The following is a 72089-nucleotide window of genomic DNA, read 5'->3' as shown; positions in this document are numbered from 1 at the left end:
TAGAGCTGCACCTGGCTACATTTGAACACCTTTGACAAAAACCTGTTGTAAAAGCAGTAATAGAGACTTCCTATACTCAACTTCCTTTCGTTTTTTTATGACCCCTTTTGGCAACAGAAACTCATTTCAGTGTTTGTGGGAAGATAATAGCTCTGTGAAGAGAGTTTTATACACAGCTACGAACAGAATATTATTTTCCTAATTTTGTTAAGCCGTAAAAACAACAGAACCAGGGTCAGAACTGCCTAAGCTAATCACATGGAGTCCATAAACAATGGCAACTCTTTCCCTTGACTCCCTACATATGGAATTTGAGGTGGCACTATCCACAGGGCTAAACACAGCTTCGATATTAATTGCATCCTTAGTTGTAAAATCAATGTCAATTACAGCAGCCTAAGTCGTTGTGACCCGCAGTAGATATCTAACCTTGTGATCTATGTTTTAGAGACCCATTTGGCAGCAGTTGGAGAGACGGGTGGAATTAAAAGCCCCTTTCAAGTACCCAAGAATGAAAACGAAGCCACGAAGCCCCTAAGCTACCAATTGACCTGTCGTATAGAATTATGCACATACAAATATACTGCTGCACAGTTCCGTTATTGAAAGCTATTAATCTTCTCCACTCCTCCTCCTTGTCACACTCAGTCAGCTTTTAAGCTGTTATTTCCCTGACCCTGTTCGTTGAGCTACTATTCAGGCACTTTACATTAAAGAGGATACGAAGAAACAAAACGCAAAGCAATTGTTTTGTGAAAAAGGATTATAATTAGTCTGGATTTGTGATAATTGTCCATTTTCATGTAAGTGCTGACCTAGAATAGCCTATGACACTTCGTTTTATTTCATTTGACTGTTTTTACGTGTGCGTTTTTTCTAGGTTGACATTGCAGGGAGTGTTTAGGGTGTGCAGTGCCTGCTAGCAGGTGATGTGCATTTGGAAGAGAAAAAGTGATGGTTTGGCAGTGTTTCCTGTGGGGCAATATGTGGCAGCTGGGATGTTTACAGAGCTCGTTCTCCATGCTCACCTGGCTCATCTTACTCATTCAGGAACCCGCTAGGGCACAAAGATTTCAATCTTTGATGCCATCCTCCTCTCCCTGACTCTCGTCTCTATCTTTCTCTCTCACCTCTCTCTCCACATAAAAAACAATGGCATCAATACAAAGAAACCGTTTTTGTCTCTCCGCAGATGCAGAGAGAGTGGCTTTCTCCTGCTGCGAGCCACCTTTGTGTCCTGCAGTGAAAAGATGCCAAGGCTATGCTATGGGTACTGGTTCTTCTCTGCCACCGTATGTGGACAAAAGAGGGGGGTGGTGGGTATGGTGTTGGGAGTGAAGGGGGTGGCAGGTGGAACGGTGGAAAGCTGGCACTGCTCTGGGCCCCCATCCACCTGGCTTTAGTTACCATTGTCCCTTGTTCTGGCACTGTTTAATGGGGGGGGTGGGGGTGGAGTTGTTGATACAGATTTACTTCAGTGATAATAATGGAACTTAATGGAGAGGGGGAGACGAGGGGGTGTTTGTACCTGGCATGGTGGACTGTCCATTGGAGGTGTGCTTCACATTGGGCTGCTGTGCAGAGAGGGATTTATGGTCCATAAAAAAGGTAGTTGTGTTTACCCTATACACACACCATTATATTAATCAAATCTCTCACCCCCTCTGGGTTGTCCCAGAGCCCTGGTTGTAAGGGACTTCAAGCTATTTATAATGAGGGATACCTGGATAAAATCTGACCTCTCTGAAATTAAAATGTATATTTTTACCTGACCTTGACTGCATGCTCGGAAAAATCTATACCCAAAATAATAATTAAAACATAAAATGGAAAACAGAGAATATGCCTATCGTTTACACTCCCCCCTAGGACAGACCAGAGTTTTAGATATGCTGTTTTGGAAACTTCGTTTTCGTTTTGTAAGCATTAAATGGCAAATTAGCCACAAGGTTGAGAAAAGATTACAATCAAAGCACTGCGTGAATCAATCATCTTATTTGAGGCCCGAGAAAACATTTGCCATTTCATGCCATTCTACATGACTGAAAATAAGCAGAGTCTTTTTTAATACCACAATAGAGCTTGAAAATGAATGAGTGCGTGCTTAAGCACCGGAGACGTTTTGATTTGCATACAGGCTATTGTTAAAAAAGTGGATAATCTAAGTTTGGAACAGTGCTAGAGTTGTCTATCAACTGCAAAAATGTAGCGCAACAGAACCAGTTACAACTGAAGTATCTGATCATCAATGAATTCGAGAAAAATACATTTGTTGTTTAACACAGCAGCCACATATCATCAGGTAGACCTAAATACATTTTTTCATTTGGGAAACTATGATTTTCATGATTTTCATTGTGGTACAAAATAGATTTCTGTTGACTGTGATGAGGGCATGGGAATATAAGAACATCTGCTAGGCTAAATTAACAAACTAGGCATGCATAGCTCACCACACGAGCCTCAAACCGAAGACTGGCCAAACACTGTATAGCCTAATAAGGCATTTTTTCGTTTCAGTATTATTTAATTCTAAGTCATTCTTTTTTTAAATGTAATTTTATACAGCCTAAATACAAAATGTATAGGCATGTTGTTGAAATGCTAAACGCTCCTGCTAGCCTGTAGCATGTCACAAATGCTTCACAATTGATTTCTTAAAATGGCAGGCTACAGCCTTGAAATTATAATAATGTATCCCAAATAATGAATTGTCATTCATTTTTAGGCTACCTGGCTTGCTCATGACTGATTTAGAGTTAGTATGTTGTTTAACCCTCCTGTTGTTTTTGTTTTATGTTAATTAATTCTGTGTTACCGGTCCAAAATGACCGCCCCATTATAGCTGATTATAAATCCATAATAATACATATAAAACAACAACCACCCGAGCCACTGCTTGTTCACCCCGCTATCATCCAGAAGGCGAGGTCAGTACAGCTGAATCAAAGCTGGGACCGAGAGACTGAAAAACAGCTTCTATCTCAAGGCCATCAGACTGTTAAACAGCCACCACTAACATTGAGTGGCTGCTGCCAACACACTGACTCAACTCCAGCCACTTTAATAATGGGAATTGATGTAAAATATATCACTAGCCACTTTAAACAATGCTACCTAATATAATGTTTACATACCCTACATTATTAATCTCATATGTATATATATATATATATATATATATACTGTACTCTATATCATCTACTGCATCTTTATGTAATACATGTATCACTAGCCACTTTAACTATGCCACTTTGTTTACATACTCATCTCATATGTATATACTGCACTTAATACCATCTACTGTATCTTGCCTATGCCGCTCTGTACCATCACTCACTCATATATCTTTATGTACATATTCTTTATCCCCTTACACTTGTGTCTATAAGGTAGTAGTTTTGGAATTGTTAGCTAGATTACTTGTTGGTTATTACTGCATTGTCGGAACTAGAAGCACAAGCATTTCGCTACACTCGCATTAACATCTGCTAACCATGTGTATGTGACAAATAAGATTTGATTTGATTTGATATTATTACCTAATGTTGTGTTTGATCCTACGTTTTTGAAATGGTGCTGACAGAGTCGGTCGCCTCGCTTCACATTCTTAGGAAACTATGCAGTATTTCGTTTTTAATGTATTATTTATTACACTGCTACCCCAGGAAAGAAGAAAGAAGAACTATTGGATATAAAAGCAACGTCAACTTACCAACATTACGACCAGGAATACGACTTTCACGAAGCAGATCCTCTCGTTGGACCCAGGACAATGGATCTAATCCCAGCAGCTGACCGAAAACAACGGCGACGCAGAAGGGGCAGACGGAGTGGTCTTCTGGTCAAGCTTCTTAAACGGGCACATCGCTCACCGCTCCCAAGTGTACTACTCGCCAATGTCCAGTCTCTTGATAACAAGGTAGACAAAATTCGAGCAAGGGTTGCCTTCCAGAAAGACATCAGAGATTGTGACATTCTCTGTTTCACAGAAACCTGGCTCTATTTGGATATGTTGTCGGAATCGGTCCAGCCACCGGGCTTCTCCATGCATCGCGCCAACATAAATAAACACCTCTCTGGGAAGAGGAAGGAAGGGTGTGTATGCTTTATGACAACTCATGGTGTGATCATAACAACACACATGAGATCAAGTCCTAATGCTCACCCGACCAAGAATTCCTTACAATCAAATGCCGGCCATTCTACCTACCAAGAGAATTCTTGCCAGTTATAGTCAGAGCTGTGTACATCCCCCCTCATGCGAACACCAAGATGGCCCTCAAGGAACTTCACTGGACTCTATGTCAACTGGAAACTATATACCCGGAGGCTGCATTTATTGTAGCAGGGGATTTTAACAAAGCAAATTTGAGATCAATGTTACCTAAATTTTTAGCAGCATATTGATTGCACTCTCGACACTGCTACTCAAACTTCCACGATGCATACAAAGCCCTCCCCCGCCCTCCCTTCAGCAAATCCGACCACGACAACATCTTGCGCGTCCCGGCTTATAGGCAGTAACTCGAACCATTCAATGCTGGTCTGACCTATCGGAAGCCATGCTCCAAGATCATTTTGATCACGTGGACTGGAAAATGTTCCAGTCAGCCTCAGAGAACGACATTGATCTATACGCTGACTCTGTGAATGCGTTTAAAAATAAGTACATTGGCGATGTCGTACCCATTGTGACTATTAAAATCTACCCTAACCAAAAACCGTGGATGGATGGCGGCATTCGAGATAAACTGAAAGCGCGATCCACCGCATTTAACCATGGAAAGAGGTCTGGTGTTGTGAATGAATATAAACAGTGCAGTTATTCCCTCTGCAAGGAAATCAAACAAGTGAAATGCAGGTACAGGGACAAGGTGGAGTTGCAATTCAACGGCTCAGACACAAGACGTATGTTTATTTGAAAAATATATATATTTCACCTTTATTTAACCAGGTAAGCAAATATAATTTACAATTGCGACCTGGCCAAGATAAAGTAAAGCAGTTTGACACGTACAACAACACAGGGTTACACATGGAGTAAAACAAACATACAGTCAATAATACAGTAGAAAAATGTATGTGGCATGGTCTACAGAAAATCACAGACTACAAAAAAACAGCCACGTCTCGGATACCGACGTCATGCTTCCAGACAAACTAAACACCTCCTTTGCCCGCTTTGAGGATAGTACAGTGCCACCGTCGTGGCTCGCTAACAAAGACTGCGCCCTCCCCCCTCTCCTTCTCAGTGGCTGATGTGAGTAAAACATTTAAACTTGTTAACCCTAGCAAAGCTACTGGCCCAGACGGCATCCCTAGCCGCGTCATCAGAGCATGCGCAGAGTAGCAGGCCGGTGTGTTTACGGACACATTAAATAGCTCCCTGTCCCAGTTTGTTGTCCCCATATGCTTCAAGATGGCTACTATTGTTCCTGTACCCAAGAAGGCAAAGATAACTCAATGAAATGACTACCGCCCGTAGCACTCACTTCTGTCATCATGAAGTGCTTTGAGAGGCTAGTCAAGGATCATATCACCGCCACCTTACCGGCCACCCTAGACCCACTTCAGTTTGCATACCACCCCAACAGTTCCACAGATGACGCAATCGCACTGCACACTGCCCTATCCCATCTGGACAAAAAGATGACTTATGTAAGAATGCTGCTCATTGACTACAGCTCAGCATTCAACACCATAGTACCCTCCAAGCTCATCATCAAGCCTCAGGCCCTGGGTCTCAACCCCTCCCTGTGCAACTGGGTCCTGGACTTTCTGACGGGCCACCCCCAGGTGGTGAAGATAGGGAACAACATCCCCACTTCACTGACCCTCAACACAAGGGTGTGTGCTCAGCCCTCTCCTGTACTCCCTTTTCATCCACGACTGCGTGGCCATGAACGCCTCTAACTCAATCATCAAGTTTGCAGACGACACAACAGTAGTGGGCGTGATCACCAACAACGACGAGACAGCCTACATGGAGGAGGTGAGGGCACTCGGAGTGTGGTGTCAGGAAAACAACCTCTCACTCAACGTCAACAAAACAAAGGAGATGATCGTGGACTTCAGGAAACAGCAGAGGGAGCACCCCCCATCCACATCGAAGGGTCAGCAGTGGAGAAGGTGGAAAGTTTTAAGTTCCATGGTGTACACATCACAGACAAACTGAAATGGTCCACCCACACAGACAGTGTGGTGAAGAAGACGCAACAGCACCTCTTCAACCTCAGGAGGCTGAAGAAATTTTGCTTGTCACCCGAAACCCTGACAAACTTTTACAGATGCACAATCGAGAGAATCCTGTTGGGCTGTATCAAAGCCTGGTATGGCAACTGCAAGGCTCTCCAGAGGGTGGTGCGGTCTGCACAACGCATCACCGGAGGCAAACTACCTGCCCTCCATGACACCTACAGCACCCGATGTCACAGGAAGGCCAAAAAGATCATCAAGGACAACAATCACAGAGCCACTGCCTGTTCACACCGCTATCATCCAGAAGGCGAGGTCAGTACAGGTGCATCAAAGCTGGGACCGAGAGATTGAGAAACAGCTTCTATCTCAAGGCCATTAGTCTGTTAACAGCAATCACTAACTCAGAGAGGCTGCTGCCCACATTGAGACCCAATCACTGGACACTTTAATGAATGGATCACTAGTCACTTTAAACAATGCCACTCTAAGTAATGCCACTTTAATCATGTCTACATATCTTACATTACTCATATCACATGTATTTACTGTATTGAGAACCAATCACTGGACACATTGATAAATGGATCCCTAGTCACTTTAAACAATGCCACTTTAATAATGTTTGCATATCTTACATTAGTCATATCACATGTATATACTGCATTTTATACCATCTACTGGACCTTGCCTATGCCGCTCGGCCATCGCTCATACATATATTTATATGTACATTTTCTCATTCACCCCTTCAGATTTGTGTGTATTAGGTAGTTGTTGTGAATTGTTATATTATTTGTTAGATTTTACTGCACTGTTGGAACTAGAAGCACAAGCATTTCACTACGCTCGCATTAACATCTGCTAACCATGTGTATATGACCAATAACATTTTATTTGAAGTTCTTGTGTACATTACCTGAGCTCATACAACTCGTTTTTGAGTTAAAAAAGCATAATGTATGGATTATTTTGACTGCAACAAATACTCAGATGAAACATATTGTACTATATATCATAGACTACTTTGTGTCAAAGTTTAACAAGGACATTTGTTTTGAAACCATTTCAAAATTTTAAATAGTGGCAGGATTTTATGTGATCAACCCGGGATATGGCGTATCTCGTCGGCCCTGGGGTCATCCTGATAACATTTTCAGCCGACAACTCTCCTCTCAGGTGGGGATGAAGACCAGGACAAAATCCCATTCTTTGGCTGGAATGTAACAACAACAACCTCATTTAGGGCCCTCTTCCTCATCACTGGATTGTTCCACATCAGTTGTCTCTTGGTCTGGATCATATTCTGTGTTGTCTTCAACTTCTGACACTTCCTCCGCTTATGCAGCTTCACTGTCATTGTGCTGGCCTCTTTCTTCCTCACCAGTGTCATGATCAAAGATATGATCAAGAGCCTCACATACAGGATATTGTTTGGTCATTGTGCTGCCACAGAATGAATTGTGAGCAAGGCCTCAAAAAAGCTTTATATACCAGAGCTGTGAGAAAAGTTCTATATATTATTGAAAAATGTTGCGATTGTTTGTGAGAATGCAAACAGGTATAGTTCCCATGGGGGAAAGATTCTATTGGGGGTTGCCATGGAAGCCAATAAGGGGAGTGAGGTGTGTGTGTGTGTGTGTGTGTGTGTGTGTGTGTGTGTGTGTGTGTGTGTGTGTGTGTGTGTGTGTGTGTGTGTGTGTGTGTGTGTGTGTGTGTGTGTGTTCAAACACACATGCATGTGGGGTCTGGGGGAGGAAATGTGTCCATCTGATGAATGGGAATGTGCCTGAACTCAATTTTATACACAAATTGTAGTCTCACCCAAACATTTATAATGACCGGTCATTTTTGACCGGGAACACCACTGGTGTACAAAAGTTAAATAAAACACCCAAAATGTCATGAAAATCATCCAAATGTATTTTGTGTGTTCAGATGCCCTGTGTGGACAAAGTCATGGAAATGTATGACAATCAGATTAAAGTAACTACATTTTTCAGAGAACTTGTACATCGGTCCAATTTGACCAGAACACCGGTCGAAGGGTTAATAGCCTGTTTTAATGTGGAATGTTAGAATCAATTGACAGTGACAGAATCACACATTGCTTCCCAAGCAAAGTCATTTTTTAAAATCTCTTATGTCTTAAAGACAATCCAAAGATGTCCGATATTCATCAGAGTCACGTCTTTCCCCGCCATTTTAAAGCTTGATTCTTGAGGACTAAAGTGTCTAGTGGTTAGAGTGTTGGGCTAGTAACCGGAAGGTTGCAAGTTCAAATCCCCTGTTCTGCCCCTGAACAGGCAGTTAACCCACTGTTCCTAGGCCGTCATTGAAAATAAGAATTTGTTCTTAACTGACTTGCCTAGTTAAATAAAGGTAAAATAAAAATAAATAAATAGATCGATTATGTCATGGGTGGGGGCCAAAAAAAAACAGAACTCATCATGAGGGGCTGCAGTGGCTCGTGGGTCTGCGTACCCAGATCTAATGTCCTACAATTCTACACATTTTGCCATAGGGTGGAGGCAAATGTTTGCAGCTTTTTGTATGATAACTGATGATCAAAGGGCCCCACCCCGGTTGGTAATTTGACCATGCTTACTACAAGTTTAGATACCTGGCCGGGAGACTCATTTATCAATCTATCTAAAAATGCTTTGCTGACATGGGCTAATTGAGTGACTGTTGATGCACAACCACATTTCAAAATGGCACCTTTTGTATTCTATTATATATACATACACACACACTACTGTTCAAAAGTTTGGGGTCACTTAGAACTGTCCTTGTTTTTGAAAGAAAAGTACATTTTTTCTGTCCATTAAAATAACATAAAATTAATCAGAAATACAGTGTAGATATTGTTAATGTTGCAAATGTAGCTGGAAACGTCAGATTTTTTTATGGAATATCTACATAGGCATACAGAGGCCCATTATCAGAAATCATCACTCCTGTGTTCCAATGGCACGTTGTGTTAGATAATTCAAGTTTATCATTTTAAAAGGCTAATTGATTATTAGAAAACCCTTTTGCAATTATGTTAGTACAGCTGAAAAATAAGCAATAAAACTGACCTTCTTTAGACTAGTTGAGTATCTGGAGAATCAGCATTCGTGGGTTCGATTACAGGCTCAAAATGGCCTGAAACAAAGATCTTTCTTCAGTCTATTCTTGTTCTAAGAAATTAAGTCTATTCAATGCAAGAAATTGCAAAGAAACTGAAGATCTGGTACAACGCCGTGTTACTACTCCCTTCACAGAACAGCGCAGACTGGCTCTAACCAGAATAGAAAGAGGAGTGGGAGGACCCGGTGCACAACTGAGCAAGAGGACAAGTACATTAGAGTGTCTAGTTTGAGAAACAGATGCCTCACAAGTCCTCAAATGGTAGCTTTATTAAATAGTACCTGCAAAACACCAGTCTCAACGTCAACAGTGAAGAGGCAACTCCGGGATGCTGGCCTTCTAAGCAGAGTTGCAAAGAAAAAGCCATATCTCAGAATGGGCAAAAGAACACAGACACTGGACAGAAGAAGATTGGAAAAAAGTGTTATGGACAGACAAATCTAAGTTTGAGGTGTTCTGATCACGAAGAAGAACTTTCGTGAGACACAGAAAAAAAATAAAGATACTGGAGGAGTGCTTGACGCCATCTGTCAAGCATGGTGGAGGCAATGTGATGGTCTGGGGGTGCTTTGGTGGTGGTAAAGTGGGATATTTGTGCAGGGTAAAAGGGATCTTGAAGATGGTAGGCTGTGGACTGCACTTAATTGGAGCCAATTTCCTACTACAGCAGGACAAATCAAAGCACAGCTTCAAACTATGCAATAACTATTTAGGCAAGCAGTCAGCTGTTATTCTGTCTATAATGGAGTGGCCAGCACAGTCAACGGATCTCAAGCCTATTGAGCTGTTGTGGGAGCAGCTTGACCGAGAAGAAGTGCCCATCAAGCCAATCCAACTTGTGAGAGGTGCTTCAGGAGCATGGGGTGAAATCTCTTCAGATTACAAATTGACAAAAATGCCAAAGGTCTGTCTGCAAGGCTGTAATTGATGCAAATGGAGGATTCTTTGGCAAAAGCTAAAGTTTGAAGGACACTTATTATTTCAATTAAAAATCCTTATTTATAGCCTTGTCAGCGTCTTGACTATATTTCCTATTCATTTTGCAACTCATTACATGTGTTTTCATGGAACAAAGGACATTTATAAGTGACCCCAAACTTTTGAGCAGTTGTATATATATATGTATGAACTCAGTCTGGGTCTCATCTTACTGTTGAGAGTTAGAATAATATATAAATAGAGAGAGTTGAAGTCGGAAGTTTACATACAAGTTTACATACAATTAAGGTGGAGTCATTAAAACTCCACAAATTTCTTGTTAAACTATAGTTTTGACAACTTCCCACAGTAAGTTGGGTGAATATTGGCCCATTCCTCCTGACAGAGCTGGTGTAACTGAGTCAGGTTTGTAGGCCTCCTTGCTCGCACACACTTTTTCAGTTCTGCCCACACATTTCCTATGGGATTGAGGTCAGGGCTTTGTGATGGCCATTCCAATACCTTGACTTTGTTGTCCTTAAGCCATTTTGCCACAACTTTGGAAGTATGCTTGGGGTCATTGTTCATTTGGAAGACCCATTTGCTACCAAGCTTTAACTTTCTGACTGATGTCTTGAGATGTTGCTTCAATATATACACATAAATTTCCCTACCTCATGATGCCATCTGTTTTGTGAAGTGTACCAGTCCCTCCTGCAGCAAAGCACCCCCACAACATGATGCTACCACCCCCGTGCTTCACGGTTGGGATGGGGTTCTTTGGCTTGCAAGCCTCTCCATTTTTCCTCCAAACATGACCAAACAGTTATATTTCTGTTTCATCAGACCAGAGGACATTTCTCCAAAATGTACAATCTTTGTCCCCATGTGCAGTTGCAAACCGTAGACTGGCTTTTTTTATGGCTGTTTTGGAGCAGTGACTTATTCCTTGCTGAGCGGCCTTTCAGGTTATGTCGATATAGGACTCGTTTTACTGTGGATATAGAAACGTTTGTACCTGTTTCCTCCAGCATCTGCACAGGGTCCTTTGCTGTTGTTCTGGGATTGATTTGCACTTTTTGCACCAAAGTACGTTCATCTTTAGCAGCCAGAACGTGTCTCCATCCTGAGCAGTATGACAGCTGTGTTGTCCCATGATGTTTACACTTGCGTACTATTGTTTGTACATATGAACATGGTACCTTCAGGCATTTGGAAATTGCTCCCAAGGATGAACCAGACTTGTGGAGGTCTACAGTCTTTTTTAGGTCTTGGCTGATTTCTTTTGATTTTCCTTTGATGTCAAGGAAAGAGGCACTGCGTTTGAAGGTAGGCCTTGAAATACATCCACAGGTACACCACCAATTGACTCAAATGATATCAATTAGCCTATCAGAAGTTTCTAAAGCCGTGACATAATTTTCTGTAATTTCCCAAGCTGTTTAAAGGCACAGTCAACTTAGTGGATGTAAACCTCTGACCCACTGGAATTGTGAAACAGTGAATTATAAGTGAAATAATCTGTCTTCAAACAATTGTTGGAAAAATTACTTGTGTCATGCACAAAGTAGATGTCCTAACCGACTTGCCATAACTATAGTTTGTTAGCAAGAAATTTGTGGAGTGGTTGAAAAACGAATTTTAATGACTCCAACCTAAGTGTATGTAAAATTCTGATAAATATATAAATAATATATACTTTACCTGTTAAAACTTTTAGAACACCTACTCATTCATTTTTGTAGAATAATAGTGAAGACCACAAAACCATGAAATAACACAGTGGGAATCATGTAGTAACCAAAATAGTGTTAAACAAATCAACATGTATTTTATATTTTATATTCTTCAAAGTAGCCACCATTTGCCATGATGATAGATTTGGGGGTGAAATACATAAGATGGCCCTATTTGGTCTTAACACACCAGGCTCTTCACTGACACTGAGATATTTTAAGGGTGCTTGGTGACTGAAGAAACTGGCTGACAAAATGTATGGATAGTAGACTATAATTGAATCTGTTAAACAGGTAGGCCTACCATTATTTGTTTTAATTGGAAGAAATATGCTCCAACACAAAGCCCTCTTGTTGTTAGTAGCCTATAGCCAACTTAAAATGCTAACTCTTTCAATGAATTAAGCCTTCTCACATTTGCCTACTTTCAGCACCCATGCACTGTCCATCTCCACAGCTGCTGCTTCATAGTTACTTGAATATGGCTAATTGTGAGGTTTATAACTCTGATTAATAGCTTAATTTTTGACAACGAAACATATTGTTTTATTAAAATCAATTATAGCAGTAGCAAGTTTACCTCTGGTCCTCCTTCTCATCTTCACCCTCTCCCTCGCAAATTGAACAGAACATCAGTAGGTCTAGTCCGCACTCATAGATATTTAAGAAAAAAGATAAATAAAAAGTTTTTTCGGAAGAAGCCTTTGACTCGCCTCCTGAGGTGCCACCTTAGGCAGCACAAAAGGTTTACATCAGCAAGAGCAGTGCAGGCCAGGATGACTGTGTAAGGCAGTGTAGCCTAGTTTTATATACACCATCCCAGCCACGCAAAAATTCTGTAAGGAAGTACCTTTTCTTAAAATAGAACTTTGCCCTGCGCTTCTCTGAGCATGCTCTTCATAAGGCCTATAGCCTATAGTATAGGCTTTGGATCATTTTACTGAGACCACATTAGGTGCACTTGATATTGTGCGGCCAGCAGAGAATCAGGGATGAGTGGCATCATTGGGCACACATCAAGATACAGTCGTGGCCAAAAGTTTTGAGAATGACACAAATATAAATTTTCACATTCTGCTGCCTCAGTTTGTATGATGGCAATTTGCATATACGAAGACTGATCAGATTAATTGCAATTAATTGCAAAGTCCCTATTTGCCAAGCAAATGAACTGAATCCCCAAAAAACATGTCAACTGCATTTCAGCCCTGCCACAAAAGGACCAGCTGACATCATGTCAGTAATTCTCTCGTTAACACAGGTGTGAGTGTTGACGAGGACAAGGCTGGAGATCACTCTGTCATGCTGATTGAGTTCGAATAACAGACTGGAAGCTTCAAAATGAGGGTGGTGCTTGGAATCATTGTTCTTCCCCTGTCAACCATGCTTACCTGCAAGGAAACAGGTTCCGTCATCATTGCTTTGCACAAAAAGGGCTTCACAGGTAAGGATATTGCTGCCAGTAAGATTGCACCTAAATCAACCATTTATCAGATCATCAAGGAGAGCGGTTCAATTGTTGTGAAGAAGGCTTCCGGGTGTCCAAGAAAGTACAGCAAGTGCCAGGTGCCACCGTCTCCTAAAGTTGATTCAGCTGCGGGATAGGGGCACCACCAGTACAGAGCTTGCTCAGGAATGGCAGCAGGCAGGTGTGAGTGCATCTGCACGCACAGTGAGGCGAAGACTTTTGGAGGATGGCCTGGTGTCAAGAAGGGCAGCAAAGAAGCCACTTCTCTCCACGAGAAACATCAGGGACAGACTGATATTCTGCAAAAGGTACAGGGATTGGACTGCAGAGGACTGGGGTAAATGTATTTTCTCTGATGAATCCCCTTTCCGATTGTTTGGGGCATCCGGAAAAAATCTTGTCCGGAGAAGACAAGGTGAGTGCTACCATCAGTCCTGTGTCATGCCAACAGTAAAGCATCCTGAGACCATTCCTGTGTGAGGTTGCTTCTCAGCCAAGGGAGTGGGCTCACTCACAATTTTGCCTAAGAACACAGTCATGAATAAAGAATGGTACCAACACGTCCTCCGAGAGCATCTTCTCCCAACCATCCAGGAACAGTTTGGTGACGAACAATGCCTTTTCCAGCATGATGGAGCACCTTGCCATAAGGCAAAAGAGATAACTAAGTGGCTCGGGGAACAAAACATTGATATTTTGGGTCCATGGCCAGGAATCTCACCAGACTTTAATCCCATTGAGAACTTGTGGTCAACCCTCAAGAGGCGGGTGGACAAACAAAACCCCACAAATTCTGACAAACTCCAAGCATGTGGCCCAGAAGTTAATTGACAGCATGCCAAGGCGGATTGCAGAGGTTTTGAAAAAGAAGGTTCACGCTGCAAAAATGCTTGTAATTATACTTCAGTATTCCATAGTAACATCTGTCAAAAAATATCTAAAGACACTGAGGCAGCAGACTTTGTGAAAATGTATATTTGTGTCATTCTCAAAGCTTTTGGCCACGACTGTACTATAATAAGCAACTAATTCTCAAACCCTGAGCAATATGACATTTAATCAATTGCAAATTACCTCCCCTGGACTAAAGAAATAAAGAATAAAGCCTCCTTCTGACTGAAATTTAAAAAGCATGACCCTCCCCCATTTTCCCCTGGGTAACAATTATGTACATTTCTACCGTTCCCTAAGTTATGAAGCTCTGGCCTCAGACATTTGTGACCGACCGGCTCAATTCAGACATATGTAGCAAAATTTGAAATTTAGTTTTTTACATTGGATAAAAGTAGAGACTCAGAGCTAAAACATGATATATCATACACTACAGTTGAGAAACAATGGGAAATTAATACTGCTTTGTAAATGGATAAACTTGTAACCCCACTTTTGAGAAAATGGCCCTTGAATGTTTTGGTACAAATACTGGAGAGCTCTACTTTGTCTACACCCACTCAGCATCGTTCACACCCTATTAAGCCTTAGCCCTACCTATCTGAGGCCATGTGCTAAACAACCAAAGATTTCAAGACTTAAGCTGGTTTATACTACATCAATCGACATGTCTGTAGACAGTTGTCGCAGTGACATCATGAACATTGTATTGTCATCCGACATCAAACTTGTCGATGTCGTTATGAAAAAGTGTAAACACAAAAACAACAAGCTGCATGACATCAGCAGCCTGGTCGTCCAAAATAGCATAACTGGTGTATTTTAACACCAATAAACCCATCCGTTCAAACGTGAATTTAGTATATGTCAATCTAGCGAACCAGGCAACGAAAATAAACGTTCAAATAATGACCATGTCATATAGCTGACAACGTCTTAACTGTATTCATTATAGCATACTGTTTTGAATGTGACGAAATTAAAGCAGGACATTCTACCGGAGAATTTTATTGTGTGTTTTTTCTGTGTATTCCTTTTTTCGACTCCCTCTGCATATTTGTAATCAAACGCCAGAATTTATCCATCTCCTTAGCTATCATACTCTGCTTCCACCAGGCATTCCGCTGACTTCAAAACTCGGTCATCCAGAAAGTGGAGAGCATTAGAAACACGTTTGCAGTTCTTTGTGTTATCTTTCAAAAAAGCTGTGTTCTGAGTGGGGAGGGGAAAACAGAACATTTGCTGTTATTTGCAGAAAGATTTTGATCCCTCTTTCTATTGGTCTATTAACTAATTTACCACATTGTAATCTCACCAGGCAGGCCAAAACTCCATCCCACCAGGACAAGCTGAAATTTCAGGCAGTCTTTTCAAACTGCTCTTACACTAAAACAGGGTTCCCCAGGTGGCAGGTTGTTTTCTGAGCATGTTGGACATAAACGACAGTAAAAAGAAAATCAGTTCCAAGTGTATACAAATGTAAGCAAGTTTTGAAATTATTATGTTTTAGTCAAACATATCTATTTGGGCTTCTTGCGGTCAAATTGCAGCCTATTAATTATTTGTTATTATGTTCCGGCCCCCCGACCATGGCCCCCCGACCATCTGCTCCAGAAAAAGTCGGTCCCGTGGCTGAATCTAGTTGATGATCCATGCACTCATAATTTTCACAATATCACAGTGTTATTCCAACCGCATAGTGTGGAAATATATATAAAACACAGTTTTGCAGTCTATGAATTATTTGTAATTATGTTCCGGCTTCCCGACCACGGCCCCCCGACCATCCGCTCCAGAAAAAGTCGGCCCGTGGCTGAATCTAGTTGATGATCCATACACTCATAATTTTCACAATATTATTCCAACCTCAGAGTATTTGACTGCTCTGGGTTGCTCTCTTTCAAAAGGTCTTCGGTCCGGTTCCTACTGAGAGCACGCCCCTTATCCTCATCATTCGGACTGAGGTACCCTATGCGAAGCCGAGTGCAGGCTCCTGCCCTTGACAGATTATCCGGTGTGGATGTTTGAGAACGATAATGAGATCAAAACACAGCCACGCTAAGCTGGGAAATAGAGGGAGGGAGAAAGTGCGAGAGGGTGGCGGGAGAGGAGGAGAAAAGAAGGAGAAGAGGGAGAAAGCGATAGCTGCGATAAATTGCAGAAGCAGAACCACTTGAGCATAAAATTAGATTTCACAAATGTGTTGTTACCTGACAGGCCTGTGACGAAGGAGATATCACAACATTATAAGGTTGCAAGAGTATTGCTATCGGTTAGAGTGTTGGGCCAGTAACTTAAAGGTTGTTGTTTCGAATACCCGAGCCGACATTGTGAAAAATCTGTCGATGTGCCCTTGAGCGAGGCACTTAACCCTGCGCCAATATGGCTGTCTCTGTAAAGCAACACATTTCACTGCACCTATCCGGTGTATGTGACAACCTATTTTTATTTTTTTAATCAAATAAATATGGATGTCTCTCAGCTTTGATAGAGTTAGATGTATATTCAATATAGACTGTGTCAAAAAAAGGCGGTCTAACTGAATTAAAACCCCTTTTCTCATTATGGACTTAAAGATTATATGGGGCTAAATTAAATTTATACGATGATATAAGATGCTTTGTAAAACTGTCCCTCATTACAAAGCATTCATTTGAGTGCTCTTGCAGAATCAGGGTATAGTATAGACAGTGAAGACAGTGAGAAGTTAAACAAGATTTCATCTCATGAGTGAAAATCTGTCCTTTTATGGTCATTCCAATCCAAAGACTTACGCCTTTCAGTATCCATTTCATGACATATGTAATAATCAGTCTTCCACTTCAATAAGAGTAATGTAATGACCCAACCTAGCCAATCAGGACTGTGTCTGTGGCCCTCAACCATAGTCTAGTCAACTGGTATCATATGGTCAAGTAATTGTTTTAAGACTAACCAATGATATGCATTTCCACATTTTGTGGAGGTGGTTCGGGGAATTGAAGTTGTGTGCTGAGTAATCTTTTTTATTTTTTTTTGATCTGAAGTCTTGTGTTATATAGATTCCAGAGCTAATACCTAGACTTTGGCTCAGTGGGTTAACTTGGTCTTTAAATAGAAAGCAAGAGTTTGATATAAGGTCAGTTACATTGACAACTTGTGCAGATTACTATACAAATGTAGAACAATTCTAATTCCAACAGATGGATAGATGTGAGCAGGAACATTTGTTTGTTATGGTATTAGTGGTTCTGAGGGGTAGTTAATGCATCATTAAACCATTCAAACATTACTGAGTGAGATCGAGTGCTTGCATTTGGATGATGAATGGGTGCAGTTGACAAAAACAGAATAGCGACTATGCAATCAATTTAAAAATTAACTCTCATTTGGATATGAAAATCAAATGTGCAATGTGCATTTTTGGGTATGTTTATAAAATCTAAGCTTTCTGAAGTCTCAAAGTCTTTCGTCTTTCTTAATAGCACTTGAGTTGCACTTTTTTTCCCTCAGATCCCATCACTGCCACCAAATGTGGTACATGTCATTAAAGAGGAACATATTACAGCTCAAATGTGTTCTCTATTTTACAAACCTACAGTGTTTTACAGGTGCTTTGTGATGGTCATTGTTTGCTTGCATCTTTTCTCTATTGTATCGCTAAGTGCTTTCACAGATCCAGGGAGCAGGGAAGCTTTTCACAGGCAGATTGGGAATCCTACCAGAGAAGAAAAGTACAAAGGAGCTCCAGTCAGAAATTCAGTGGGCTAGCATACCTTTATCCAAGAGCAAAATGATATTGTGTCATTGTTTAGGCCTTGGCATGGTTCTGTCTGGCAGTATGGTGAATGTGAACAAGCACAATGTGTGGTAGGCTATATTGGAAGGAGGGTTTATAAAGAAACCAGTACAGTGTGGACCTGCTATTTCTTCTCCCAATTTTACTCCTAGCTGATTTTTTGCTCTAGCCAAACTACTAATTAGATCTACCGTAACAACAAACATATTTAAGACCACAGACGTGTTATTTATGTGATACACAGAGAATTCAGATGAGAATTTATCTGAATGTTCCCATCTATTATTCATTGTGATTTGGTAAAAATCAGACATACTCAAATGGAATCCTTAGGACTAGGGTCAATACATTCTGGGAAATGTCAATACATTCTGGGAAATCCTGGTTAAATGGACATAGATTCCGATGTCCATTCCTAATTCCTTCCTGATTCTGAGAGTCCCAGATCCAGCATTTTGGAAAACTAGGGAATAAATTGAACGTTCCCAGAATGACACAGATGTACAGCTGAAGTCAGATGTTTACATACACTTAGGTTGGAGTCATTAAAACTCATTTTTCCACCATTCCACACATTTCTTGTTAACAAACTATAGTGTTGGCAAGTCGGTTACTTTGTGCATGACAGAAGTAATTTTTCCAACAATTGTTTACAGACAGATTATTTCACTTATAATTCACTGTATCACAATTCCAGTGGGTCAGAGGTTTACATCCACTAAGTTGACTGTGCCTTTAAATAGCTTGGAAAATTTCAGAAAATGATGTCATGGCTTTAGAGGCTTCTGATAGGCTAATTGACTTAATTTGAGTCAATTGGTGGTGTACCTGTGGATGTATTTCAAGGCCGACCTTCAAACTCAGTGCCTCTTTGCTTGACATCATGGGAAAATCTAAATAAATCAGCCAAGACCTCAGAAAAAAAATGTTGACCTCCACAAGTCTAGTTCATCCTTGGGAGCAATTTCCAAATGCCTGAAGGTACCACGTTCATCTGTACAAACAATAGTACGCAAGTATAAACACCATGGGACCACACAGCTGTCATACCGCTCAGGAAGGAGAAGCGTTCTGTCTCCTAGAGATGAAGTACTTTGGTGCGAAAAGTGCAAATCAATCCCAGAACAACAGCAAAGGAGCTTGGGAAGATGCTGGAGGAAACGGGTACAAAAGTATCTATATCCACAGTAAAACAAGTCCTATATTGATATAACCTGAAAGGCCGCTCAGCAAGGAAGAAGCCACTGCTCCAAACCCGTCATAAAAAATCCAGACTACGGTTTGCAACTGCACATAGGGAGAAAGATCGTAGTTTTTTGGAGAAACGTCCTCTGGTCTGATGAAACAAAAATAGAACTGTTTGGCCATAATGATAACTTTTCATTTAAAAACACCAATTAGAGAATATCTCGAAACTTAAACATGAGTGTGCATGTATCAAAATAAAGCTCCAAAAACTTGGCTCCGATCGATACACCTTCCCTTCAGTGTTTTGCCTGGAGACAGAATCAGCACCTGTGGCCGACTGATACCCCCCAACAAGCCATTGCAAGTGGTCAACGGAATCACAGACCTCTGCTGCTACAGTGCCTTCAGAAAGTATTCACACCCCTTGATGTTTTCCACATGTTGTTGCGATACAAAGTGGGATAAAAAAATATATATTATTGGAAAATGAACCTCTAATATATCTTAATTAGAGAAGTATTCAACACCCTGGGTCAATTCATTTTAGAATCCCCTTTGTCAGTGATTACAGCTGTGTCTTTCTGGGTAAGTCTCTAAGACCACACCTGTATTGTACAATATTGCCCATTATTCTTAAAAAAATAATTCAAGCTCTGTCAAGTTAGTTGCTGATCATTGCTAGAAAGCCATTTTCAAGTCTTGCAATACATTTTCAGGCTGATTTAAGTTAAAACTGTAACTAGGCCACTCAGGAACATTCTTGGTAAGCAACTCCCGTGTAAATTTGGCCTTTTATGTAATTGTCCTGCTGAAAAGTATGAATTTGTCTGTTGAAAAGCAGACTGAACCAAGTTTTGTTCTAGGATTTGTCCTATGCTTAGCTCTATTCCGTTTCTTTTCATTGTAAAAAAAATCCATAGTCCTTGCCGATGACAATCATGCCCATAACATGATGCAGCCACCACCATGCTTGAAATATGGATATGCCCCAAACATGCCCCAAACATAATGCTTTGAATTCAGGACAAAGTGGATTTCTATTGCAAACAGGATGCATATTTTGGAATTAATCTGTACATGCTTCCATCTTTTCACTCTGTATTTATGTTAGTATTGTGGAGTAAATACAATGTAGTTTATCCCTCTTCAGTTACTTCCTATCACAGCCATTCAACTCTAAAACTCTATTAAAATCACCATTGGTGAAATCCCTGAGCAGTTTCCTCCCTCTCTGGCAACTGAGTTAGGACGGGCACCTGTATCTTTGTAGTGACTATGTCTATTGATACACCATCCAAAGTGTAATTAATAACTTTATCATGCTCAAAGGGATATTCAATGTATTTTTTTTACCCCGTCTACCAATAGGTGCCCTGGTCTTTGTGGTTGAATCTGTGCTTGCAATTCACTGTTCAACTGAGGGACTTGTATGTGTGTGGTACAGAGATGGGGTAGTAATTTAGGAATCATGTTAAACATCATTATTGCACACAGAGTGAGTCCATGCAACATATTGATCAGCACACTTTTACTTCTGAACTTATTTAGGCTTGCCATAACAGAAGGGTTGAATACTTATTGACTAAAGACAATTCAGCGTTGAATTTGTAATTAAGTTGTAAAATTTTTGAAAAACAATATTCCACTTGCACATAATGGGGTATTGCGTGTAAACCAGTAACGCAAAATCTTAATTTAATCCATTTTAAATTCAGGCGGTAACAAAACAAATGTGGAAAAAGTTAAGGGGTATGAATACTGTATTTGCAGTGGAAACGGAAGAAGCAAAGCCCATTACGCTACTACAATGTCCATATTAGGACAGCCTCAGAGTCACGTAACTTTGAGGCTGTCCTCATATGGGCACCATACACTATTTATGACTGTGAAACCCCCTTTGATTCCAAGGGGATGTGATTACTACATTAAGTAATTGCTGGAGTATATACTAATTTGACTGTTAAGAGGATAAAATGTGCATTGCTCAGAAGCACTTTAACAAATTTAATAAACAGAGAGACCTGCTCCTTGGGAAGAAATCCGGGGAAATTTGCATCATCCTTTTTCACAATCCTGCCAGAAGCACAATGCCTAGGCTTTAATGGGTTAAGAATTTCCAGACGCATCAAATAATGAGGAATAAGCAGCTCAGTTTTGATACCACAATATCCACACTAATAAACAAAGGGGTATATTATTATTGAACGATAGTTACACAGAAAATGAGCACCCCCTGGTTAGGCAATGTAATTCAATTTATGACTGAGGGTAAACACAAACTGAGATGCAACTTTAGATTTGGGATTTGTTCTTGTGATCCTCAGATTAACATGTTTACTTACTGTTCTTAGTCTGCCTCACAAAGGCCCTTAATTAATCTCTTGGGTTGTAGCCTGGCACCTAATTGCAGGTCCCTAAGTTAATCATTTGGCTCTCGTGCAAATTTTGGTAAATCAGCTGCATTTAAAAGCTACAATAGTTCACTCGAAATAAAATAAATGAACAGCTGTGTGTGAGAAAAAGCACAAGCCTAAACTATGACCTTATAAAAATAAGTTTGACATGATATAAGCCTATAGTACGTGTCCTGACTGCCTTCGTGAGGCTTATGTGTAGAATACCATAAAATTCAGTAAAACAAAGCACTAGACACAAAAAAACATTTCACACCACACCACTGCATCAATAACAGCAAACACACTGTCACGCCCTGACCTTAGTTATCTTAGTTTTCTTTATTATTTTGGTTAGGTCAGGGTGTGACGAGGGTGGTATGTGTGTTTTAGTCTTGTCTAGGGGTTTTTGTATATCTATGGGGTTTGGGTTTGTCTAGGTATATGTAGGTCTATGGTGGCCTAAGTTGGTTCCCAATCAGAGACAGCTGTTTATCGTTGTCTCTGATTGGGGATCCTATTTAGGTTGCCATTTCCCACTTTGGTTTTTGTGAGTTAATGTTTGTGTGTAGTTTCCTGTCAGCACGTGTATCTTATAGCGTCACGGTCATTTTGTTTAGTGTTCTTCGTGTAAATAAAGAATGTATTCTTATCACGCTGCGCCTTGGTCTCCTCCTCCTGTCAGGAACGTGACACACAGGTCCATACTAGATATGTGTCCACTTTTACTTCAAAGGCTAAACACTGTAACACTGTTGATGTGGTTTATGTATCATTCTGACACCTGTTGTGGTGAGGGAAAACATATTAACATTGTTGTTATATTCCACTTAAGACTAAAATGGACTTGTTTTGTATTGTACAATTGACATTTGTGTTTGAATTGTGCATCCAGTTCTTGCCTCTTGTCAGTGCTGCTAAGCATGAAGCAAATCTCTCTGATAGGGTCATGTCTACAGTTGAAGTCAGAGGTTTACATACACCTTAGCCAAATTACATTTAAACTCAGTTATTCACGATTCCTGACATTTAATCCTAGTAAAAACTGCAAGCCTTTTGGGTAGCCTACCACAAGCTTCCCACAATAAGTTGGGTGAATTGTGGCCCATTCCTCCTGACAGAGCTGGTGTAATTGAGTCAGGTTTGTAGGCCTCCTTGCTCACACATGCTTTTTCAGTTCTGCCCACAAATCTCATATAGGATTGAGGTCAGGGCCACTCCAATACCTTGACTTTGTTGTCCTTAAGCCATTTTGCCACAACTTTGGAAGTATGTTTGGATCATTGTCCATTTGGAAGACTCATTTTGCGACCAAGCTTTAACTTTCTGACTGATGTCTTGAGATGTTGCTTCAATATATCCACATCATTTTTGATGATGCCATCTATGTTGTGAAGTGCACCAGTCCCGAATGCAGCAAAGCACCCCCACCCCGTGCTTCACAGTTGGGATGGTGTTCTTTGGCTTGCAAGCCTCCCCCTTTTTCCTCCAAAAGCTGATCGTATTTAGTTGTACATGAAAACTTGTTATGCTCCTCATATCTAACTGATACAATATGGCATTTCTATAATACCAAGGGCCCTAAATATAACATGCTCAATTTAGTGATAGTAATAGTATTTTAATAGTGATTTAATTCAATTTTTTTTCTTCTATTATACCTGAGTAGTCTAGTTATCTGATCCACCTGTGTTTTAATGTGAACTTAAAGTGAACCAATGGAGAAGAGAAGAAACTGAGCTTCTGTTCTGATGGAGCCATTTTCTCTGTCTCCTCACTCTCTCCCATTACTGCAGCAGACTTCAAAGCTGCTGTTGGTATTCACAGCATTCCCTGAAATGGAGTGGGTCTTTCTCTCTGTTTACAGAGCAAATCTAATGCCGGCTCTAATGTACACAATCTAGTCCACTGCCAGTGTTTAGTGCAAAACCCCTTAAGAATTTTGGCAGTAGTTTCAGACAACTGTGTTCCAGACCAGTTGGCCTTGAGCTAATGTGACTGTCTCCTTTTTCTCAGGGGGGATTTTTGAGCAAACAGAGGGACCGGTGCCGCTCGTCAGCCCAGAGGAGCTTGCCTTTAAATTTGCAGTGAACAACATCAACAGAAACAGGACTTTATTGCCCAACACGACGTTAACGTACGACATACAGAGGATTAATATCTACGACAGTTTTGAAGCGTCGAGAAAAGGTGAGTGACATGCACTTTGTTTGCCCAGGGATTACGGCCAATGGCCACACAGTGGAAAGGATGGAAGCAAGGCCATTGGACGACAGCAGACCATAACAAACCAACCTAAAGGTTTATTGCAAGTATTTCTGGCAAGTGGTTTCATTAGTCTAACTCATAGTACTTGGCTATTATAGATTTAATAGTGTTTTTTTGTTTGATGTTATTTCATTAACTGCACTCTGAAACCAGGATTTATTCTAGTAGACATATAAGTCTACAACAATTTTTCTTTGTGGTGACAAAACCATTATCCATATAGATTTTTGATAATTCACTAAATACATTCTTCTGCTCACTTGTTGAACGTCGTGATATGGTGTCTTTCCGAGAATTAATTCTCCCTCTGTTCTTGCCATTCTAGCCTGTGACCAACTATCTTTAGGTGTAGTGGCAATATTTGGGCCGTCACATAGCTCGTCCTCAAACGCCGTCCAGTCCATCTGCAATGCGTTGGAAGTACCACACATCCAGGTGCGATGGAAACATCACCCTATGGACAACAGGGACACATTTTACGCCAACCTGTACCCCGATTACTCTTCTCTCAGTTACGGCATCTTAGATTTGGTGCAGTTCCTCAAGTGGAAAACAGCCACAGTCGTATATGATGACAGTACAGGTATGATGTTTTCTAACCATTGGGATTGGGGGGTGTTAAGCTGATTTTAGTATTACGAAGATCAGCTTAAGTCCAATCATAGCGATACAAAGCTTTCTGGAAGCCAAGCGTTTGTAATACTCTACAGTATATACTTTTGAATTGTGATAATTTTGTCTGGGAAATGTTATATGTGTAACATCAACCACCAAACTACTAAATTACACTTTACAAGAAGCAAAATATTTGATATCGTTTTTGATATGTGTGTGTTGACAGTTGAATGATGTTGTGCGTGGCTGTTAGCTTTCTGATGTTTGTTTCCTAAAGGTCTTATTAGACTACAGGAACTGATAATGGCCCCCTCCAGGTATAACATCAGGCTAAAGATTCGCCAGCTCCCTCTTGACGGAGAGGACACCAGGCCTCTCCTCAAGGAGATGAAGAGAGGACGGGAGTTTCGCATTATCTTCGACTGCAGCCACGAAATGGCTGCACAGATCCTTAAACAGGTGAGAGCCTCACTGGCACTGTTCAGAGCTGACATAATTTAACTGATCGAAGCTATAGACAATATCAAATTCATATTCTGCGTTGACATATAGTTGAAGTCGGAAGTTTACATACACCTTAGCCAAATACATTTAAACTCAGTTTCACAATTCCTGACTTTTAATCCTAGTAAAAATTCCCTGTCTTAGGTCAGTTAGGATCACCACTTGATTTAAAAAATGTGAAATGGCAGAATAATAGCAGAGAGAATGATTTACTTCAGCTTTTATTTCTTTCATCACATTCCCAGTGGGTCAGAACTTTACATACAGTCAATTAGTATTTGGTAGCATTGCCTTTAAATTGTTTAACTTGGGTCAAACGTTTCGGGTAGGCTTCCACAAGCTTCCCACAATAAGTTTGGTGAATTCCTCCTGACAGAGCTGGTGTAACTGAGTCAGGTTTGTAGGCCTCCTTGCGTGCACACACTTTTTCATTTCTGCCCACAAATTTCCTATGGGATTGAGGCCAGGGCTTTGTGATGGCCAGTCCAATACCTTGACTTTGTTGTCCTTAAGCCATTTTCCACAACTTTGGAAGTATGCTTGGGGTCATTGTCCATTTGGAAGACCCATTTGCGACCAAGCTTCCTGACTGATGTCTTGAGATGTTGCTTCAATATATCCACATAATTCTCATGATGCCATCTATTTTGTGAAGTGCACCAAAAGCACCCCCACAACATGATGCTGCCACCCCCGTGCTTCATGGTTGGGATGGTGTTCTTTGACTTGCAAGCCTCCCCCCTTTTCCTCCATATATTACGATGGTCATTATGGCCAAACAGTTCTATTTCTGTTTCATCAGACCAGTGGACGTTTCTCCAAAAAGTATGATCTTTGCCCCATGTGCAGTTGCAAACCGTAGTCTGGCTTTTTTATGGCGGGTTTGGAGCAGTGGCTTCTACCTTGCTGAGCGGCCTTTCAGTTTATGTCGATATAGGACTCGTTTTACTGTGGATATAGATACTTTTGTACCTTTTTCCTCCAGCATCTGCACAAGACCCTTTGCTGTTGTTCTGGGATTGATTTGCACTTTTCGCACCAAAGTACTTCATCTCTAGGAGACAGAACGCATCTCCTTCCTGAGCGGTATGACGGCTGCGTGGTCCCATGATGTTTATACTTGCGTACTATTGTTTGTACAGATGAACATGGTACCTTCTGGCGTTTGGAAATTGCTCCCAAGGATGAACTAGACTTGTGTAGGTCTACAGTTTTGGCTGATTTATTTAGATTTTCCCATGATGTCAAGCAAAGAGGCACTGAGTTTGAAGGTAGGCCTTGAAATACATCCACAGGTGCACCTCCAATTGACTCAAATGATGTCAATTAGCCTATCAGAAGCTTCTAAAGCAATGACATATTTTTCTGTAATTTTCCAAGCTGTTTAAAGGCACAGTCAACTTAGTGGATGTAAACCTCTGACCCACTGGAATTGTGATACAGTGAATTATAAGTCTTCAAACAATTGTTGTAAAAATGCCTTGTGTCATGCACAAACTTGCCAAAACTATAGTTTGTTAACAAGAAATGTGTGGTTAAAAAAACGAGTTTTAATGACTCCAACCTAAGTGTATGTACATTTCCGACGTCAACTGTACATTCTGGAATTGGACTTGTATTATTATAAAGTTTTCTTACAAAAAAATGGTTCTGCTTTGAGCCATTCTGAAGCTTTTTGGAAAACGTTATTGCAACAGTGTCAAAACTGAGTTATGTATACCTGTTTATCAAAGCCAATATTATTTGTGTGTGCTTATTTTGGTTGCCTTGCCATTTATAGTCTTTTACACTACATATGAAATGCTGTTATTTGATGTTCTGACTCACACAGCAGGAACACTCTTTGTTGATTTTAATATTGTTATTGAAGGTGTGGTTTCTGATAAATTGCTGCTGTTACAGATGCACATCAGACCAATAAACTGCAAAATATAAACCATCACAGATTTATCGCTTACAGTATGTGGTGAGGATACAGAATGTAATCCAAATGCATTTTAACATGAGTAGTTCAGTTTACTTTTGATGTTTTGATATTCAAAAGATTGCTGGCCTTACACGTCATGACTCTTCTGAGGACGAAGAGATGTTCAGCAACTCTAGTTAGGGTAATGGAGGCTTACGTCAAATGTATCTTGTATTTATAAACCCTCTTTAAAAATAGACATGTATAACACTACGTTTGAACTTAAATATGGAGTTTGCTGATAGTCCCTGGCCTCCCCACAATGCCCTGCTTTATACCTGTCTGTCTGCACTCTGCAGCCTGTCTGGTGTTCTCACCTAAACGCAACCTCCCCTCGTCAGTTCATATCCCCCCTCCAGGTGTAGAGAAAATACATGGAAAACATGGCAGGACCAGACCTTCTGTCTGGACCGGTCCCAGAGCTCTATCCCAGGTGTCTCTTAAAAAGCGCTGACCCCTTTAGCGACGGTTCCATCCGAGAAGCACTTTTTGTCACTTTTCTTTAAGTGGCTCGGCCACCGGGGGAGAGAGGGACAGATGGAGGCCAATGAAATGAGGTTGATGAGGATGTAGTAGAGTCAGGCGAGGGACCCAAAACACGCACATCTTAATGTGACTTTGAAAGTGCAGGTTTTATATATATATATATATATATATATATATATATATATATATATATATATTAAAAATCATACACTCTTTATACTTCCAGCCATTTAATGAAAATTTAATTTGGGCGCTATACTTTCCATAGGCTGGCATTCATCCAACAATAATCGAGATCCTATATCTATAAATTGTCATGCGTTGGAAATATTTTTTCCCTTCTGACATCTTGTAGTATTGATAGTGTCATACATTTTATTTGTAGTCAGTAGGTGCGTTAAATGGAGAAGAGACTTCCACTTCCAAAAAGCACAGCAACTTATTTGCATTACCTTGGGTATTCCTCACAACAGATGGTACAATTAAACAGGAAATACTGCCGCCATGGGAATGTAGAACATTTGTAGAACATGGTCGTGATGGGGTGAATGGTGCAATAGGAGGAACAGATTACTGCTCACTTCCTTGATTGAAGGCCTCCTTTCTCCAGGGAGGGAGTCCCGTGATCAGAGCAATTGCAAACCCTTTAAATGCATGGTGTCAAAAAAGCCCTCAGGCAGCGTGGAATCACAACTTGCTTTTACTTTATTACCCAAGGGTCACATTTGCCCCATAATTTCAACAAAAACAGAGGTGACACACAGCGATGTTCAATACACTCATTAAGACCTGTGGCTTTTCTCCCATTGCTCCTTGAACAGCTTCAATGGTGTTCGCCGGTTGTTTGCCATTGTTTGTTTTGACTGTGGATATTGATTGCAAATTACCCCAGCGTGACACAGTGACCTTCTTCATTGTCTTGTCTCTCCAACACCCCCTCCCCCTACAGGCCCAGACGATGGGAATGATGACAGAGTACTACCACTACATCTTCACCACTCTGGTAATTTACATTGCTTGCTAACGCAAATTGAGTCACATTTTTCCCCATCTCCCCACCATTAGATTTTTTTTGATGAATGCTGCTTAATTGCCGATGGGGGTTTGGATCCGGTCCACAATACCAATTTGGTTTGACTAACTGGCAGCGTAATGGAGTCTTCAATAATTTGCCACCTGTAAACACTTCTCTCGCTCTTAAAGGCAACAGAAGTCTTTGAAAAGGTCGCACAAAGGCAACAGATTTGAAGTAGACGATGGAGAATGTTGCTTGAGAGTTTGATAGAGGAAACATATTCATGCAGATAACCAACAATAAATATTGAGGGAAGGTAGATTACTGATTAGGCCTATTGTGTAATATGTCAGATTATTTTGGACGTTATCCCCCATTGTGAGACATATTGAATGTAGAATTTGCACAAACAGTTTTCAGGGAGTGCAGCCTTGTCCTTTCCACCCTTTCGAGTGCTGTAGTCTAATGGCCCCTTTTAGCCACATGTCATTTTGTTCAGAATAAGCACAGGTGTTTTCCATTTACAGTTTTTTGTTTGAGTCACACCACAATTTGAGTAAGACTTTGGCTCAGGACACTTTGTTCAAGGGTTACACTGTATATGCACATTCTGTGTCCTCTCATCAACAAACTATTCACAGTTCCACCTTGAATATCCCCTACTGCCATATTGAATTTGGAGGACGTCAGAAACACTAACTCACAATACAGAAACACATTTCTAGGAGGCGACGACCTCCCTCGGGTGTGTTATTGTGTCCTGTGCCCAGTCTGTTCACTGCTCCCAGCAGAGTACAAGGCTGGGCAGCACAGATTTAATCTTTCTGTCTGGTGACAAAAGGACAGGGCAGGATTAATACAGTGGTCCCCATGGTGATGGTGCTGTATGTGTTCCTATTGGACAGAACTCTTTATTTCTCTCTCTCGCGCGATCTGTCTCTATCTCTCTCACGCGCTCGCAAACACGCACTCATACTGGGGATCTGGAGGATGGGGGCTAGACAGACCCTAGCATGATGGACTTGGCCAGTCTGTTGTGATAATACAATATGGCATACAGGGCCATGAACGTCGCGTGTCATCTTGGCATTGTTCTGCCATGTGTCGACATTTGAACAGTGCCCAAAGCTGTCCCTGTCGCACTGTATAGGTCTCAACCAAGTGGGAGAGAAACTGGTTGGGTACTTCAAATATGATGTCAAATATACAGACACACATTTTAGTTGATCTATTTTACATTTCTCAAAACATAGGATTTATTAATGGAATGGTATGGGACCGCTAGATCCATCTAAAGCAGTAATACACTGTCATACTGACGGTCATGCCATTTCAAAGATTATACCTGCCTGATTATACCTGAAATGATGAATACATCTATGGCATATAGGGCAACAATATTCCCCTTGATAATATTCAGTGATAACGTTCATGTTTATCATCCTGGGTGTGAGGGGAACACCAAATTATTAGAGCGTGAACAGGTAATACCAGAATGGTAGCAGGGTAATATAGCAGCAGCCTTGTCCTCTGAAATGAGGCTGTCATGGCTTCAGCCCTTTACACCCTACAGGGTTATCTCCAAGAATCTGTGCTGAGAACTTTATGTTTCTCACCTTCCTGTATTAGTGTATTGTCAGTGATATGGAGCATTTTGAAGGTACAGAGGCACAGAGTGTGTGGTACTGTAATATAGTCTAATGTTGATTGACAAATGCTGAATTTAGAGTTTTCCCAGTCAAGTAACTCAATTCAAAGAATCCATTAGTAACTAAATTAGTTTGAATCCATTAGCTGATGGTATTTTATACTTTGCAATGGTTGACATTGCCCACAACAACTCAAAATCTTCGAATGGCTGTTTGAATTGTGTGCTTGAGTTATAAAATAATTTAAAGCATTATTTTTAAGAAACTTGAATGCTTCGCAATAAATCTGGTGAACATAACCTGAATAAAATGGTTTCCCACAAATGGCATTTAGTACGACAGGGACTTTAAAACAATTGTGCCATATGAACCCTACTGCTTGTGGAGAGAATTTTTTCTTCTTCTGTATCTGGAGGCAAGCGGTCTTCAGCGTGTGTCTTTACACGCTCCCGTTCCCCCAGCACTAACACCACAGGGTGCTAATGAAATATCTATTATGTTTCTCCAAATGTCTTTTCCGAGGCCCCGTGGCACATTCAAACATGATATGTGTCGACATGTGACTTCACACTTGAGCCGGGATGGCTGCCCTAGAAATTACAGTTGCTCAGAGAAATCTGTGTTTGCTTATGGGTTGCGGAGGGACTGTAGCGGCTGCATTGTTAATTGGATCCAGCAGATGAAGTGGTTCCCCTTTTAGGCGATGAACGTCGTCTGCCTCATTTACTCAGGGAATATTTAGGATAAGCCGCAGCGGCAGAACACAGGGTAAAAGGTCACGCCTTCAGGTTTTACTTCTGCACAACAACCAGCCAACACGAAGCTTTGAGACATGATGAAGGAGTCAAAGCACAGTTTTACCTGGTCCCTCTGTATCATGGTAATTCGCATTAAAGGGTTTCGTTCATACTTGCAGTTGGGGTTGTGTATAGTCATGAAGGTTCAGGTTGAATTACATTGGAGGAGGTCCATTTGAAATGCCATGTTAAGGTCAACCATTCAACATGGTTTCCGTCTAGTAGTTTAAGTGAACCTACCTACTGTACCATACCAAAATGCCTCTGTGAATGAGGATTAGTGAATGGCTTTAACCACACTGAGAGAGACTGACACCAATGCCTTGTGTTTGGCTTCATTGACTGAGGCACACACTACACTCAAAACACCATACCCTTATCCTCCAGACGGCTCAAAGCTCAATCCCCTCTTTCAAAAGTTCAATCCCCTCTTTCACTTTAATGCATCTCCCATTTACCACCCTCTCTATCCTCTCCTCTCTAACAGTAACAACGAGGCCCCAATCCCAGCCGTCTGAAGCTAAACAAGATCATCTACTCTTTGTTTCACCCCCCTCTTTCTGAAGGACCTCATGGCTATCGACCTGGAGCCCTACCGTTTCTGTGGCGTCAACATGACCGGCTTCCGCATCCTCAACGTGGACAACCCTCAGGTGGCGTCCATCGTTGAGAAGTGGTCCCAAGAGAGGCAGATACCTCCCAAGCCCGACTCGGGTCTCCTGGAGGGGATCATGACGGTATGCTTTTGGTCTTCTGTTGTGGAACTCTGAGGCTGATAGTATTCTACAATCAGCATGAAAGACATCATATTGATATCTATATACCGTGTGTCTTTCACCAGCCCTACTCTCAACATTTTATGTCAATAACATTTTGGGGGAAAAAATGCAGATAGAACATTAGAGTCTCATCTGTCGTAACAGTACTACCACTATATCTCTACTATTAGTAACATTATTACTACTTTTACTACATACCACCAATTATGTCAATAATAATGACAATGGTGATACTTTTGGGGCCTATTATCATCATAAAGTCAGATAAGAAGCGCTTGGAAGCAGGATGTTCACAGTCTACTAAATTCTGAACTAATTCATTCAATGTATTCAGGGGAGCTCCTAATCATTCTCAAATCCAATCACAATGGTCTAAATCCAATAATCACAAATCCCATCCCTGATATTCCAATAAAGCCTCCTTTTACGCTCTAACTTAATAAGCGAGCATCGCTAATGGAAGATAAAGAGTTATACATGCGCGTGGTATATTCAATATGAATATTATATTGTTGCAATCCCTCGTTGTTTGTTTATCTATTAATGGATTTGACTGGGGTTCAGATACACCCACACGGCACTCTCACAGGTCTCATTATTTCTGTATGGAGAAGGAGGGGTTTTATGGAACGGAGTGCGCTCGCTCTGTGTAGTATGCACTTTTAATTGCTCCCAGGAACTCCGTAAGAGATAGAATCTAGGTGACACAAACATCAAGGTAGGCTGCCTTTAATTTCGTCTTACTCGCCCCGGGAAAGCTTCATATACATATTTACAAAAGGAATTGAGCTCACTTTCTCGGTCATGCTATCTGGAAAATAAGAAATGTCTGAGAGCTTTGATTTCCCTTTGTTAGCTTTTTCTCAAACACTTTTTGCTGCTACTGGTGCGAAGGGAGTGGACTCCCCTTGTCCACAGCCCGTCAGCTGAAATAATGTCCCCCTTTATTCCAGACAGATGCTGCTCTGACGTACGACGCGGTCCACATCGTGTCCGTCTCCTACCAGCACGCACCACAGATGACGGTCAACTCGCTGCAGTGCCACCGCCACAAGCCATGGAGGTTCGGCGGGCGCTTCATGAACTTCATCAAAGAGGTGTGATGCTGAGTGTTTTGTTTTGATGTTGATGTTGATGTTTGATCTTGTGTGTGATATCCATATTAGGAGATCGTGGATGCCGTACTGTTTGTCTCCGAATCCATTTGACAAATGCAATTACATTTGGAGAAGAAGGAAACATTGTGTAATCATGGAACATCCATTTTTACAAACAAAAGCAATGTGATCTGGATAAATCTCTTATTCATGGATAGTGTCTCAAAGTAATGAACTACTCAACGCTGTGTTAATGTTATCTCTCCAGCTAAATTCCCTGTATTCATAACCTATTTACAGATGGCAAAACTCACAGTGAGTCATTGTGTCCTATTTTTACTGAAAAGGGAAACTGGTGCGCCATTCTGTGCACTGTTCACAATAAGACTGTTTGATTCAGGCAAGTCGTATAATCAGCTCTTGTTTCATTTCACAAGAGAGTGTGTGATGACTGTGACTCAGAGTAGTCAGATTAAGGCTGTAGAACATGATGCCATGGTGACACGGCGCCTAGTGTACCGAACATCACAAGGCCAGAGCCCGGAGTATAAGTGAGGGGAATGTGTTAGCTCCATAGCTTCATCAGTAGCTCCATCATCGCCAGGGGTAACAGACATATCTCTCTGAGCGCGGAGAAACATGAGGAGGGCTCTGGTGGGAGGGAGGGAGGGAGGGAGGGGGGGTATCAGTCAATCATAATGATGGGCAGTTATGTGTTTTTTTCTCCCTTGTGTGGAAACAAGTGAAGGACATGGTCTTTAATTAACACTGTGGTCTGGGAGAAAATGTGTCTGAGGCATTGGGATGTGAAATGTAATTAAAAAAGAAATGCAGCCCAGTGTGTGTGTGTGTGTGTGTGTGTGTGTGTGTGTGTGTGTGTGTGTGTGTGTGGCCTTGGTGTTTGTTTTTACATGTGTCCGTACTCACATGCTTTAATGAATGAGTGGTTGTGTGTATTTCTCTGCAGTCTCACTGGGAAGGCCTGACGGGCAGGCTGTCGTTCAACAGGACCAGTGGCCTCCGCACAGACTTTGACCTGGACATCATCAGCCTGAAAGAGGAGGGCCTAGAGAAGGTAGCACACCTCATTCCGACCACAATGTTTACAACTATCAAACTAACAACACTTTAAAGAAGTATAGTGTTACGTAATAGTTTAGGTTTTCACTTATGAACATGAATGGAAATGTAAAGTACATACAAAAAAAAAAAAAAATACAACAATAAGCCCATACCCTGGTGATTTTACACCTACACATATTTATTTATCATCTCCACAATACACTACACTCTATTTCTCTCTTAGGACCTAACATTTGTTTAGCATATCCTCTGTTAAACCGTCTAGAGTGAAAATCTGAAATCCATTCCAGTTTTCTTCTTTAATATGGAACAAATAATGCACAACGGTCTCCATTTGACAGTATCATTTACCTCCTAACAAGGAAGCCAATGGGCTGTTCAAACATAAGCATACGTTAATGGATCATAAAGCAAATTGGATGAGGGAAGACATTAAAGTGTTCATTGCAAAGTCTCAAATGGTAATTTGAGTTGTTGCCCGAAATGCCGTTTGCTAATGAGGTGTAGAAACCTCACTTTTTTTACCCACAAAATAAAGTCAAAAGTTGGCAATGAAGAAGGATAATAATAACTTCCTGTGTTATTTTAAAAGGCAGAGTAGCACCCTGCGGACTATAACTGCTTTGTGGTGATATGGGTTTGTCATGCATTATGGAAACATTAACTCGAGATAAGTGCCATTATGACTTCCTCAAGCGCTCCCGTATGGCAGAGCCTGTATGAGCCTGTATAATAGCTAGGCCATGTCAGCTCACAGAGTACCACTGCAGCTCCAGGCTGGAACAACCACAATGCGCCAAACTATTTCCGAATCGCATTCTTCTGCTGTGCTGGGTCTACTGTTCTATTTGCACAGCTTTAGTGTGCTAAAACCAGCATGAAAGACATGCTATGTAGGCCTACTGTGTGCTTTTCTACATCCCTGGACTCAAGCTTGTTAGTTATCCCACAGTACTCAGTGGATTGCAGGATTTTGTCTCTTTATATCTGTGGAAATCGGCTTTTGCTAACTGTTCTAGCCAGTAAAGATGGCGACTTTTAGGCCTAATCTGCCCTAATTGAATATTAGCCCGAGTTTGAGCTCATACTGGAATTAGGAGATGTTTCCAGTCGGAGTGGAAAATCCACTGACATTAATATAAAAGAGGGAAGAAAAAAAAGTCAGAAGCTCTCTTTTCCCTGTAGTGGCACGAGTAAATAACTTTTGAATTGCTTCATTGGCTATACACATTTAATGAATTGAGTTAATTGGCCACAATTAGTAAGACTAGGCTGGCATGCAGAGTGGAAGACATGGATATTTTTTCAAGCAGCTCTTCTCTTCAGTTGCTTTTTTTGGGGGAGGCTGTTTCACACAAGCTGTAACTAATATGCTTTTCAAATTTGAGCATATGCTCCTCAGTGGATCAAACAGAAGGACTTTATCAGGTGTTTTTCACGCTGGCTGCGATGCAGCGCGTTTGTGTACCTTTTAAACGGATCCACCTCGAGTGCCAGCCAGCCCTGTGAATATTAAATGGCACTTTGGTAGTTACCCATGAAGGAGAAAGAGAGGAGGATGGGAAGGAGGAGAGTAGGGAAAGCGAGTGACTGCGAAGTAGGCATGCAAAATTAGATCGTTACCGACAGTCTACAGGACTGACTATTTTATGGTAATGATATGTTCCAGAGTTGTCACGACAGTATGGAAGGGGCTTTTTTTTGCCCAGAAGGCCCTACTCTAGTGCAACTCCTTGTATTTGCTCTGATCTTTTGGTATTTATCTTCGTGAGATTACTCAGAGCAGAACTTCTCTGCCAGCATTCTCAAGCTTTTATATTTCCATTGCCGACAACCCCATGCTGGGCTTTCTTTTCAAAATGAATTGTAGGATTTGTGTTTTGCTACGTTCCTAAGGGCACAAAACTGCAAAAATACCAGACCTGAAATAACCATATGATAATTACGCTAGGATGCTTATCTAGTTTGCTATTTTTAATGCTCTGGTTTCTGCATGTGTTTTAACCAGCGAAAGGAGTAGATTATGAAGCCCAAATGGAAGTCTAAATGGAAGACATTGATCAGGAAATTATATTTGATTAATCTCCCAATTCTTGTCCACGTTGCTCACACACATACCACACAGAAACTAACAACTATCTTCTTTTCCTGCATTCAGAAAAGTGCTCCAATTAACTATTATGTGTGTTATCAGAGAAGCGTTGCAAGTGAAAATAATGGTTTGTTGTAGGAGTTCGAAAAGGCTGTGCTCCCTCTTCATTTCAACAATTCACAAGCTATGATATTCACAAGGTATTGGTATTTTTAGAACAAGGCCAACAGAGGAGGTGACAGGTGACAGTTTGGAGAGTCTGACATCTTTTGATACACTAAAGTTGCAGAACACAACACAATGTTTTCGTGTTAGTCTTAGAGACTACTACTGAATTATGTTGTTTAAATTCTCGACAAATTTCACATTTTTGCATATTACTTATGTTCCAAACCGTAACACCAGGATGAAGTGAAACATATCCATCATAATTCCATCATTCCCAACAGAACAATTTGATTTCTTAAGACTTCTCTCTACGACAATGTCAATTCATTTAAAACCTGCCTCCACGTCCCACCACCACCTCTCCCAATAACCTCATGGCGTATAGTGTGTCCAGAGGTGACACAGTCAATCAGCTAATGGAAATGTGTCCCGGTGAGCGCTAATGCAGCAAGGCTTGTGTGATGTCAGGGTCATGAGTTGCCGCAGTAGAAAGGTGAAGTCGAACTCTTACTCACTTTTCATCTTCCCACAGGTGGGGAAGTGGAGTGCGTCCGGAGGTCTCAACATCACCGAGGTGCCCAAGCGGAAAGGGATGAACATCACAGACTCGCTGGCCAACCGTTCCCTGGTCATCACCACCATCCTGGTAGGTCAGCTGACTTTGATCAGCCCTTTGTGAAAGATCTCTCTCTCTCTCTCGCGCTCTCTCAGATTTGGGCTTTTCTGCTTGACAAGCTACTCAAAACATTACCTTAGGAGATGGTACTTTACATATCAGTGTCTTATCATTCAATATTTTACAGGGAAACCAATTTTCCCTTGCTAGTTATGTATAATTTACATTTGGAAAAATAACATCTTTAAACATGGTCCATGTTAAAAGGTTGAAAAAACATGTTTGGCATTGAGGCCCTCTCTGCTACCACCACTCAGACCGGGAAATCAGAGATATCTGTCAAATGAATCACAGTAAATGAACTGAACACCACCTGGAATTTACCTCGCCAATCTAAATCCAGCTTGGATTGTCAAGGGATGTACTGTAGAGCATCATTATGTCACATTAAGATCACCATGGGGATGTGAGGCACTTGCAGTGCAAGGAGCCCGTAGAGAAGAAGACAGGGAGCCACACTGGACCAGTCTATAATGTATCCATTAATTACATGTTAGGAAATAAACAGGTGTTCTCTCCCACCAGCTTTCCACATTCATTTGCAGATCGTATATTGTGTATTCATACGCCTGTGAACTGGGAGGTTAGAGGGTCTTTGTGGAGCTATCACCGAGGTGCTGACAATGAACATCCCCCACGAGCTTATTCTGGACGGACACACAAGTTCTCAACAATGATAAACACTCTCATTAAGCCTCGATTGGAGCGCAAGGCTGTAATTATGACCGAGTGAGGTTTAGAAGAGATATAATCAGTGCCTTCTGGTGCCAACCATGGGGAGTAGCAACTTCAATCACAAAGACAAGAAATAGAACCATAAAACAGGTGTTGTTTAGAGCTGCAGCCAAAAATAAATACACAAAATAATAAGATTCAGGGTCAGTTTGAGCCAGATTAAGCCTATTCATGGACTAAAAAACATTGCCTATGGAAATTCCCCATTGGACATGGTTTTCAATCCAGCAGTAAGGTTTAGGTCCAAATCAGCCACTTGCATGGGATCACCTGCATCTTTTGACAGTGTATGATGGTTTAGGACTATTCTAGAAATCAACACTTTTAGATTGTAAAAGCAGTATGAGAATAGAGCATCAGCAGCACTAATATCAGTGTCTGTGTTTTTTTTTTATCCATTCTGAGCTTAATGACATTGCATCAAAACTGATCGCAGCGATCCGCGAATAAGACGTCTGACAGTTTTATGGCGATAACTTCTCGCATTCTACGAAGAGATTAAGATATTTAATGTGTTTCCCAGCTCTCACATTAATTGTTTTCACTCCATTGCCTGTAACTGTGTCTGCATATCTCCTTCCCCATTTTCTTATGTAAACCCATGCTGCGCTATAGAGTGTGAAACTGGTTTAAACACTTTGATTTGAGTCCAAACCTTGGGGAATTTAAAAGAGTTGGGAAGGCTAGAAACAGATGGTAATGACATTTTTCTTCCCCCCCTCAACACTTTTGGATCAAGATAATTGGACAACTTGAACAAAGTTTTCCACTAAGGTCTTGCTTTCTATCTAAATGCATTATTATCAAGTATTCCTTGGTTATCATTTATTTAAAGGTAACGTCCTAATTGCAAACGGCCAATTAGCTACATATTACGGTTTTAACCAATTATTTACGTGACATTTTTCTGTCCCTGAGATGGTATTTTGGGTGTAGAAAAGGACACCTGTTGAGTGTCAGACTAGGATGTGCTAGACCAGGGGTGTTAGACGTGTTTTGATTCTTCCACCAAGACCTCCCTTCAAGGCATTTACCATCAAGACAACATGATTTGAAACAACAGTGATTTCCATATTTTCCCACGGCATTATTATAATATACATCAATCCATTCCTTTGCCACCATAAGCACAGCTAAACCCACCATTGTGAAGCACACGTTTTTCTGACCGAGGGGTAAACCCGTGTTATGACTGGTTATTTCCCCCTCTTTCACTGCTTTTCTAGCAGCTTTGTGTCACACAAAGACGTGGCCGATGGGAATACAAACTGCAGAGGTCACCTTTACTGTAGAATCAATTACTCTGCTTATGAATAGACTTCATTAATTGCATGTCTGACCATCGGAAGCAATGAATAAATAGCCTGGGAGGAAGTGGACAACCATGTCTTTAAAAAGAAATGCAGAGTGGGATATCTATGAGCCCTATTTTGCAGACAGAAAGTGTCAGACACTAAAACAAGGGACATTTCGAGCCATCTGCCAACCTTTCTCTGAGAGTTTAACCATTGTTCATGCAGGCAATAGGCATTAGCTGGAGACAGAAACATTTCAGGCATGTTCCATTTCATTGAATCATTCTATTCCTAATCAAGCTTTTCTTCAGCCTGATATTATGAGGAGCCAGGGAGAATGTTAGAGGGCAGTAAAGACCACTGGCTCTCTGACCATAAACTCGCACTGTCGTAATACAATGTCTACAATAGGCAGTAGGCAGGGATGTGGGAGACGGAACGGCCAGGGAAGGTTGGTTGGCTGCAGAGGCTATTTTGGAGTGCCTAGATTCACCATCTATTGTATATCAACGAGACTTCCTATTGCATGCTGTACATTTCTCAGATTGCACACCATAACCGTCACTTAAATCAGTTCGATTTTCCGGTCGACATACAGTGCATTTGGAAAATATTCAGACCCCTTGACTTTTTCCACATTTTGTTGCGTTACATCCTTATTCTAAAATTGATTAAATTGTTTTTTTCCCTCATCATGCTATATACACAATACACCATAATGACAAAGCAAAAACAGGTTTTAAAAATGTAGCAAAGTTATTAACAATAAAAAGCCCAAATAGGACATTTACGTAAGTATTCAGACCATTTCCTCAGTACTTTGTTGAAGCACCTTTGGCAGCGACTACAGCCTCGAGTCTTCTTGGGTACAAAGCTTGGCACATCTGTATTTAGGGAGTTTCTCCCATTCTTGTCTGCAGATCCTCTCAAGCTCCATCAGGTTGGATGGGAGCATCGCTACACAGCTATTTTCAAGTCTCTCCAAAGATGTTTGATCGGGTTCAAGTCCGGACATTCAGAGACTTGTCCCGAAGCCAATCCTGCATTGTCTTGGCTATGTGCTTAGGGTCGTTGTCCTGTTGGAAGGTAAACCTTCATCTAGTCTGAGGTCCTGAACACTCTGGAGCAGGTTTTCATCAAGGATCTCTCTGTAGTTTTCTCCGTTCATCTTTCCCTCGATCTTGACTAGTCCCCCAGTCCATGCCGCTGACAAATGCTCCCACCACCATGCTTCCCTTTAGGGATGGTACCAGGTTTCCTCCAGACGTAAGACTTGGCATTCATGCAAGCGGGCTGTCATGTGCCTTTTACCTAGGAGTGGCCTCCATCTGGCACCTCTAGCATAAAGGCCTGATTGGTGGAGTGCTGCAGAGATGGTTGTCCTTCTGGAAGATTCTCCCATCTCCACAGAACTCTGGAGCTCCTTCAGAGTGATCATCGGGTTGTTGGTCACCTCCCTGACCAAGGCCCTTCTCCCCCGATTTCTCAGTTTGACCAGGAGGCCAGCTCTAGGACGAGTCTTGGTGGTTCCTGATTTCTTCCATTTAAGAATGATGGAGGCCACTGTGTTCGTAGGGACCTTCAATGCTGCAGACATTTTTTTGGTGTTCTTCCCCATATCTGTGCCTCGACACAATCCTGTCTCGGAGCTCTACAGGCAATTCTGTCAACTGTGGGACCTTGTATAGACAGGTGTGTGCCTTTCCAAATCATGTCTAATCAATTGAATTTACCACAGTTGGACTCCAATCAAGTTGTAGAAACATCTCAGGATGTACCTGAGCTCAATTTCGAGTCTCATAGCAAAGAGCCTGAATAGGGTATTCATTTGCAGTAAAATAAAAACATGTTTTTGCTTTGTCATTGTGGGGTATTGAGGAGGGATACTATTTATTTAATACATTTTAGAATAAGCCTGTAACATAACACAATGTGGAAAAAGTAAGGGTCTGAATACTTTCCGAATGCACTGTACATTCTGTTAATGCAAGGAAAACTATTCCGTTCATCCATATTTAAACATACAGTGCAGCTAACCACACATTGGACTGGAGTCTCCCTGTCTTATCAGCACTTATCAGTCCAAAAACGACTTATCAGCTCAGATCACTTTGCCTCAATTAGGTGCGTGTGCCGAAGAACAAATGGAAAAAGCTGACCTCAACGCTGGTTTCCATTACATTTTTTTTTTGTCTGCGCAGGAGGAGCCATATGTCATGCTTAAGAAGTCTGACAAGGCGCTGGTGGGCAACGACCGCTTCGAGGGATTCTGTATCGACCTGCTCAAGGAGCTGGCCAGCATCCTGGGCTTCACCTACGAGATCCGCCTGGTGCCTGATGGGAAGTACGGATCGCAGGACGACAAGGGCCAGTGGAACGGCATGATCAAGGAGCTGATGGAACACGTGAGTTGGACTACCAGTTACCTTCTGACTGTTACTATTACTGTCTTACTTTTGCTTATAGCTAGTGTTCAACATTGTAAATTATTATGTTTTGACTACAGATTCAATAATTTAGTCTTGTTTTGTTGGGACTCTGTTTTTGTCTGTTATAATCTGATTTGAAACTTATCACAATCAAGCTTAATGTGGATTTTGTTTACAACAAATATACGGATTTAAGACATACTATGAAGAATAGAATTATAGCAATATATTAAAGTTGGTTTTGAACGCATCAGATGAAAGCATCAAAGGCTGTTAAAATATAGCTGACATTGGCAACAAGGACAGTGCCCTGCTAGCCTTTTGAGAGTGTCCCTCCCCATCGCCGTCTCCTTGTCCTCAGCCCCTCTGGTTAACTATGTGCTCGGTTGGAAAAGTTGTAATAGCTTAAGTGGCATTTAGAGAAGGGAGAGGGTGGGAGTCGGACGGTTCGAGTCAATGGCTAGGTGCAGAAAGGGTTAGGAAAGGTGGGCTAGTGCCGCAGTACTTAATCTCTACCTTAGCCAGATCCAGGTTGATATCTGTAACCTTGAGGGGGAACTAAGAGATTAAGGCAGGAAATGTTGCTTATAGAAATACATGCTTTCTTCTTAATGAACAGTAAACATAGGCTATGCATGTATGTTATTTTATTGTCATCATTATTGTATTCTGCATTGTTGGAAGGGCCCATAAGTAAGCGTTTCACTGTTAGTATACACATGTTGTTTACGAAGCATGCGACAATAAAAAGTTGATTTCATTTGATTTGACCGAGTTGACTGTTACCAATAGACAGGATATACACACTGAGTTCAGTCTTCCACTTTTGTTTTACGGGAAACAATGTGATTCAGTCTGGGCTTCAAAGCTATCTAGGCAATACAGTAGAGCACATTTGAAAACCACAATATCCCATGCTGTGAAATATACTTTGTACTGTACTCAGTGCACTCTAGCACATTTGCCCCCTATAGTGTGTTATGGGCAACATATACTTAGTACAATGCAGATTAATTCAAGCGGTCCTCCATGTTTTGTTTTATGGTTTGAGTTCACTCTCAGCAGTTCCTCACAGTTAAATAGTTGGCTGAAGAGGTCTCTGTGCCCAGTAATTCCTAAAACACTTATCTTGGCTTTGGTAGAAAGGAGAATGCTTCCAGATGTGTTCTATACTTCTACTGTATTTGGGTCTATTGCTTCCATGAGAGTAATGTCGGCTGACAGTAGAGTAAACAAGAACACCAGTGTTCCATTCAGATATTACGTACTGTAGGTCTACCGATTATCCTCATCATGGTTGTAGAATACAGTAATATAGGACTAGGTTTTGACCTAGTATGGTCCTTGCACAGTATGTAAAGGGTAAGTGTGCTATAGACTGTCTCCTTGTGCTACTGCTCTTTATTTGAATGGCCTACACAGCATCACCACTGCTACAGTGTATGGATTTATTTAGCTGGTTCTATTTTTTGGCTCAGAACTTGTCTTCCTCCTGTCTATACTGATAAGCTGATCTTGAATCAGCAGACAGGAAAAAGGACACTTTGGAGTCTGCTCAAGAGAACTGACCTGAGATTGCCATGAGAAGCTTGGATGGATATTGGTTTCCATACAAGTAAAATGTGCACAATGTTGTGAAATTGTTAGATATTACCTGTTTGATATTACTGCACTGTTGGAGCTAGAAACACAAGCATTTCGCTACGCACACAATAACATCTGCTAAACGCATGTATGTGACCAATACAATTTGACAACCTCATCCCACGGATTGGAATCATGGCAGTGGTGCTGCATTCTGTTCATCCCAAACCAGAATCACCATGTGTCATTGGCTAATGTGCTGGCCGGTTTGACATCCAATGGAAGTCATGGATGTGTTTCTGGGATGCTTTTATGTAAATGAACAGAGGTATGAGCTCAGATGACAGTGACAGCAAACAAATCTTTCTGAAAAACAAACAATAATAGTACACGGGGAGGGGGCGCTTTATTAATGGACAGTGTCAATGTTATTTATCGGTTAAATGTATTTCCTTCAGATATTTATTAACCCCCACCATGCTACATTACAATGCTGCCGTTTACCATTGACAACTCACCCAACGTGTCACCTAGGTAGATTTATGAATTGGTTTAAGGAAGACAACAAGCAAAACAAAGCCGTCTGCGGTTGTTTTTAGCTGATTCATTCTGTCAGCCCACAATCTCACATAAATCATTGTTTCATTACTCAACGGTGCAGTACCCGTGTGGGTTTATTAAAAGCAGTTGTAAGCCTTCATTCGTCTTTTGTAGGTGACCGAGCCTTGTCAAACAAAGAAGCAAATGTGGAATGACAAAAATAAAGTCTTTGTTCTTATGTCTGATGTCAACTGATGTCAACGTGTAGGAAGGAGCGAATGGTCCTTAGTGTTTTTATATACATTTCCTGAGATTGTACTATTGAATAAACAACGAAAGAAGTGTTCCAGTGTGTCTCACCTACAAGTCCAACTTTGTGTGCATCACGTGAATATCTTTCTGCCTATGCAGACACACGCAAATGTGCACAATATACATGATTAATTGGCCGTTGCGTGTAAATACAAATGGGATAAATCTTGAATGAGAACGAGTGTGTGTGTTGTGGCTAATTAAATAGAAGAAGCCTTCCGTGCCCATGTAGCATAGCGGCCTTTATTTTCCTCTGAGTCGTTAAAAGCCCACTACAAAGCCAAAGGGCATTGTGGGAAAGGCGTTAAATTATGCAACAGGTCATGTTAAACTTGATTTAGTCACAATAGATTATCCAATTAATCATGATGTTGATGCCAGTGTTAATAGCGAGCTTAACACGTCATTTGTTTCTGTTCAATTAGTCTCTTGCGCCGACAGATACACAGGAAGTTTACGGCGAAACAAATGCACGCCACGGCAAGCCACGCATCTCGTTGTCTACATGTAGAGATAGCAGACTGGATTTGGGACCTTGGCAAGATATTGGATTGAAAATGTGCTTTATTTGCAGTTCTAGGCACGTACATGCACGTGGATCTCCATCTGAGGGTCACTGACCTGATTTGGTTTTACAGTGGAACACGGAGGGGGTTTTGGCTACTGAGGGCGGGATAGTGGTCAGAGCTGTCATTTTGACGGACGGGCAGCATGACTTTCAATCGCATCAACATCCACAGCGACATTAGTCTGCTACATGATAGTATTTTTGTGCTTTAGAATTCTACTTGAAGGATAGGATGATGTTATAGTAATGCAAATTCCATTATCACTCTGCGATCCTTTGCCATTCACCGGGGGACGTACTGTAGAGTCAGACGATGGAATTACCAGGGACTACATTTCTCTAGTCATATATGCAAATTGAAACAGTGATGGACAATGAGGCAGTTGGAGCACCGTATGCAAATCACCGTGAAACAATCATCGAGTTAAAGAGGTACAGGAAATGTGGCGAACTGTGTCATTTGTGAGGCAAATGTTATCCGGCACTGTCCAAGATTATCATTCAATACACCTAATAAGACTAAATAATCAAACCCCACAAACGTTAAAACCAGTAAATGTCAAGGGACTGCAAGTAACACAGATTGTTATAGATGGTTACAGTTAACCTCGATTGGAGTGTTGATCTAGGTGTAATTGTATGCATCCTACAGAATGTCATCAGGTGTGGTAGTATGAAGGTAGCACAGCTCAAAGCTTACAATACCATCTGCGCTCCCACAGATAACACAGAGCCATGTGGCACTCAGCAGGGTACTATCAGGTTATCACGCGTGTCCTCGGCAATACGTGTCTAAGCAGAAAATAGCCGTGCAGCGTGTGTATTAGAGCACCATAGGGATGGCTGAGATTGGCTTGGATCACCTGCTGCTAGGTCTTCCGGTTGAGTGGCAGCTAGCTTGAAAAGCGGCAGTCGGCGGCAGAGAACAGAGGAAGCGGGTGTGTGTTGTAAACGTAAATGTTTAATGAGGGCACAGTGGATTGCACCACATGACAGATTGGCTGTGCCCACACTGTCTCCTTGTTAAGCTTTCTTGTGTTTAGCCACCACAGTGTTGGCCACAGGCACAGGTATAATCCAAATGGTCACACGCGGAGTTCGACCATTTTCTTATACTGACCCCCATTGACTGCTCTGAATGTTAGAATAGTAATTTGTCATTTTGTTGGAAGGGGGAGAGTGACTGAGCTGTGGTAGTGACACCAAAAAAAATGTGTCAATGATACCACAGAAGCATATTTATTTTTAAAATGTTGGTGGTTATTGTTCTACATTGTAATGACAGCATGTCAGCTAAGCAAATAAATGAAGGGGATTGATTAGCTGCATTGCCAGCCTTGCCCATACATTATACATTACAGTATGTCTTTGATTGTCCAAATAATGTTGGGTTGGGTAGTACAAATCAGCTACATTTGTTCCTTGGAATACTTATGAGCATTTTCTTTATAGGGAGCAGGGTTCTGGTAATTCAGACGGTCATATAATCTACAGAACTAGACATCCTCCACACTTGCCAATGTACACACTAATACCTAATTTAACTGACCTCCATCAGGGACATTCTGGTGCTGGCACACTGAGCGCTGTTCCTCTGCCACCACTCAAAAAGGAAGAAAAGGAGATTGGCCCAAACCCCATTGTGAGTTTCCTTCGGTTCCGAGGAAGGGAGTTATCCAAGCGTGAACCAAGCAGCTGGTTTCCTTAATCTCCTGTCCAACCCTGATGTGTTGGAGGTGTGGGGGGAGGTGATGTGAATGGTGACCTTCTGAATATGCAGCCAGACGCAAAATCATGGGCCGCAACGTTCACCGTCAGATCCTGCCAGGGCAGTATCTCAGAGAGCTATATTAGGCTAGTCAGAAGGTACCAGGCTCCAGATAGTGGAGGCGTGGGGAGAAGCTGGTGGGAAAGCATGTGGGAATGGGCCTTGTTACTTGTGATTCATTGGGGCAGGTGTTCATCATTTATGTAGAGAACAACAACAACAAAAGATTGGAGAAAAATTGGAGGGAGGGGGCAACCTGTGATCTCCGCGAAATGACATTGGTGTAAAGTTCAACGTAACTTTTATTTGATCAAAGTATGTCATATGTTACAGGACTTAATGCAGTGCCTTGCAAAAGTATTCATCCCCCTTGGCGTTTTTTCCTATTTTGTTGTATTATAACCTGTAATTTAAATAGACAAACCTGCCACCCACCAACACTCATGGACAAGACACAGAGGGCATTAATCAGAGAGGCAACAAAGAGACCCCTGAAGGAGCTGCAAAGCTCCACAGCAGAGATAGGAGTATCTGTCCATAGGACCACTTTAAGCCTTACACTCCACAGAGCTGAGCTTTATGGAAGAGTGGCCAGAAAAAAGCCATTGCTTAAAGAAAAAAATAAGCAAACATGTTTGCTAAAAGGCATGTGGGAGACTCCCCAAACAAATGGAAAAGAGTACTCTGGTCAGATGAAACTAAAATTGAGCTTTTTGGCCAGCAAGGAAAACGCTATGTCTGGCGCAAACCCAACACCTCTCATCACCCCAACAACAACATTCCCACAGTGAAGCATGGTGGTGGCAGCATCATGCTGTGGGGATATTTTTCATTGGCAGGGACTGGGAAAGTGGTCAGAATTGAAGGAATGATGGATGACGCTAAATACAGGGAAATTCTTGGGGGAACCCTATTTCAGTCTTCCAGAGATTTCAGACTGAGATGTAGGTTCACCTTCCAACAGGACAATGACCCTAAGCATACTGCTAAAACATCACTCTAGTGGATTAAGGGGAAACATTTAAATGTATTGGAATGGCCTAGTCAAAGGCCAGACCTCAATTCAATTGAGAATATGTGGTATGACTTAAAGATTGCTGTACACCAGCGGAACCCATCCAACTTGAAGGAGCTGGAGCAGTTTTGCCTTGAAGAATGGGAAAAAATCCCAGTGGCTAGATGTGTCAAGCTTGTAGAGACATACCCCAAGAGACTTGCAGCTGTAATTGCTGCAAAAGGTCGCTCTACAAAGTATTGACTTTGGAGTGTTGATTAGTTATGCACACTCGTTTTTTTGGGTCTTATTTATTGTTTGCTTTATAATAAAAAATGTTTTGCATCTTCAAAGTGGTATGTTGTGTGAATAAAATGATACAACCCCTCCCAAAAGTCTATTTTAATTCCAGGTTGTAAGGCAACAAAATATAAAAAATGCCAAGGGGGGTAAATAGTTTCTCAAGCCACTGTACTTGTTATGAAACTAACAATGTATTTTATTTTCCTCAAACTGGTTTTCAAGTTTCATGTACCTTTTTGTGTAACAACAATGGTTCATGCAGAACTATGATTTCCAAAAATAGCTGAAGAACAATGAAGTACCAGCAATAGAAGCTCAAATCAAATGTTAGTCACATGCGCCGATCTACAACAAGCGTAGACTTCACTGTGAAATGCTTACTTACGAGTCCTTTCGCAATAATGCATTTAAAAACTAAGAAAATGAACAAAAAGATAAATCAAATAGTAACAAAATAAAATAACACTAAAAAGAACAATAATGAGTCTATATACAGGCTATATACAGTGGGGCAAAAAAGTATTTAGTCAGCCACCAATTGTGCAAGTTCTCCCACTTAAAAAGATGAGAGAGGCCTGTAATTTTCATCATAGGTACACTTCAACTATGACAGACAAAATGAGAAAATAAATCCAGAAAATCACATTGAAGGATTTTTTAATGAATTTATTTGCAAATTATGGTGGAAAATAAGTATTTGATCACCTACAAACAAGCAAGATTTCTGGCTCTCACAGACCTGTAACTTCTTCTTTAAGAGGATTCTCTGTCCTCCACTCGTTACCTGTATTAATGGCACCTGTTTGAACTTGTTATCAGTATAAAAGACACATGTCCACAACCTCAAACAGTCACACTCCAAACTCCACTATGGCCAAGACCAAAGAGCTGTCAAAGGACACCAGAAACAAAATTGTAGACCTGCACCAGGCTGGGAAGACTGAATCTGCAATAGGGAAGCAGCGTGGTTTGAAGAAATCAACTGTGGGAGCAATTATTAGGATATGGAAGACATACAAGACCACTGATAATCTCCCTCGATCTGGGGCTCCACGCAAGATCTCACCCCGTGGGGTCAAAATTATCACAAGAACGGTTAGCAAAAATCTCAGAATCACATGGGGGGACCTAGTGAATGACCTGCAGAGAGCTGGGACCAAAGTTACAAAGCCTACCATCAGTAACACACTACGCCGCCAGGGACTCAAATCCTGCAGTGCCAGACGTGTCCCCCTGCTTAAGCCAGTACATGTCCAGGCTCATCTGAAGTTTGCTAGAGAGCATTTGGATGATCCAGAAGAAGATTGGGAGAATGTCATATGGTCAGATGAAACCAAAATATAACTTTTTGGTAAAAACTCAACTCATCGAGTTTGGAGGACAAAGAATGCTAAGTTGCATCCAAAGAACACCATACCTACTGTGAAGCATAGGGGTGGAAACATCATGCTTTGGGGCTGTTTCTCTGCAAAAGGACCAGGCGACTGATCCGTGTAAAGGAATGAATGAATGGGCCCATGTATCGTGAGATTTTGAGTGAAAACCTCCTTCCATCAGCAAGGGCATTGAAGATGAAACGTGGCTGGGTCTTTCAGCATGACAATGATCCCAAACACACCGCCCGGGCAACGAAGGAGTGGCTTCGTAAGAAGCATTTCAAGGTCCTGGAGTGGCCTAGCCAGTCTCCAGATCTCAACCCCATAGAAAATCTTTGGAGGGAGTTGAAAGTCCGTGTTGCCCAGCATCAGCCCCAAAACATCACTGCTCTAGAGGAGATCTGCATGGAGGAATGGGCCAAAATACCAGCAACAGTGTGTGAAAACCTTGTGAAGACAGAAAACGTTTGACCTCTGTCATTGCCAACAAAGGGAATATAACAAAGTATTGACATAAACTTTTGTTATTGACCAAATATTATTTTCCACCATAATTTGCAAATAAATTCATTAAAAATCCTACAATGTGATTTTCTGGATTTTTTTTCTCTCATTTTGTCTGTCATAGTTGAAGTGAACCTATGATGAAAATTACAGGCCTCTCTCATCTTTTTAAGTGGGAGATCTTGCACAATTGGTGGCTGACTAAATACTTTTTTGCCCCACTGTACAAGGATTACCAGTACCGAGTCAGTGTACTGGGGTACGAGGTAGTTGGGTGATTGATTGAGGTAATATGTACATGGAGGTTTGGTTAGGTGAATGATTGAAGCACTATGTGCATGTACTGTAGGTAGGGGGTGAAAAGTACAAAGTCCGGGTAGCCGTTTAATTAACTGTTCAGCAGTCTTATGACTTTGGGGTAACAAAGGTAATAAAGCTAGCGAAAGGGTCTGATCGTTTGACTGATCGTCCCTTCTCTTGTCTCACCTACAGAGAGCCGACTTGGCTGTGGCCCCTCTTACCATTACCTACCTGCGTGAGAAGGTTGTAGACTTCTCCAAGCCCTTCATGAGCATGGGCATCAGTATCCTGTATCGCAAGCCCAACACCACCAACAACGGCTTCTTCTCCTTCCTCAACCCCATGACCCCTGACATCTGGGTCTATATCCTGCTGGCCTATCTAGGCGTCAGCTGTGTCCTCTTCGTCATCGCTAGGTGAGTCCCAGACATTTCTTGGCTACTTCCTGATCTGCCTGTCTGTGTGTGTTTGTGTTTATTGAACTTTAGTGAGAGTGATATATTTTGTTTATTCTACTTTTAGGGCTAAGTTAGTTGCAGGCACTAAAAAGTTAGTTAAAAAAAGTAGTTTGTGACAACACTGTCTTTCACTAGGAGAGCACCATGTTGAACATGCCAAAATCAAGGCGCAACCTAACGCTTCAATGCCCGCAACTGTGTATGGTTGCAGCTATGTGGAAATGTTTTATCTGGGAAGATATAGTGCACAAAAGAAGGCTGGCCAATCTGAATCTCTGCAGAACTGTGTCAGTCAATGATCGTCTCAAGTGATTCCATCATTTGGGGATAAGGAGAGGTCTCTGCTCGGCAGTGGGTCCATGTTCAATTGGTACAAGTCCAACATTTTGTGTGAGCTGGTGGGTAGTGATCAAGGCAGTTATGTCAGCGTGGGCTCTCTCTGGAGCCCAGCATTGGAGGAAAAGAATGAGAGTAGCGAACCACCAGTGAAGTTATGCTCTCCAATTCAAAGCATTTCCTGTATAATTTCTCTGCAGTTGTAATGCTTCTTTGAACAACTTTTGTCTTCGAAATGTATAAAAATAAATACCTGCCGATACATGGAGAAAGAAATTTGATAATAATAAAAAAATGTCTCATGACATTTACTTGTGCTTGTTATCATTTCCACATTCCCCACAAATCATTGAAAATCATTGAAAGTTGAAAGTATTAGTAAATGCGTGAAATTAGAATAGATTGAGATCATTGAAGAGTATCTCTGATTTTTTAAATATTTCCCTATGTGTTCCAAATGTGTTCCTGAGACTTTCTGTGGCATTCTTTACATAAGAGATAAAGAAAATAACCCATGTGCCACTTGCAGGCATCCTCCTCGCCTTGGGTGGTCATTGTCACCGCTTCCTGGTGCCTCCAAATGAAGAGTGGTGCTTGAGGAAGTTCTGAGAATGTGGAGCTTTTGAAGGGGCTTGGGGTTCTGAGAGGAGCCAGCTGCATTCCTCAAACCTCACCCGTTATGTCTTGAGACAAGCTCACAAGCTCGTTTTAGCACCCTGTTCTATAAGTATAACTCAAAAATAATCTCTGACTGTTGCATCATTCTTTGGAGATCTGCCTAGAAAGCGAGCAGAAGTGATTTGAGCCAAAAGAAGGCTCAAATAGCAGTTTGATGTATGGGTGCTTGAGATGTTAGAAAAACCAGAACGCTTTGACGAAAGAGGCAAATGTATGTGTTCAATATCAGGTAGGCACGTACTTGTACTGATTGATAGTCTATAGTTTAAAACAATTCAGACAACTTTGAAATCAAAAAGCTTTTCTGGACAATCACAATCCATGTCACTGAGCAGGCACTCATGAGAATTAAGCTTTGCCACAGCCATCTTGGAGTCCATGACTATAGGTCAACAATATGGGAAACCTACTCGGGTGCTTACAGAAGCGTGAAAACAAAAAATGACTCACAACCATGCTCTAAGTAGGAAAGAGAAAACATTGAGCAATGCCCGGTAGAGTATACTGTATGCACTTGCCTTATCAGTGCTCTTAAAACCTGGCATCTCTTTAAGGATGTAACTAGGGAGGTAGAAATCATCACAAGCTTCAATGCTGCATTACACTCTCCAGGACCTGGAAAATATATCTTTGAAATTCCATAAGATAAAAATGGGCAGTGGAATACAGATGACAAAATAAGACTTCTTCTATACCATGCCAATGTCGATAAGAACGTACGCTCTAGCAAGTGTGTAATAATGGAGTTTTTCCCCAGTCATCCTTATCTTTTCAAATAGCAACACATTGGCCAAGTTTCAATTTCTTTGAGTTACCGCTTCAGGTGCTTCTGCTATGTCTGTCTAGCTGCCGAGAATGAGGGAGAGGCGAGGGTTTGCTTCTGAATCTCATTCAGGCTATTTAAAGGACAGATTTTTTTTTTGAGAGAGATTGTTGCGTCATTAGAGTGTGACCTGATTTAATGAAAAACACACAATGAGTGGCGAAGGTGCATAAAGATTTTGGAATTCAAATGTGACGTCATGGTTTTACAACTATCCATTTTAGTTTTTAAATTACGGTGCGTGACATGGTTCAATGCGCCATTAATCAGCACAATCTACTTTTTGGGTTTTTTAAATTGTCTGCTAAAATTGTGTTCATGTATACTGTACATACTGTGCTAATGACGATACAAAAATATTGTAACCGAGCAATATACAATAAAGAGAATTTGGTAATCAATGAATTTCTATTAAGTGCATGGATGCCGCCATCTTTAAACACCTTCCCCAAATGGAGATGCAAAACTATGTGTTCCATTAAATCAGCTATTTCCCCCAGGGGTATGCGCAATGCCAATGTCTTCACATTTTCAAACAGTTACATTTATATTTTCCAACGGGGCTATACATTTGGGTGAGTTTTTTTGTTTGTTGCCTGAGTAGCCTCGTTTCACTGTCAAAAATAAAATTAAACCATCTAGCGTTCAGCAAAATAACAACACAATGTCAAATACAGGTAGCCTAGTCAAATAATTAACATCCAATCACATTAACCGTTACTCTCTCGCGGCAAACTTTCACTCTTGCGCAGGCATTTAGAAATAAAACATGAAAATGCAAACACTTGGTTACACTGCAGCATCCACTGAGAGACTCTTGCTGCTAAGGGAATGCCTGACAGCTTGAAAGACATTTTGGACACTACAGTGAAAATGGTTAACTTTGTTAACGCAATGCCCCTGACCTATTTATTTTCTGCATTATGCAATGATATGGGGAGCAACCATGTAACGCTTTTACAACATACAGAAGTGTGCTGGTTATCAAGGGGTAAGGTATAGACATGTTTTTTTTAAACTTGAGAGACAAGCTTAACGTTTTCTTTACTGACCATAATGTTCACTTGTCTGACCGTTTGCATGATGATGAGTTTCTCACATGACTGGCCTATCTGGGTGATGTTTTTTCTCGCCTGAATGGTCTGAGTCTAGGATTACAGGGACTCCCCACAACTATATTCAATGTGCAGGACAAAATTGAGTTCATGCTTAAGAAGTTGGAGCTCTTTTCTGTCTGCATTAACAAGGACAACACACAGGTCTTTCCATCATTGTATGATTTTTTTGTGTGCAAATGAACTCAAGCTTACGGACAATGTCAAATGTGATATAGTGAAGCACCTGAGTAAGCTGGGTGCGCAATTACGCAGGTACTTTCCCGAAACGGACGACACAAACAATTGGATTCGTTATCCCTTTTATGCCCTGCCTCCAGTCCACTTACTGATATATGAACAAGAGAGCCTCATCGAAATTGCAACAAGCTGTCCTGTGAAAATGTAATTTAATCAGAAGCCACTGCCAGATTTCTGGAAAGGGCTGCGCTCAGAGTTTCTTGTCTTGGCACTGATGCCCTTTGGAACCACGTACCTATGTGAGAGTGGATTCTCGGCCCTCACTAGCATGAAATACACTAAATACAGGCACAGACTGTGTGTGGAAAATGATTTAAGACTGAGACTCTCTCCAATACAACCCAACATTGCAAAGTTATGTGCATCCTTTCAAGCACACCCTTCTCATTAACCTGTGGTGACTTATTCACCATTTTGTATGAACAAATAAGGTTTTATATGTAAGATGGCTAAATAAAGAGCAAAATGTATTGAATGTTATTATCCTATTATTTTTGCCCTGGTCCTATAAGAGCTCTTTGTCACTTCCCACAAGCCAGGTTGTGACAAACTCACACTCATTCTTATGTTTAATAAATGTATCGTATAGTGTGTGTGTGGCAGGCTTACAATGATGGCAAAAAAAAACATTTTGAGTGTGCGCTGACCCTGGTGCTAGAGGGTGTACACAGCTGGAGGTTGAATGTTTGAAGGGGTACGGGACTGTAACAAGTTTGGGAACCACTGCATTAAATACAACGAATGATTCGGGAGACACTTTATTGACACTGTATATGGTCCTCACCCACAAATATCGCTCAGCATAAAGGTCACAGTGACTGACGAGGTAAAAATAGATCATTGGCATTGGACATCTAACTTTTGAAGGTCTTGATTTAGTTTCTTCTTTTTGAAAAGAGACTATTTTCGGGATCATTTCATTTGGATCATCTGTAGAGCACCATCCTATCAACAAACTATTGCTAAGGTTACGGTTAGGGTTAGGTTTAGAATAAGGGTAAGGGTTCAGATTAGGTTTAGTGCTAGGGTTAGTAGATATTATATTATATTATATTATATTATATATTATATATTATATTGAAATGTTACTGATGGACTATCAAAATAAAGAGTTACCTAATTATCTCCGCTCATTGGCCAACTTTCACGAAAGTCAGTAAATAGAAGCAGGATATTTTAAGAAGAGTTGCCATCTGGCTCCGAAGGATCTAAGCCTCCTCTTCCTCTCCTCTGACAGCAAAACACCCTGAATAAATCAGATCGTATTTGAAACATTTTCCAAATGAAGTTCAGGAAGGGAAAGCACTGACATTTACCATGTGTTATCTCGCCATCTGCCTTTAAAAAAAGTGACTGTTTCATCGATGTTAAAGGATTTACGGTGTGCAGCACTTTGAAAAGACACTAAATGGCAGAGTGTGTGGATCCACGGGCTTCGCAGGTATTATTCTACTACATTTCCAGCATTTGCATGCCTCGCGTTCTATCACATGACATTTCAATATCTGTCGTCCTGAAAGTGGCATTTTTGGTGGACAGTTAGCTACCTTTTAAGCACAGAGATGTATAAAGGTACGGCAAACCTTTTTGATTTGAACAGGGTTGACAGACAGCCATCGTCAAGGACACATAAGAGCACGTTAACACAGCTGACAAATGCTATGTCAAATGTACCACAAACAATCAATTTACTGAAAACAATACATGTGGACGTCTTTACAGCTAGTCTTTTGTTTGTATAGTGAGTAAAAAGCCATATGGCTCCTTGTGCAACCCGTAATTTGTGCCCACGGTTGCACAGTTCTTTAGGGACACTCTAGGCTAACACTTCATGGGTGGTTTTTGTCAGGCGAAATTCAGGTTAAGTGCTAGGCTCAAGGACACATCAGGAGTGCTCTATCCAGCGGAGAGGCCTTCGATGCAGAGAACTAGAATGTATTATTAAGCACAGCTTCTGTTCCGGTCTTATTAGAACCAATTTGAGATGCATTACTATGGTTCAAACCCCAAAGCCACAGGATTACTGGGCAAGAGCATGAAATGAATCCAAGATAGGTATACCCATGCATAAAACATGTAAACTTGGGAGCAATATTTCAGTTCTGTGTAAGTCCCTATATTACCCCCCTCCCCCTCATCCCCATATTACAATATGAACACAGTTATATTATATCATTGATTATTAAACTGCTTTGAGTCATAGTTTTACTTCAAACTCATTTTTCTCTTTCTTTGTATATAATATCTGTGTGCAAACATTGGTGGGCTACATGAGTATCCATTATTTCTATATTGATATTGATGTTGGTGAGAAAGGGATTGAATTCTAATACACATTATCTCTTTCCCCATGCCTCATCAGGGTTAACTGAGCCCCACAGTAACAATACACTATTATGCCGAAATTGTGGTACACTGGAGCCTTTGTTCCTGATATCATTCTCCACCTGTCTCCCTGTAGGTTCAGTCCATACGAATGGTATGACGCCCATCCCTGCAATCCCGGATCCGATGTGGTAGAGAACAACTTCACCCTCCTTAACAGCTTCTGGTTCGGTGTGGGCTCCCTCATGCAGCAAGGTATGGTATAGCCTAGCTTATTCCCTCTTTCACCTGTCAAGAGCAACAGTCCCCCCTCCACTCCCTTCCTCCTCTGCACAGCCACCCTCCCTCTCCCTCCCTCTCTTCACCTCTTTAACTGACAAGCTACCTAATTTCCATTGTTTTAGAATACACTTGCCTGTCAGGAACAACTGCAGCTCAGACGTACATTACAAAAGAAAGCTGTTGTCACCTCCCCGCCTGCTCATAGAAACAGGAGTAGGTGTCAGACACCTGTCAGAATGTGGCAGGTAAAAGACAGAAAACACGGTTGCATTTGTTTCCCCGTAACACAGCTGTTTGTGTTTTGGGACGAAAGGGTAAGTTGGTGAACGTGTCTGACAAATGCCAGCTATCACTCCTCGCTGGCGTTGCTATGGCCACAAGGTTGACGTTTATATTCTTGTGTTTACCGAGTCCTTGTACCAAAGACCCATTGTCAAAATATATACCCCCCACACAGCTCAGCTCTCGGGACAAATTACATTTTGTTAAATGACACTTGGGCCTTTTATGGTGCTGGAGTAGTGCCATTATTGTCCTTTATTCATAATATGAAAGTATGTCAATATGAAAGTATGTCAATTCTCAGCATCTTTCTTATGCTAGAGCAGACAGTTAGCTTTAGTCATTCCCCAACCCCCAAAATACCTATTTGAATGATTCCACCTTCTGTGTAAGCTTACACAAATCTGAGGAAGGTTAGGGGAAGGATATCACGGCAACACCAAGCTAATGCGGTCGTCTCGTCCACCCTTGAAGACATTCGTAAGCAAATGGAGCCCCATAAATGCTTTGACGTAATGAAGTCAGCCGAAGGATTTTTTTTTAAAAAGAGCTACTAATAAAATGTTTAACCTCAATGTAACAAGACAAATTAGGGAGGCTCGACGAGGCTCGACGGTGGATCTCTGCCGGTAAGGAGAGCAAATGCGGCAATCCATTAAACACAAAAGCTGTGCTCCTCCGGCAGCTCTCCCGCGTAGCTGCATGGTATCTCTGACAATTTGCATTGTGAGTGGAGGCTAACAGTACCATATGAAAGGGAGGAGAGGAACGAGCAAAACAGAAGGAAGTTGGTGATTCATCTTTGAACAAGACTAATGGTCCTTTGTCATTGGGATGGTAGGTCTTGAATCTTGAACTTAAAACTTAAAATAATATTGAATAAATAATTAAAGAATATTGTTCCTTTGATACTGTCCTTCTGTAAGCAGGTTAATGTTGATCCCCCAGATTACATTACTATACAACAGGATATTTTACTTCGACACAGCAAAATGGTCTAAGAGTTAACTAGGTCACAGAAAGTAAAGTGTACCGGAGGTGGTTCGCTGAAGTCCACTTGCATTATGAGTATAACCTTCCTTGATAGATCGACGTTTCATTGCCAAATCATAACCAAAGTGTCTAAAATGTATATATATATATTTTTAACTCTATACAGTTCTTTTAAAATGATTTGGACATCAAACACGGAAAATGATTTTATCTGGGATATTGACTTGCATTGTTCTTTGGACACAAGCGCAAAAGAAAAATGCTTTGGTGACAGTAGCAAGGATGACAAAATCAAAAGGATATCTTCTTTTGGAATTTGAGTGAACTATCCCTTTAAGATCATAGCACTAACGTGGTCTGGAATCGCTTAGAACAATTACGTTAGCAAGTTACAACTACTCTTTAAACATGTTGCCTTTTCCCAATTTAACTTAGTTCCCTATGATGAAGTGAAAAAAATTAAATAAAGTATAAAGTAGGTCAAACATTGATTCTCTGGAAGACATACCCACTGAAATGCGTTTTTTTATCCATCTCCTCATAGAAAACTTTTATACTATCTAATCGATTGATCATGTAATTTATCAATGCAGCAATAACATAGTGCTCACCCTGGAGCACCATGTGCTGCCTGCGTACGTTTATCTCTGTTTAGATGGACTAGTATTAATTGTGGCACCTATGTGTTCTGTAGCCAGAGGCGGACTGGCCATGGTGGCCATGGTGGCTGGTGTGTGAGAGAAAAAACGACCATGCAGTTCAGCAGGTACTCACACTCAAACCATTAAAAGGAAAAACCATTGAGCGGGAGAAATATACTTCATTTAATTCCATGCTGGACAGAATACAATAAGTGCCAGTGGAAAGTGCAAAAAGTGCTATGTGTTCTGCCCTGATACAAATGGACCAAATATGTATCCAAAGGGGTCCATTTTGTTATACAAACCAGACACCTTATGCTCTGAAGGCAAACTCACCGACAGTCGCTGAGGAAGAAGCCATTTCACTGACATGTTTAAAATGCAAATGGCTATGTTTGGAAGAGGAAGAACAGCCTAATAAATCAAAATCCTGCCAGCTTGTCTGTAGGAGTGAGGTGTCATACAAAACAAGAATACACAAAATGGAGAGGTGTAAAAGCAGACCTTGCATGCTTCAAAAGAGGCGTGCCCTGGGCCGTGCAAAATGGGTGAAACATGAAAATAAGTTGCTATATTGATATGCAAAATGTGTAAGTAACATAAGCTATACAAAATATTGCATTTATAGTCATGGGGCATTGTTTTGACCTTATCGGTGTTAGTTATCTTATCCCGATATGGAGAAGAGAGCTTCTCAACTTGGAAAACATTTTTAGTTTTTTATGACGTTCAGTTTTTAAAAGAGATTAATAAGCAGTAACAGCCTCTGGTGTAGAGAGCGTGTGTTTATGTGATGATGCCACGAAGGAGAGAATGTTAAGTTCAGGTAATGATTCTCACGGGAAGAGGTGCCTCCCTGATGTTAAATTGAATCTTTGCTTGTGGGGAAAATAACATGGGGAGAAAGCCAGGGCATTGCATTTAATAGTACTCAGTGCTTCTAAATCCACAGAGAATATAACTCTTAAGCATGTGTGCTTTTGTCAAGGCTGTTATAAGGAGCCACGAGTAGTTGTGAATGCTTTTTGCTAGTCGTATATTGCATTATGGGTGATAGACGGTACTGTAATAAACACACGAATTTCACACAGGTGGATCACAACAAATGTTACTGTATGTAATATTACAAGCATCAAGAATCATCACAGTGAATTATTGTAATGTTTGTTTGTGTCAATTAATCCCATAAGGGATGGGTTGCCAACTGGTGCTTTTACACAAAAAATTAAATGTCCTTAATTCATTCAGCATCCCTGAGCCTAATACCTTTCTCAATAAAATTGCCATTTTACCGTAGTGTGTATTTAGTCACATCCTCATTGTGTAACATACTTTATATTTGAATGTTTTGTCATTGTGTTTTGCAAGGCCTTTCACTGTACTTGTGCACATGACATTACAACTTGAAACTATGATGTCAGCACCTAGCCATTCTAGCTGCAGCAGCACTGCAGTCACTCAGATTGTGTTGCTTTGTTGACTGGAATTGCATCATTATCTTCTGCTCTGAAAGGACATTTATACTTATTTGGCTTAGAAGACATGAAGTCCTTCTTCAATGAGATGCGTAGTGCATTGACAAGGTTTTTATTTCCTCGGCAGCACTGTATGACCAATCCGTTTTTAGTATTTCTTTGAGTGTTCTAGGTGCCGTGCGACAACAGCTGACAACAGCATTTTATGGCCTGGAATCCAATTGGGCTACCCGTTGTTCCAGTTCCTTACCAGTTTGACTGCTGAGCTGAGTGTCCTCCTACACTTAAGTGATAGTTCTTACCTTGAAGTGTTACAATACTAGCCTTGTTTGCCACCGTGTAAGGCTGTCAAATTACAAAGGACAAATCCAATCAAATTGGGTAAGGAAGGTTAAAAAGCTGACCACTTTACCTCCTCTCAGTGGGGTGGTTACTCTTCAAAATTGCCCTCATAAATCTTCTCAGTAAAGTAGTGGAGGGCACTGAACTCTACCTCTGGTGGAGAGGTTGTTTTAGACGTCGACAGGGACAGAAAATAAAGTAGTCAAAAAGCTATTGTAAACAAGATATATGGGAATTGAACTGACAGAGGACCTCACAATGTCATACTAAATGCTGTGGGAGGCAGTCTGGCCAACCTAAGTAATTGAACATTTATGTCCAGAGACTGATAAGCCATTTTCACCCTGTCAAATGTAAGTTGTCACAAATGGATGTATGTTATGCATGCATTATTTGTGAGGCACTGCTCCACACAATTCAAAATCATGCAAAGAAGAATACAAAACACAAAATCGACACAACAGCCCATATAAAAGCAAGCATGTAGTGCATGTATACTATGCAAGCCATTTTACGGGTGCAGGGAACATATGGCTGTGGCAAAGGAGGTGGAACATTTCAAAGGCAGAGAAAGAGCAGAATAACATTTAGATGTGACCTCTTTGTCTTGGTGACATTATTTTAATTGGACACATGCCAAGTGGCAGGGTTCTTAATGAAACCCCACAACGAAGAAGCAAACGCGTGTCACTTTATTATTTAAAAAACACCAGAACCAATTCCACCATCAGTTTGTGCTTTCTGTCTGTTAAAACTTCTTTGGGCTGCAAACCCGTTAACGGGATGATATGACAACAGCCAGTGAAAGTGCCGGGCGCCAAATTCAAAACAACAGAAATCTCATAATTAAAATTCCTCAAACATACACATATCTTATACCGTTTAAAGGTAGTCTTGTTGTTAATCCCACCACAGTGTCCGATTTCAAATAGACTTTAAGGCGAAAGCAGCACAAACGATTATGTTAGGTCACCACCAAGCCACAGAAAAACACAGCCATTTTCCCAGCCAAAGAGAGGAATCACAAAAAGCACAAATAGAGATAAAATGAATCAATAACCTTTGATGATCTTCATCAGATGACACTCATAGGACTTCATGTTACACAACACATGTATGTTTTGTTTGATAAAGTTCATATTTATATAAAAAAAAATCTGAGTTTACATTGGCGCGTTACATTCACTAGTTCCAAAATCATCCAGTGATTTTGCATAGCCACATCGATTCAACAGAAATACTCATCATAAATGTAGATGATAATACAAGTTATACACATGGAATTATAGATATACCTGTCCTTAAATGCAACCGCTTTGTCAGATTTCAAAAAAACTTTATGGAAAAAGCAAACCATGCAATAATCTAAGACGGCGCTCAGAACAATCAAGTCAAAATAGCCGCCATGTTGTAGTCAACATAAACCATAAATTACATGCTAAATATACCGTTACCTTTGATGATCTTCATGAGAATGCACTCCCAGGAATCCCAGGTCCACAATAAATGCTTGATTTGTTCGATAAAGTCCGTTATTTATGTCCAATTAGCTACTTTTGTTAGCGCGTTTGGTATACATATCCAAATGCTCATTCTGGTCAGCGTTACGTCGGACAAAAACTTCAAAAAGTTATATTACAGGTCGAAGAAACATTTAAAACTAAGTACAGAATCAATCATTAGGATGTTTTTATCATTAATCTTCAATAAAGTTCCAACCGGAGTATTCCTTTGTCTTGAGGAGCCATGGATCGCAGGTCACTATCATGTGAAATGCGCATGACCATGAAATGGCTGACTGCCAGACACATGATTTATTCTGCAGTCATTCAGCCCCACAACACAGTGGAAGCCTCATTCAAATTTCTATAGACGGTTGACATCTAGTGGAAGCCCTAGGAAGTGCAACTTCATTAATATCTCAAGGGATTTCAATGGGAACTGTGTTGAATACATACCAACCTCAGATTTCTCACTTCAGGTTTTGATTTATCCTCAGGTTTTTGCCTGCCATATGAGTTCTGTTATACTCACAGACATCATTCAAACTGTTTTAGAAACTTCAGAGTGTTTTCTATCCAATACTAATATGCATATATTAGCAACTGAGACTGAGGAGCAGGCCGTTTACTTTGGGCACCTTATTCATCCAAGCTACTCAATACTGCCCCCCAGCCAAAATAAGTTAAGCTTGGTGGAATCAGAGGCCGCGTTCCAGGCTGACTACATTGCAGATGCATGCCAGATCTCCAGCCCAGACCACCCACTCCATTACTGCTTTGATTGTCTACTGACAAGTCGGAGATACTGGACAATTAAGTGTCGCACCACGCCCTTTGGGAGGAGTTTCATCCTGGGGGATATCACTATAATGAACAATTCTATGTAGCTTCCCTCTATGGGCAGGTGGAGGGAGGGGGGGGGTATTATTATGTCTGCCTTTTTGTTTCTTGCTGTGTTTTATGTGTTCATGTGTGAGCTGTGCAAGGATTTTCCTCTTGTAAGACAATAAACCTGATTCTAACCTGACTCTGATATCTCACAATGCACGTATAGGTGTTTAACATTTCAACTAACTTCATCATATGGTATAGCAATCAGATGACTCTGCAGTCGAGTACTTGCACGCAACACAACTGGAATATTGTCAGCTTGGAACATGACCATTATTTTAAAATGAACTCTCAGCCTAGACTGAGGGTTTGTTTGGATACAGGAATCCTACTGTATCTGGCATTAGATTTTGGGATCGCCCCCCAAAATGTTCTGCTCATCCGCGTTCTTCATAACCAGCTAATTGTAGTCAAATTAAAATATAAGGCTGCCAGGTACATAGATATGCCCCTTTAGTTGTTTTCCATCTGAGAATTTGAGTAAGACCAAGAGTGTACAGTATGTGTGTTCCATTGATCACCTTATGTGAAAAAGCAACCACATAACCATTGTGTTTGTTATATTCTGTAACAGTCGTACATAAAGAAGATGCGTGTGTGATGTCAAACGTCTCCATATCAGGGGCTACACTAAACTTTTACCTCTGGGGGTACTCTTGAGTTCAAATGGGTCCCCTAAATGGACAGAAATATTGTCTGGAAATTACAGAATATATCATGGAATATGTATATGAACCCTACAGCCAACATTCAAGCCAAAATGTGAGCTAAACAATTGGCGACTGAATACCTACAGTGTATCTGTAAGATGACCGTTGTTCTCCCTCACCCTGTCTGCCATCCAGGCTCTGAGCTGATGCCCAAAGCCCTGTCCACCAGGATCATCGGAGGCATCTGGTGGTTCTTCACCCTCATCATCATCTCCTCCTACACGGCCAACCTGGCCGCCTTCCTCACCGTGGAGCGCATGGAGTCGCCCGTGGACTCTGCCGACGACATTGCCAAGCAGACCAAGATTGAGTATGGTGTGGTCAAAGACAGTGCCACCATGTCTTTCTTCAAGGTATGCATCTTAAAAGACGTGGTCTGTCTTTGCTTTGGTTTTGAGTTGTGCTTTGTTTGATGTTGATTTCATTATTCATTGATTGAAGCACGCTGAGTACACACAGTCATAAAACTTGTTTATGAAGACCTGATGCTGCATCAGTACTTTTTTATATACAGTATGCTTCTCAATAAAATAAAATAAATAATCATATTATTTCACAAAATACATTTTTTTATATATATTTTTTATTTCCAGTTAGATCTTAATTCCCACTGCAAAAGCAAGTTCTCCACTTCTCCACGTTGTTTTATGGGATCCTCCCAAAACAATTGTTTTATTCCAAAGTTTCAGCTTTTGCCCTGCAGTGTTCTCAACTTTATTTTATTATTTTGAGTTTCGACTCCGATGCTGTTACTGTGGTGCTGAATAACACGTAAGGGTTTGCTGTTGTTTTTCTGTGTAAGAAATGGAAAACATTGGACACAGTTCTCTGGAACATGTTTCATGGACAAGGGAAAGCTCCTGTGTTTATGGCACACAACAGCAAGGAAAACAGATGATTTTACCCACGGTGATTGTCCAATATGAACACTTTCAAATGTTCTCTATTGAATAGTTCATAAATACTTCATGTAATATGTGTGCCTCTGCTAAAGAGTGTATCTTAGGAGTTTCCCCTGCCCTGACAATATAATTGAGGATGTATTTTAGTTTACTTCTCTCTGGCCCATTTGCTATTTCCGTCATCCCTATTTCCTTTATATTGTTTTATTCATATTATATTTATTGGCACTTTGTTTTTTTGAAAAGTGTGTGATAAATATTATTATTATTATTATTCATAATTTCTCTTACTGCTCTCTGTTAGCATTGTCTCCGCTGCTCTATGACCCGGTCAGAATATCCACCAATAGAATTTTCACCCACATAAAGATTTCCTGTGACCACCAAAAAATCCACTAGGGGAGAAAGAGCACATTAGTACCCGTTCTATTCCATAAGGTTTGATTAACATGGAGTTCAATGAGGGATTAGGCATGGTCCATGGAGTAACTAAAATTTGTGATTATACCAAATTAGAGTCATCAGTTGCCTATCCATTGGAACTACTGGCTATGGTGTAAACCAGGGGTGGCCAACCCTCCTCCTGGAGAGCTACTGAGTGTTCAGGCTTTTGCTCCAGCCCCTACTGAAACCTTATCCTACTAATCATCTACTCATCAGGGCCTTTAGTTCCTGATGGCTGCCTGTCTACCCTGAGATATACCCATCTATTTGAACCTTCTCTAAATGAAAGATTGACAATTAGTCAAGAACTTGTTGTAAGTTCTCGGCACAGTAAAAAGTGGATTTTACTCCTTGAGCGTGTTTACTTTGATTAGTGACAGATATGATTGCATTGTTATTAGTCAGAGGAGACACAGGTGTCTATAATTACCTCATCAATTGCAGAGCTCAAGTGCCCTTCTCGTTATCACTGGGAGGGCTAACGAGCTCGACTGAAGCGGATGTGGGAGCTGATAAATACTGAAGAGGTCGGGGAGTAGCTGTAGATTTGTCCAATCACACTGCATGGAAGGGCACTGTAGGGCAAAGTAAATCTTTGCACTGTAATCTCTGGCACACTATGCTATCTTGACAATCAGATGTACTGCATGTGTGTCACCTGCACCTATAAATAAAGTTTTTCTCATTTTAACCGCCAATGCAGGAATTAAGTAACTAAAGAGCTTTGACATCCTACATATTTTCAAATGACTATGGTGATGAGACAGTCATTATCTCAAATTAGGTATGGAATAACATTTGACCCCTTGTCAAATAGCAGGAAATATCACAGACAAACGCAAGGCTAATAGAGAGGAAGACTTTTTTCTTATTTCCTGTGGATGAAAATATATGTACATTACCTCCCCATACTAAATGATTGTATCCAGTGGCACAAGTCACTTCTTATATAAAATAAATAAATAGATGTATGAAAGTACAGAAGTGTCAAAGTAGATACAGTACCTGAAAGCTGTGAATGTTAAAGTGGCATTGCACAGTTTATTCCTTTTCTTGGAGCTCAAGGCTCCAATATGTTCCTTAATTCCTGCATTTACATACCTCGAGATGGAGAAGTGCGGGAAAAGGATAATAACAGCATGATAGGTGCTCAAGATTGCCAGATTATTTTCAACACCAATACTATGTGCTACAAAGATGGGGGCTATATGTGCAATGGGATCAAGACACGGTAGAAAACATGTACATTTTTTTTAAAGTACTGTTTAGACTCAATGTCCCTTTGACCAGGTGTAATGCACAAGCTGAGGTTCAACATTGATTGTACTTTCAATTCTTCCCCAGAAATCAAAGGTGTCTACTTTTGAGAAGATGTGGGCTTTTATGAGTAGTAAACAGAGTACGTCGCTGGTCAAGTCCATTGAGGACGGCATCCAGAGGGTTCTGAAGTCTGACTATGCCTTGCTCATGGAATCCACCACAATTGATTACATTACCCAGCGGAACTGCAACCTCACCCAGGTTGGAGGCGTCATTGACAGCAAAGGCTATGGAATAGGCACTCCCATGGGTAAGGTGTAACAAAATCTGTCATTCTTAAGGATTAGCCCCTTTTTTGCAATTTTCGCCCTAAAATGACATACCCAAATCTAACTGCCTGTAGCTCAGGTCCTGAAGCAAGGATATGCATATTCTTGGTACCATTTGAAAGGAAACAATTCAACATTACATTTTTTGTACCATCAACTTTGAAAAGCAAGACAAATTCCATAATGTATTATTCCAGCCCAGGTGCAATTAAATTTTTGGCCACTAGATGGCATCAGTGTATGTGCAAAGTTTTAGACTGATCCAATGAACCATTGTATTTCTGTTCAAAATGTTGTATCAAGTCTGCCCAAATGTCCCTAATTTGTTTATTAATGTTCAAAATTGTGCACTTTCCTCAAACAATAGCATGGTATTATTTCGCTGTAATAGCTACTGTAAATTAGACAGTGCAGTTTGATTAACAAGAATTTAAGCTTTCTGACAATATCAGATATGTCTATGTCCTGGGAAATGTTATTTTTACTTACAACCTCGTGCTAATCGCATTAGCCTACGTTTGCTCAACGTCAAGAAGTTTTAATAGATAAAATATGTCGTTGATGGTATGAATACTTTCAAGCTCTCCATAACTCCTGCAACAAGCACCATCCCCCACTGATACATTGGTAGGAGGTGGTCCTCTCGAGCTGGACAAACAAATAACACATTCATTCTATATCTGTGCTTTCGATGCAGAGCATTTTGATGAACTGCTATTGTATTTTACTCTTGTTATTATGTCATTTCTGGACAATGTGTGTATTGTTACATTTTTGCTGCACTATTGAAGCTAGAAACATAAGCATTTCACTGCACCTGCGATAACTTCTGAAAAACTGTGTACGCAACCAATAACTTTTGATTTGATTTACCAGTCAAAAGTTTATTTTTACCATTTTCTACATTGTAGAATAATAGTGAAGACATCAACACTATGAAATAACACATATGGAATCGTGTAGTATCCAAAAAATGTCACCTGGAATGCGTTTCAATTAACAGTTGTGCCTTAAGTTAATTTGTGGAATTTCTTTCCTTGTTCATGCTCAAAAATAAAGAAAAACCCTTGAATGAGTAGGTGTCCAAACTTTTGAATGCATATTAATATGCAATGACAACATACACATTTAAGCCATGTGTTGTGAAAACACCCCTGTGGCCTCTTCAGCGAGGTCCAGTTAGTGGTTTGTCTTATCGTACAAGCAGACTTAAGCAGACCTGTTGCTTGCCTTACAGGCTCTCCATACCGGGACAAAGTGACCATCGCCATCCTGAGCATTCTGGAGGATGGCCGTCTGCACATGCTCAAGGAGAAGTGGTGGAGCGGCAGCAGCTGTCTGGACGAAGAGCGCCGTGAGAAAGCCGGCCCCATGGGCATTCAGAATTTGGGAGGGATCTTTATAGTGCTGGCATCTGGCCTGGTTCTCTCCGTCTTTGTGGCTATAGCCGAATTCATATACAAGCTAAGGAAGACGGCGAAACGTGAGCAGGTAGATATTAAACCCATGAATGTGATTCAAGATTGTTGATCAATAATTTATGTACTTGATGTGATTATTTTATGGATGACATTGTTTGCATGATGTACAGTATTTTGTATTGGTTAATTTGTATTGGTTAATTCACTTCCATTATTCAACTTGCCTAACTGTGCTTATGTCTGACAATATGAAAACAACTTTTAAATTCAAGCTGCACTCTGTCCATTTTAGTTCCCTTTATTAAAGGGATTTGCATTCCCTCAAATAATCCCTGTGCTATTTGGCTATAAAATAGAACATTTTATCAGGCATAATTGTAAATTGGAGCATGCCGAATTAATCTGTTATTAGTCATTGCAGATGTCAGAATACCATGAAACTCAAGTTGTAAATCGCAGATTGGAGTTATGCAACTAAGCGGGTTGTGTCAAGCATTCTTGTATAGTTAATGGGGTAAGAATACGGCTCTGTGTTCAATCTATCTGACAGAGCAGGAACAGTGCACATTGCGTGGGTTGCATGTGGTGGGGGTTGCAGTTTGACATGGCTGTCAGCGATGGGAGAAGAACAACATACATGACTGTTTTGTGGTTAATGTGTTTTGTACTTTTGATTGTTGACGCTCTTTGCTCTCAGAACCATTTAAAGCTAAGGCATTTACCCCCATCCCTCCCCCTCCCCCTTCTCTCCCCTCCTCCTCGCCCTTTTCGCCCAGAGGTCTTTCTGCAGTGCCATGGTGGACGAGATCAGACAGTCGTTCACCTGCGGGAGGCGTGTGAAACACAAACACCACCACCAGGTCCCGGTCATGGTCAAGACGGATGCAGTGATCAACATGCACACGTTCAACGACCGACGACTCCCGGGAAAGGACAACATGAGCTGCAACACTGGGATGACCCCCGTGTTCCCGTGACGGTTTGCGCCTCCCAGAGAAAGAGCCTCCTGGGCAATGTGGAGGGCGTGATTGGTCCCGAAACCTGGGACAATGGAATCGAGGGGATTACCAGATTCACCATCAACCACAGCGACATAGGGACACTAACGAAACATGGAACACTAACTCAACATGGTACTATCAAAATGGCAGCATCGGCGACACAGGTATGACAGCGTTCACCCATGTATTCCAAAAGAGACGGAAAAAGAGAGAGAGTGAGGTAGAGGAGGAGAAGAACCGTTCCTGGAAAAGGAAACAACATCTCCAAATAATCTGTATTCAAGTCCGATGTTTACGTACGTAACACAAAAATACACTCACCAAGGAATCACAAGATATCCAAGGAATCCTTGATTGACAACAATGATTCAACCTTTTTATTGGACAAATGGCATAAAGACAGAGTTGGCTTCATTGAGCATGGCAATAAAAGAACTACAGACAGACATGGGAAATTAGGTTTTGATGGGAGATCAATTATGTCACACATAGCACATCATGATCATTCAAAGTCAAAGTTCTGACTGATTCTTTTTTATCTTGTCTGTAGGTCCTTTGGCAGCAGAAAAATTATGTTACCTCAAACCTTGTACAGACATAACATTGAGTCTTTGATTTGCTCTCTTTGAGTCACCGTCTATTTTGTGGGAGGCGTTTTTAAACGCATGGCTTGGACCACCGGACTTCTATAATTCCACTAGAAGAAACACGTCCTTAGTACATGCAGATGACAGCAATGGAATCCCAACAGTGAGCAAATCCCACAGTAAGAGAGAGCATTAGTCACTCAGTGAACTTGGTTTGCAGATCTTTAATTGACAAAAAATGACTGTTCAACGAGAGAGAGTTGACATCACTGAAGCTATCCTGAGGTTAATGGGGAGACCTTGATTTATTGGTAATAAATTACGTTTCCACATATTGTGCCATTTTGTTACTGTGACTAAACACAATGTAGGGCCCTATTTGTTTGTGCTTCACCACATTATTTGCAGACGTATGTTTTGTGGACATTAAGATAATCTTGTCCGTGAAAAAAAAAGAACAATGAGCTAGCCAATTTCCTAAGATCTGCCCATAAAATAAATCTAAACATTGGATGCGACTGCTCATGCAAGTGCTTCATGAGATACTGTTCCCAAATTTCTAAATTAGACTATGTTAGAGAGTAATATCCATGGCCTTTTTCCTCTTTACAACACAGGGTAATGTGTTCCTATCAGATATAATAACTTTTTTTTGGGGGGGCATCTTATTAATCAAACAAACAAATATACAATACTCTTGGGATAATGAATGAGGAGTGATTTGCCTCAACGTATTCATGTACCAAAATGCAAGTACATAACACTTCAAGTTTACTCTAATTTGGCTACCAATGATAAATGGACATGAACCCCCTTATACTTGTTGCACCACTAGTCTATATTGTCCTCTAAAATAACCACCTGGTCTCATTACTTTTTTTGATATGTACATGTTGAACAACTGTACGATTTAGGGGTATAAACTGAATTTATTTCCTCATAAAAGCACAACATGTTTATGGTTACCCAATCATACCGTTCATGTTTGAAGGGTTATGGTTAGGGTTATAGTCAGCTAGTTAGTTAGCCAGCTAGCTAGTTGGTTATATCTGCCAATGTCCACTTAATAAATATTTCAGAGAAATCTGTCTGCATTGGCTTTGTGTTACTAAAAAAACAAACAATGGCAATATAACATTTTCAGAGGGCAATCAGCCATCTGTTTCCATTTTGTGAAAGTGTCTCTACAATAAGGCCCCTCAGAAATAGCCATGTTATAATCGCACAGCGTCCATTGAATTGCTCTTGCTGCTTGCAATGAATTACCTTCTGACTGCTAAACAGATACTCTAATCTAGTAATATCAGTGACATGAAAGAAATGCAGAGAGCACAGTACAGATGTACAGGCTGCATAGTCACTGTTTTAAGCTGTTTGGTTTTAGTTCTGCAATTGCAGGTGATTGTAAATGACTAGGTTTTGTATTGTGTTGGGCGGAGGACATTGGACAAGGGACCTTATGAGTAAGAAACAAATGCTGTCATCATTTTCAATGGTACTACATTACTATTCCTTCTGCGTGTGTTTACTTTGTGGCCACGGCAACAGTGAATGTCCCCGGGACACGCAAATTATTTTGCTTATTCATATTGCAGGGCCGATATTAAAGCTTTGTGGCAGCGTTACCGAACGCTACGCTACCATTACGGAAATGAGATAGGCTAGCTCTGAGTGGCTGATGACACCCTTTTGGTTTTTGCATTTGATTTTCATTCTGTGCACTAGAGATAGATATCATTAAATGAATCATTATCATGCTCAGATGATGAGATGAACAAACAGATGGAAGATCTGAAGTTTGGGTTTTCTGGGTTTATGTTGTCTGGAATGCCTATAAACTGTATATCTGCAATGAGTATTGAGCTGTAGGATGCTAGGAGTCTATATGTGAGCTGCCGGAATAGGGAGCTGAACAGACAGCATACCTCTGTGAGGTTTACAATATTGATAAAAAAGACAAACTATCTTGGGTTCCTTTTTTTCAACATTAACAATGTAAAGATTCAAGGGAACTTAAATCTGTGTGACTTATGATTGGTTTGGTAGAAACTCATTGTATAAATGTTAATCAACTCCCTTCTGCAAAGTAGAGTATATGTAGATAAGATGAACAGGAGAAAATGTATTTTGCTAAATTTTTACAGGTAAATGCATACATTTTTGCTCTCAGCCAAACACAATTTCTTAATTTAAATTAGGTTTCATATGCCACTTTAACCTGTACCCCACTCCCACTTCCCAAACCTCCATATTAATTTATTCGATTGGAATGGATTATTATATATTATATTGGATTATGATCATCAAGAGTAGAATATTATATGTAAATCTTATTTTATCGCACCTAATATATTGATATGAGGTGTATGTGACGTTGTAATATTGAATTCCCCAAAACTGTAGAGGAAACTTCTTTAGAATAGATTTTGTATGATCTAGCTGGCTCTTTTCTTCTCTTTTGAAACCCATGATGCAGTTGGGCAAAGACTGGTTGTTACACTACACGTTAGACTGGCTTCCAGTTGAATTCTCCTTTGACTGCAAACACAAGTTACTTTAGTGCTTTTTATGTTAATCCATATACTCGCTGAAATAATTGTGGTGAAAATGGACATCAGTGATCCATTAATAAAACTATTTACATTTACTACCAAGATTTGAGTTCAGTTAATTCAATCAATCCCAATTATGAAGCATACTGTCTTTTTTATAGCAAAATGTGAATTGTTATTTTTCAACATTTTATGAAATCTAAGAGAAAAATAAAGAGAAAAATAACATAACATGTGCAGTATTTGCTATGAGTTACACTTTATTAAGCAAACAAACAGTCACAGCGCTAGGTATTTATTTATGTTTTGTTTTGAGTTGAGTTGAGCTGAATTGTCTACAAGAAACCTCTCAAACAATAGGATTGATATGTTGGTGCCGACCGGGGTTTTCTTTGTGGACATGCAGAATTTCTATGAATATAGTTTTTTGTAACGTTTTGGAACATTTTCTGTTTACCTAATAACTGTATGTGTTAAGAGAATACCATTATTAGAATAACCAAGTAAAACATGGGGAAATACAAAATCATAGAGAGGCTATTGCGTTATTTTCTTTTTAACACTGTGAATAATTCAATTGTACAGTTTGCTGTATGGGTTATATGATTTTAAAGTTTTAAATAAAACATGTAAAACTATATTACTCTTGTTTGAGTCCTATTATTCAAAGACACTGTGTCAGTTGATAGACTAGATTCATACAACTAAACCTGAGAATACAAAACTCTCTCTGCAGAGCTGGCTCAAGGCGAACTTTGTTGCCATTTGCCGTTTGGATCCATTCACTCGGGCTGGAATATCCCTTTGAAGTCATGCTTTACCTGAGCTTGCTGATACCGAATCATTGAAGTATAAGTTCACAGTGACATGAAAGACCTGGAGGGCGCCACAG

The 72089-nt window shown here is 40.8% G+C and overlaps 1 protein-coding gene across 1 annotated transcript; it reads left to right on the top strand.

Moving 5' to 3' along the window:
• The first annotated feature begins 24344 nt into the window (after window positions 1-24344).
• On the top strand, window positions 24345-68123 carry LOC115141229 (glutamate receptor ionotropic, kainate 3-like). The gene is made up of 14 exons (XM_065000127.1): window positions 24345-24556; window positions 24866-25047; window positions 28494-28547; window positions 31572-31742; window positions 32738-32881; window positions 33849-33956; window positions 36757-36870; window positions 41132-41335; window positions 49801-50024; window positions 55720-55838; window positions 62837-63054; window positions 65392-65617; window positions 66874-67127; window positions 67834-68123. The coding sequence occupies exons 1-14, from the start codon at window positions 24430-24432 to the stop codon at window positions 68032-68034; spliced, it is 2346 nt and encodes a 781-aa protein (XP_064856199.1). The 5' UTR covers window positions 24345-24429; the 3' UTR covers window positions 68035-68123.
• The last annotated feature ends 3966 nt before the right edge of the window (window positions 68124-72089 follow it).

This window comes from Oncorhynchus nerka, linkage group LG14 (assembly GCF_034236695.1).
Source record: "Oncorhynchus nerka isolate Pitt River linkage group LG14, Oner_Uvic_2.0, whole genome shotgun sequence".
Lineage (NCBI taxonomy): Eukaryota > Metazoa > Chordata > Actinopteri > Salmoniformes > Salmonidae > Oncorhynchus > Oncorhynchus nerka.
Note: the sequence above shows the minus strand (reverse complement) of the source record. Positions and strands in the feature narration are given on the sequence as shown.

Coding starts and splice junctions, on each gene's coding strand:
- LOC115141229 (XM_065000127.1), top strand. CDS start 24,430: ATGGACAACAGGGACACATTTTACGCCAACCTGTACCCCGATTACTCT. Junction 28,548..31,571: donor ACTACATCTTCACCACTCTG/GTAATTTACATT, acceptor CTCTTTCTGAAG/GACCTCATGGCTATCGACCT. Junction 63,055..65,391: donor CCACCATGTCTTTCTTCAAG/GTATGCATCTTA, acceptor ATTCTTCCCCAG/AAATCAAAGGTGTCTACTTT.